Source organism: Acinonyx jubatus, chromosome A1 (assembly GCF_027475565.1).
Source record: "Acinonyx jubatus isolate Ajub_Pintada_27869175 chromosome A1, VMU_Ajub_asm_v1.0, whole genome shotgun sequence".
NCBI classification, from domain to species: Eukaryota; Metazoa; Chordata; class Mammalia; order Carnivora; family Felidae; genus Acinonyx; species Acinonyx jubatus.
Genome location: NC_069380.1, coordinates 213108364 through 213180452, shown reverse-complemented (window position 1 = coordinate 213180452; position 72089 = coordinate 213108364).

The window sequence follows — 72089 nt, the reverse complement described above, 5'->3', positions numbered from 1 at the left end:
TCCTCTATTACCTAGCATAGTACCATACTTACACTGCATTTTAATTTGTGACTTATATAGGTGAGCTCTTTCAGCTCCATATGATATATACAGACAAGTCAGGGACTATCTGTGGCTACCTATAGGAGCATTTCAGAATTTGCTTATATACGTCAAAACGTGTTTAAAATAACTAAGTAGAATTATTGAAGACAAATCAAAGTCTTTCTTTCATATAGCATTTTCTCCACATTGTTAAATGTTGCCCCTTTGTTAAAGTCATAGTTTTCCAACGTTACTAGATTTAAAATGTAGGAACATATTGGATAAACAATCATGATACAGGGGTGCCTCCGTCGTTCAGTTGGTTAAGCACCCACTTGGGCTCATGCCGGAAGCCAAGCTATGCAACCAGCCTGATGGCAGGGCCTGGGCGGTGGATAGATCGGGACTGCAGGGCGGCCCGCCGGCAGTGAAGCTTCTTGTACTTCCGTTTTCATGTAATTTGGCCTTAATAAAAGTACGTGGGGAATTGTCTGTTAGGGAATTGCCCTCGACAGGCCCCCTGGGAAAAGAACCATTGAGGAAGGAAATAAGGTTCTGCAAGGAAATTGTGTGGCCCTATATCTACCCCTTGCCATCCCCTAAAAAGACTCCTCTACCTAAAGGAAGGATAGCCTCATACGTTTGCCAGCCAAGGAAGGGACAAATGGATTTGAAAGCCCCACTCTGGCAACAAAGGAGTGTACCCATGGGCACAAGTGCCTCCAACCCCTAGGCTCACTTGGCCCCCAGAAGGCATTCCAGATGATGATTGAATGTAGTCCGTTAAGGTACAGAATGGTTCCTTAGTTCCCAGGTGCATTGTCTCTCTGAGAATGCATAAGGTGTGGATTCCTAAGGCCCTCTTGGCCCCCTTCTGAAACCTCAGACCAAGGTGAACACTTTTATTCCTCAAACCACAAATGGTTTGAGGAAACAACTAAGAGGTCATGTCCCTGTAACTGTTCCACTTGAGGTGTTGAGAGATAGATGACTTTTCATGAAAACAGCAAAGCAAATGCATTATAGATTATAGATAAACGTAGATACATAATGAAAATAATGTAAGAAATCAATCAATAAGCAAAGGGCAGGAGGGAACGTTACAAGAAAATAACCATGTTGTTCCTTAATGGGTGATTACACAAAGGAACATTTCTAGAATTAGGTAATGCCGGAAAATGTAGATGACGCACGCTATAAGGAAATTGCTAGCAAATATAATGCCATGTTTGCCACAATAAAGCGGCCAGTCCGACACACTACCGTTGTCTGTGTCCATTTTTATTTTTGTTTTATTTTATTTTCACTTTTTCGCCGACGCCGTTCATCCTTCAGGAATCCCTGGACCTGCTGGAGCTGGACTCCGTCAGGCTCAGGTCATGATCTCCCAGTTTTTGAGTTCAAGCCCCGTGTTGGGCTCTGTGCTGACAGCTGGGAGCCTGGAACCTGCTTCAGATCCTGTTTCTCCCCGCCCCCCCTCCCCTGCTTGAGCGCTCTCTCAAAAATAAAGTAAATATTAAAAAAAATTAAAATAAGAATCATGATATGAAATTAAAGTATTAGTACATTTATTCAAAATGTAAATTGCAGACTGTTTTTGTCACACATAATATCCAGCTGTTAAAAATTTAAGAATGCACTTTCATTTCATCTAAACCACTATGTATTAACTAAGTAAACAAAACCTGAAAACATTTTAGTTTTATTATCCCCTATTTGTGTATATGTGTGTGTGTGGCCACAGGCATCTCTATACTTTTACACGTTTTAATTTTCTTTCAGTATGAAGTGAAAATGTCCAAATGATGTAATTGTTATATGTGTGTGATTTTTGAGGTTTTTAAATAGGTATATTATTTTTTAAATTACCAGTAAAATTTCCTTAACAATTCGATAATCACCATTATTTTCTGTCTCCACATCTATCTGATCTGCAGAAGCTATTCTTTAAGTTACGGACAGTTTATAGATTTTATGTATCTCCATGGAAATAACGCTTCCATTTTGGTTCCATTATACAACTTTCACCTAATACAATAAGTAAAAGGCCTTGTGTATTTGAAAGTATTCAATTCTCACCTCTCTGTTAAAAAAAAAAAAAAAACTCTTTTTTTCCCACTCTCTCTATATATACAAATGATACATTAGTCAAGCTTCTCCAGAGAAACAGAAACAACAGGTTGTGTGTAATGGATTTAGAGAGAAAGTGAGATATTTCCTTTAAAGAGTTGGCTCTGCAATTATGGAAGTTGTGCCCAGAATTTGCAGGGTAGACCAGCAGACTGGAGACCCAGAGATGAGTTAATGGTGCAGCCTGTGTCTGAAGATAGCCTCAAGATAGAATTCTCTGCATCCATCTATGTCTAAATTTCCTTTTTAAAATCAAGACAACATTTATATTAATTACCTCATTTTCACTTATCTTTTTAACGACCCAGTCTCTAAGTACAATCAGTCTGAGCTATTAGAGGGCAAGGAGTCAACAGAGGAATTTTTGAGAGACCATGTACCCCATAACAGATAGACGGAGATAGATAGATACATACAGTTAGAGATGTAAGTATAGAAAGACAAATAGATGTAAACTGAAATTTAATTTTCTACTTTTATAGTACCAAATGTATACTGAAATATATTGAAAACTCAACAGAATGAGATAAAAATTGTTTGAAGTATAAATTTATATTTCTCTGAAGAAATGCGTATTTCTAGAATCTGACAGTACCACGCGTATCAATGCTTTCACATTTTGTATATAGACTTACAAACAGGGAAATCTTAATTTTTTTAATGTTTATTTATTTTTGAGACAGACAGAGACAGAATGCGAGTGGGTTAGGGACAGAGAGAGAGACACACACACACAGAATCTGAAGCAGGCTCCAGGCTCCAAGCTGTCAGCACTGAGCCCGATGCAGGGCTCAAACTCGTGAGCGGTGAGATCATGAGCCGAGCTGAAGTCGGACGCTAAACCGACTGAGCCAACCAGGCACCCCCAAAACAAGGAAATCTTAAACAAGTAGATGGCTAATTTTCTTGAGTTCTATTCTGAAAATACAGAATTTAACACATAATTAAATATTCTATTTAATAATACTTAACAGATTAAATTTTTAAATTCTATTCCAATTTGGGGGAGGGGTTAAAATTTTTGAAATCATTTAATTTTCAAAATGATTTCTATGTAGTCACTAGTATGATTCATCTTTCCTATACAAGTTGACATTTAGAATTGCATTTATTTGGTTATCTATACGATTGTACTTGACTTGCATCACAACTAAGATTCTGGATGGATGAGAGGCATACTTTCCATGCAGTGAAAAGTGGAGAAAAAAGAATTGTCATGCCACTGGTCATTTACCACACGTCAAATTGGGAAAATTGATGTGACATGATAGTTAAGAATTTGGCACTGCCTGTATTCTTAGAGTGTATTTGTATATAAACAATATGGAGAGTGCTGTTGGGAAGAATAAAATAATGATGTGCATGCATAAATGGATAATCTTCTACTAACATTAGCATCAGAGCAAAAGGACTTAGTTACCTCGTATCATATGTGTATAATACACCAGACCAATGTATCATTTACACGAGTCATCTTCCTTAACCCTCACAGTGATCCTAAAAATATTGAAAGTTAGCCAGTAGTTAAATAATTTGCTCAAGATTGCAAAATTAGTGAGTGACAAAATAGGAATCTGAAGAAGACATGCTTACTTTTGAAACCAAAGTTATTTCCACCAATCTTGCCTCTCTGGAAATATTTGGATTTGGGTTGAGTGGAAAATGGATTTTTTACTATGATAAAGTGTTTAACTCATGATTGATAGTTTTGAAATTTGAAATATACCATCATGACAGTTAGGATTCTTAGACAACATCGTGAGACTGGTTTGATTTCTCATTTATTTCAGCTACATGTCACAAGAGTGTCTATATCTACACAGTGGATGACAAACAGTGATTTTAGGCCATGCTAGAGAAATAATCTGTTGATCTAACCAAAAGAGATTTTGGCGGGTGATTTCTTGTATAACACAATATATTTATGACATTTTTTTGAGCAAATATAAACAACTCATGTATTTTCAACATGTTAGATCCCATGAAATAAGAACCTAATTCATAGAATAATAAAGAAGACATGAAAACTCAAAAGTAATTTATTAGTGAAAATGGTAAATGTAAAAACATAATAAGATGGGCACTATATCAATGATTCAATAGGATAAAAAAACAAAATATCCAAACATCTGATGAAAGTTCCATTCCAAAGCAGGGCATATCTGAAATTCCCACATAGAATCATTAACAATTTCCCAGATGGCAGATTTATTGATTAGACAATTCAGAATCTAATTCTTATACACAGAGAAGGACTGCTTAGGAAAAGTTGCAAGTGTTGGAAACATTTGAAAGAAATATTATTTGGATGTTGTTTAAGAAAGAGAATTCTAAAAGAGTCAGAAACACTTATTTTTTTAATAACGTCTTTCTATATGTTATGAATTTTAATAAGGTCAGATTTTAAGTCGAGATTATGAATAAAAAATAGCCCCAAATGTGAACTCTGGACTCAAACCAAGAAATTTAAATTGTTTGCAAGAGATAAAGTTTCTTGTATTTTTTGGGTTTAGAAAATCTTTATTATATCTTGCTGTTTAAAATAATGTCAAGGCATTTTCTTCCTGAATGGAGAGGTGCTATTGTAAACACCCAAAACTATTGTAAGCCAGTGATAGTTTCATTGTCACAATACAATTTAAATAACAGTTGTTTTTCCTGTCCCCTTGCCAGAAAGTCCAAGAAACTTTGCTCTGAAAATGACTATGTCAAACCACGGGAGTAAGAGAGAAAAGTAGACCATTTACTGGGGGAAAGCAAAAGCAATAGCAAATATATATAATTGGTATTGACAAGCTGTCAGTAAAACCATAAACTCTACGTGTAAAATAAGTTAAATACAACCTCAATAAGTATGTCATTTAGTAGTTATGATTAATTTCTTTTAATCATGATTTGGTTACAGATTTAGCACACATCTACAAAATAGATAATCTGTATGCAACACAATTGAAATAAGATAACAAAAATTAGGCCCCTCCCCAACTACTCTTCTCATTTGGGGCACTTTGAGAAATGTTATCATGTCTTTGATTTCTCCCTTTTAAATGTAACTATCCCGCTGTGATCTTAATTAAGTCTGCCATAGGCAAGGATCTGGTTTTCCACACCTGTGGAGAAAATTGTCCTGGCATCTTAATGACTTAATAGAGCTTCAGGAAATGGAGACCAGTGTGAATGTAATGATTAGTTCAATCTAATGCCAAAGCTGTCAATTTTCAATTAAGAGATGTGTTTGTTCCTCAACAATGTAGTACCACAAATTGGGTGTTTTAAAACTGTTAAGCCATCTTTTGCCAACTGTAGAAGAAACTCAAATGGCTCCCAGTGATCTCTTCCATAATACAGAATTGCTGAAGTTAGGCACAGACAGATATCAAGTGTAAAACCTAGGAAATTATTTTCAGTAATGGAAATATCTGACAAAAAACTCCCAAGAGTTATCTTTGCTAACGTGCCCAATTTATGGTTTAGTTGAATGTGAAGGATGTCAGAGTATGTATTTGTAAGCATTGAATGTTTTATTAGACAGAAATTATGGTATCGTTTATGTGAATAGATAAAAAAAGAAAAAAGAGAATTATAGTGCCCAGTGACAAGAAAAGTTTAGCAATAAAAGACAAAAGTAAATACAAAATTATTCTCCCAATAAAACATCAATCTATTGTTTTCTATGTAGACCTGGGATAGAAATTTGGAAGAAATATTAGAGAAAATCTGAAAAGAATGGATCAAAAACAAAAGGGGAAATTTTATATTTGTAACTAAAGAAGCAGGATATCTCTGCTTATTAGTAGTAATAAGTATTACTTGTGAATATTATGCAGTAATAAAGTTTTTTTAATATGAAATTTATTGTGAAATTGGTTTCCATACAACACCCAGTGCTCATCTCTCCTCAAGAAGTTTTAAGATAAGGAGCCAAGAAAATATATGAAGAAGAGTGGATGTATTTGCCGCACTAAAATGATATTTCTGAATGTAACAAAACAATAATAATAATAATAACAATAACAATAATAGCTCTTATTTATTAACTACCATCCATGTGTCAAAGATTTGGAGAGGTTAATTTTCACGTGTTATTTTATTGAATCCCCACAATTTCCATGCAATTTAATTTTATTATTATTTTTCCATTTTATGGATGATAGAAATGACATTAAGAAAAATTAAATGAATTGCCTAAGGTACTTAGGAAGGACTATGCTATCAAAAGAATGCTTGTTGTCAGTTACAAAAGTCCATGCTCATTTGTGTCAGGACTTTCCAATGTTCCTAAAGGTTTTGACACTTTTTGTTAATGCATAATGATTCATCTGTGAAATTCATATCCTATGTTTGCCAACAATGTAATCAGTGATCAGTCTCCAATAGAACAAACTCATCCAAGATCTTAAAGGCTTAGGGTTTTGCAAGTGGATTGTGCCTGGTGGGGATAGTCCATCCCTAATGTACTTATCTTCAGCTGGTGCAGTTGATCTGGGCTGAAGCAACCTCTTGCCACTTTGCTGGCAAGTTGGTGTTGAGTACAGCAGCTCAGCTGGGGGACTGGCCACACCTGCCTGTGATAGCTTGCTCTTCCTTATAACATCACAATTAAGTTCCAAGAAAGAACACTTCCAGGAGACAAGCCCTAATGTGAGAGCCCCAGTGACTTCTCCTTCCACCATACTTGTTCGTGCTCCATTGACCAAAAGAAGTCAAGTGATCAAGGCCATAGTGTGAGGTGATTTCCCAAAGAGCATGAAAACTGGGAGGTATCACTGACAGCACCAAAATAACAGTCTGAATATGATTCCTATGACTTTGGTGTGAAAGAGGGAGACAAATAACTGTATTTCCTTCATTTGCGAGGGCAATTAAAGAAGTACAGAGCAAATTCCTCCCTTTCATTATAATACAAAATAGGCATTTAATAATTACATTTAAAACATGATTAGGGCACCTGGGTGGCTCAGTCGGTTGAGTGTCTGATTTCGGCTGGGGTAATGATCTCACAGCTTGTGAGTTCAAGCTCCGGGTCGGGCTCTGTGTTGACAGCTCAGAGCCTGGAGCCCGCTTTGGATTCTGTGTCTCCCCCTCTCTCTGCCCCTAACCCACTCGAATTCTGTCTCTGTCTCTCTCAAAAATAAACATTTAAAATTTTTTTTTTAAACATCATTGATATGGGACACCTAGGTGGCCCAGTTGGTTAAGCATCTGACTTTGGCCCAGGTCATGATCTCACGGTTCGTGAGTTTGAGCCCTGCATAAGGCTCTGTGCTGATAGTTCAGAGCCTGGAGCCTGCTTCAGATTCTGTGTCTGCCCCTCTGCTCACACTCTGCCTCTCTCTCTGTCTCTCAAAAATAAACATTAAAAAAAAAAGACATCACTGATACGAAGGGAGTAATTTACTAGAGGCTGTGATGTTGAAAAGTAAAATTTTTAAAACTCTGTAATCATAATTTTTAAAAATTAAGGATTTCCATCTAATGAATAGATTTAGTACCTTTATTGATGTTCTTACTGGAAAACCAAGTGGGGAAAAAATGAAAAATAAAAATATGTCTTACATTCCTTTAAATGCAAACAATGAAATGGCAAAATATTTTTGTAAAATATTTACATATCAAAACAAATAAAATTAAAAATTCCAAATCTGACTTTTTTTAAAGGTATTTGCAAATGGAGTGAATTTGAGCTTCATTTTTCTTAGTCTTGAGGAACACAGGGGCAGTTGGTAAAACCCTGTATTTGCCAAGATGGAAAATTCAATTGGGCACAATCCACAAAAAGCTAGAAGCCAGAATTTGTAACAGTTCAGGTATGAAGTTATCACAACACCAGAGAATTGCATGAAAAACCCCTCGTCAACAATCCTGATACTTAAGTGATAATAAACTGTGGCAATTTATAACCAAGTATTTCAAATGTAATATTTATAAGACTAGTTTACATCTAAATCTGAATTCACTCTCTGTAAAATCAGAAAGACTATTAACACCTACAGAATGAGGTCATGATATGCACATCGCAACTCTGGACTCTTTGAATGAGGAAACTCCATGCCAATGGAATAACTAACATCACATTAGAGAAAATACATCAGAAATTTAAGAATAAGCAACAATGACTCTTCAATAATTTGTCTTTATTAAACAATACTTGAATGTTTTTGTAGTGATTGTTTTAGTACTTCCTAACAGTCCTATTAAACATATTAACCCATTTATTTTTTAAAAAATGAGTTTTTTACATGTAATCTTCAATCCACTTGAAGAAAAATATCTCAAGCAAAGATTTCTTTTATAACAAGAGAAATTCATATTAAGGACTCTAGGATACTGTCCTAATTCATAGCTCTTTACAATTATATTTGTGGGGTTTTTTTGGTGGGGGGTTAAACAGTGTCGTTTATGGGTTTACCTTACATTATTTTTTAAATGAAGTTTGGCTTTGCCTACCTGTCCTGCCAGAGTCTTCCCAATCTCCAGCTGTGGTAAAGAATATGGCATGCAGATAGCAATGCTTATAGTTATAAAAATTTAAATCAATAAATAAGTAATGGGAAATGCACAATAAATAACTAAAGGGAAATGCACTGTCACTGTTTCTGATTTCCTTCCAGAAAAAGAAACTTTTCCTGAGCCTAATATGAGCCCCCTGCACTGCCTTTGGGAATATATAGACAGAATTTATCAGTAAATCTGCAAATGTGGGGTTGGTTTATACGCAATTAGCATGTGTTCTTCACTCCTCCATTCTTCAACACTGTTTACACAAGGTGTTAGTCTAAGTACAGTACAGTCTAGGAATGAGGTATATCTGCCAATTCTGGAGCTCACTTAGTTGACCCATTTGGTTCCACACTAAGCCATGCTCTCTAAAACGAATGTCTGGACTTCCATCTGTTATTTAGTTGCCGTTTTTGGTTATTGAGAAACCAGGTGCAGAGGAGGAATTATATTAATTAAAGGACCCCTCAGAGACCACACACATTATTAGCACTGAAACAATATTAAAACATTGTTAAATTGAATTTATTATACTAAATTGAATTTGTTAGTATTTAGGTGTACATTTCGCTGTACTTAAGATAGATCACCTATCAAATTGTCAATATACATACTACAATGTTTTAATAAGTAGTTTTGAAATCTGTGTGATTCATTCTATAGGTGTATTGAGACTATTGATCACGTGTTTAAATAGAAAATATCAGTATTTTCTATTACCAGCTTAAGGAAAACTTCAGTTTAAATAAGTCATGTGATGGGGCGCCTGGGTGGCTCAGTCAGTTAGTCATCTGACTCTTGGTTTCAGTCATCTCATAGTTTATGAGTTCGAGCCCCGCATTAGGCTCTGCACTGACCACACAGAACTTGCTTGGGATTGTCTCCCTCTCTCTCTGCCTCTCCCCTGCTCGTGCACTCTCTCTCTCAAAATAAATAAATAAACATGTAAAAAATAATAATTCATATGATAACTTCAAATAATGAAAGAAAGCTAGCCCATTTATTTTGTAACTCAAATTTTCTAAAAACATTTATAGAACTATTTGTTGAGAATACGATTATTGAATATATTACTAGAATATAAACACTTAGAAATAAGGGATATTAGGTATAAAGTTTTCTACACTCTGTGAAGATTTTATTATTTTTTCACTGTTGGGTTTGATTGACTTGGTGGTTTATTTAGTCTTTCATAAAACATATGGATCTTCTAGGTCAGAAAGTATTAGTTAAAAATTAAAAGAAGACTAGACATGTTTTTGGTCAATTACATGTCACATTTAAGATCTGAATCAAGAGGTCCTTTGAAAATAAGTGTAGCCTGTTGGGAATAGGAACTTTATGTTAGAGATATTTGGAACACTTCCTTTACATTTGGTTTCTTCATGATTTGGGCCAAGCACTCTACCTTCATTATCCCATGTTTCCTCATCCGTGAAATGGGAATAACTCTTAACTAATAGTGATGCTAAGGATTACATACATGGAACTGAAATTATATAAGACATTTAATATTTAGCTATAACAATGGTTTATTTTTTTATATGTTCTTGTATGTGTCCCTTGTCCAAATGAGCATGATGCTTTCATTTTTTTCTGAGGGAAGATTAGGACTACAGAAATGCAAAAAGAAAAAAAAAGACATACCTTGATGAAACTATTCAGTCATCCTATTCTGAGAAAGAAGGCCTTCTTAGTCTGGAAAAGGTTTTTCTAGGTTTCTTAACTGCAGAGCGTAGATAGTTCAGAATACGGCATACAGGAAATGCACCCAGTCCAACATGGTGCGAAAGGGCTTTCTGATGGAAAGTAGAAATGCATGCAAAATGAAGAGGCAAATGGCTAAGCTCCCTCCTCTGTAATAGTAGAAATCCCATTCAATGATGGTAAAACAATTAATTAAAGGAATTCAATTTAAGGAGATCACATGTTACTTTTTATGTTTTTATCTGGTGAAGGTGCAAATTATTTATTTCTGGGAAAAGGATAACCCCAAGTTTATTGCCCTGTGAAATATTAGTCAGTTTTGCAACCAACAAAGCAATCTTAACATTCTCTTATTAAGTTGCTGATTAATATGTAGCTACCCAAATGCTTTGGCACACATTCTTTGATGTTAGAAACGGAGTGTCAAATGAAAATTTCCATCTAATATATTCCAAAGGACAGAGCAGGAGAAACACATATTCCAAAAACAAATCTTCACTCTATAAAAATACATTAAGCTTTATTTGAGACAAATTAACTTATTTTGTGAAAAGAACAAAGGAGAGAATCGACTAAATCAAAAAGATTAAATGTTAATTCACTTGATACTTAAAAGGAAATTCTCTGCACTGCATTTCTCTAGTGGTCTTATTAACACCACTTCAGGCCAAATACAATATACATGTATCATCAAAGAATTCACAAGAATATTCAGTTCTCTGATTTATCAACTGCATTTCTCACTGAATAATCATTTTTTCATTACACATACGAATTAGTTGCAAGATAAAGTTTATTTTATTCGCCTTTATTCCAATTAGTGTCCTGATAATTGTTACTTTGATTGACTGTGACACATCTGTTATGGAAAATGGCACATAGCTCACGGTTTTATAGGAGATGGTGATGTTATTTTCTGCACCTTTTGATTTCAATCATTATAATTATTGAATTTGTCAAAGTTGTGTACCAGTTGTATAAGGTTCGTTAAGAAAAAAAGCAGTCAATGGACTCCCTCCATTTCCCTTCCTCATTTTTTCTTCCCCAGGTAACTTTTTCCAAATCTGTTAGCTGAGTTTTTGTGATTTACTTCCATATCTCCAGAGACTGTGTTTGACTGATCCTTCAGGCATTTTCTATTGACTTCCCACCATGGAGGCTGAAGATTTAACTTTCTTTCTTTCCCTGAGCCCCAACACATAAACACACATTTCCCACCTACCATCCTCCAAAAATAAATAGGTCATTACATTGGTGAGGTCAATATTGAGTGTTTGCATTAACATAAAGCACATGAATTCTATTCACAAATGAGTCATACAATATACACGCTTGCTTACTTACTTGTATCTTACTATATACAGGCTTGCTTGCCTGAAATACTGTTATTCTGTGTATCTATGAGAGATATGGATGCCTGAGAAGGGCCAAATCTGACTGGGAAGACACACTGGGTTTTGGCGTAAGGATATAAAGCTTATCCAATAAGATTGGATGATTACAAGAATGGAGAAAATTGGGTTTTAAATGTGCCCAAGTAAGGGATAATGGTTTCTCTGACTAGTGTAATAGTAGAGGAATAGTAGAGTAATAGTAGAGAAAAGTACAAGCATCCTATATAATTTTGGAATTAGAACTGGCAATTGGGTAATTGAATGATGGAAGGTGAAGAGGAATTACAAGAATAATTACTATTTTTGTGGCATGAAAGACTGAGACAAAGGAACACAGTATAATAAAATTCATAAGACTAGGAAAGAAAAAATATTTGCTGCAGATCATAAGTACATTGATAAAAGGATCTCACATATAAATGAAACCATTAAACGGGGAAATATTTGCTGTGAAAATACAAATAATTAATTTTAATGAGTGCAATAAAGTATTTTGAACATATGTATACATTTTAATAAAGCATGACACAGAGAAACCACTCACAATTTTGTTAATATAATTATTGAGCAATACTATTTGAACACTTAGTATATTAGTTTAGTATAATAATGAAGCATTTTGCAAGATATCTGGGTGGCTCAGTTGGTTGAGTGTCCGACTTTGGCTCAGGTCATGATCTCACGGTTCATGACTATTCATGAGGCTTACGTTCATGAGGCTCTGAGTTCGAGCTCTGTGTCAGGCTCTGTGCTGATAGCTAGGAGCCTGGAGCCTGCCTCAGATTCTATGTCTCCCTCTCTCTCTCTGCCCCTCCCCCACTTACACTCCCTCTCTCTCTCTCTCTCTCAAAAATAAAATTAAACATTAAAAAATAATTATTTTGCTCTTGTGAAAAGGGTGAATTGTGAATGAGTGCTGTATAAATATTTGTTTCCAAGAAAAAGCAGATTGAGAGAATAAGTTCTTTGCTACACTGTGTTTCTTCTAACAACTAGGAAAGTAAAATAATAAATTAGCATGTATAATTCATTGCAGTATTAAGTATAATACTTATAATACCTGGTCATTGTTGCATGTATTAATTATGGTATTGAATAATAAACGATTTTCTAAATACTAATTCATTTGGAATTTGGAACCTATACCTCCTCACTGAAGAAATTAAAATGTTCAAACTACTTTCAAAATAACAGAAAAGAAGCTTGTAACTTGTATTTTTTGTTATATTGAATTCTCTACCGACTTCACAGAAGAGGTCAGGTAGTTTATGAGTACTTAAATAAATAAACAGATTTGAATAAGTTTGATTGAGTGTGAAAATAATTTTGAAGGCCAGTTTCTAGGTAGAAGTATATGTGTGTGTGTGGGTGTGTGCACGTTTTGTTTAATGTGACAGGCTTCATTTATTTTCACTACAATATAGAGGAGAAGAAGTTATTGAAACAATCTGTGTTAGAACATCTCTTATTCTCCACTCTTCTTTATACAATAACCCTACTTTTGTCATTACTTGGTTAGAGAATTCCATAAATTTTTCTACCTCATTATTCAGACAACAACTCGAGTCTTTTGAAAGGAATGATTAGAAATTATTATCATTCACAATGGTAGATATTGGTAACTTTTCATTCTGGAGACCATATATTTATCTCTAGGGAATTAGGTATTTTCAAATTAATATCAAATATTACAACATGAACCACACAGACACATAAGTCAGTGGAGAAAATTAGGTTATTTATGTTTACTATCCATTTCTCTGTCTTATATATATCATACTGAATCAAAATACAAAACAAAATTTAAAATGACACAACAGGTTATAATAATTTGTATGATTATACATTTATATTATATAAGATTATTTGTCATTATATTCTATTCCCATTTATACATTGGCATTTCAGTTTTTCAGATAATTGTGCAATGTAGAGTAAATTCTCAAAATAAGATAGGTTTATTATTCTTCCATGATGTAAAAGTTTAATTATTTTCCCAAGCAATATTTTCTCTCTGTAATTATATATCCTCTTTATAATCACATGATGAGCTCACATCAATTAAGAATTTCAATGAAAATCACTTGAGGGGCTCCTGGATGGCTCAGTCAGTTGAATGTCTGACTCTTGATTTTGGCTCAGGTCATGATCCCAAGGTCATAGGATTGAGCCCCATATTGGTATCCATGCTCAGTGTGGAGCCTACTTAAGATTCTCTCTCTCTCTCTCTCTCTCTCTCTCTCTCCCTCCCTTTTTCTCTATCCCCCACTCATGTGCACGCTCTCTCTCTCTCTCCAAAATTAAAAAAATGCTAAATTAAAATCTTTTTTTAATATATAGGTATCCTGCACCACGCTATCTCTCAGATGGACTATGCTGTTTAAATGTTTGTTATGCCAAATCCAAATTAAGGTATGACTTCAGAAAAAAGGTAGTAAGATTGTGTTTTTTATAATATCTTGGTTACATATACATTATAATCAAAATTACATTGAATCTATTTTTAGTATATGATTATACCAGACACATACCACATATATACAAATATTTTATTATTTGAAAACCCACAGGACAAAAATGGTTATAGTCCAATCTTTAAATTCCCAAAAAAGGCCACAGTGTATTTTAAAGAAGTTAGACCTTTATTTATAACAAGACATATTTGTAGGAAAAATAGGACAATAAATGAAAATTTGTTAAATATCCATTTCTGAAACACATCCCTAAAACAAAAATAAACTGTTTCCACCTGGGAACAGTACACAAGAGAGGGAATGGCAGCGCCCTCATATGTAAATGAACACTATAATTTAGACAGAATCATTCAAACAAAATTTAAAGATGACATGGAAATTTAACTATTGTATCACTTGCAATGTTTAACATGATGTAGGAATCAAAGGAGAAGGTTTTGAAAAGCTATATTATCTGCAGCCATGTTGGAAGTTTTTGGAGATATGGACTGGTCTTACCACATGTCATAGTAAATGAGAAGAGCCTAGAAAAAAAAATTATTCATGTTACTGTTTCATGATTGCAAACCTGGAAAGAGCTGTCTGTGCTTAAGGATGAATAAACCAAGCACATGAATCAACCTACAAAAAGGAAGCATGTTAACTATAGTTGGTCAGGAAAGCAGTATACTACACATAGCATAAGTGTATACTTTGAAAGAAGATATTCTGGGGAAAAGTACGTTTAGGTTTCAAGGAAAATGAAGTAAATCCTGGAAGTATTGTGAAAGAAAGAAGGTTTTATGTTATGTTCCAGAAGTAGAAACTGGCAAGAAGCACTTTTAATTTGACTCAGTTCTGTTGTAAAATGCTACAGTAAAACAAAAACAAAAACAAAAACAAAAAAACTGAATTGTCTCAAATACCAAAATATTTTACTGAGTTTTTAATAATAATAATTATTATTATTTATTAAATTTAGTTAATATGTATTTAATTAATTAAATTATTATTATTATTGTTTGTTTCAGGAGTAGAATTTAGTGATTCATCACTTACATCTAACACCCAGTGTTCATTACAACAAGTGCCCTCCTTAATACCCATCACCCATTTAGCCCATTCCCTGCCCACGTCCCCTCCAGGAATTCCAGTATTTTCTCTATAGTTAGGAGTCTCATGGTTTTCCTCCTTCTTTTCTCCCTTTCCCCTATGTTCATCTGTTTTGTTCCCTAAATTCCATATATGAGTGAAATCATGTGACATTTGTCTTTCTCTAACTGACTGATTTCACTTAGAATAATACACTGTGGCTCCATTCACATCATTCCAAATGGCAAGATTGCGTTCTTTTTGATGGCTGAGTAATATTCCACGTGTGTGTGTGTGTGTGTGTGTGTGTGTGTGTGTGTGTGTGTGTGGACATCAGGGCTCTTTCCATAATTTGGCTATTCTTTGTATGCTGGTATAAACATCGGGGTGCACATGGCCCTTCAAATCAGTATTTTTGTATCCTTTGGGTAACTCCCTTGTAAGGCAATTGGTGGGTCGTAAGGTAGTTCTAGATTTAACTTTTTGAGAAACCTCCACAGTTTTCCAGAGTGGCTGCACCAGTTTTCATTCCCATCAACAGTGCAAAAAGGTTCCCCTTTCTCTGCATCATCACAACATCCTCTGTTGTTTACTGTGTTGTTAATTTTAGCCATTCTGACGCGTGTGAGGTGGTATCTTAGAGTGGCTTTGATTTGTATTTCTCTGATGATGAGTGATGTTGAGCATCTTTTCATGTGTCGGTTAGCCATCTGGCTGTCTTCTTTGGAAAAATGTCTATTCATATCTTCTGTCCATTTCTTCACTGGGTTATTTGGTTTTTGGGATGCTGAGTTTGAGAAGTTCTTTATAGATGTTGGATACTAACCCTTTATCGCATATGTCATTTGCAAATATCTTTTCCCATTCTCTAGGTTATCTTTCGGTTTTGTTGATTGTTTCCTCTGCTGTCCAGAAGCTTTCAATCTGAAGTCCCAATAGTTCATTTTTTATTTTTTTTCCTTGCCTCCAGAAACATGCAAAGTAAGAAGTTGCTGTGGCCGAGGTCAAAGAGGTTGCTGTCTGTGCTCTCCTCTAGAATTTTAAAGGTTTCCTTTTTCATATTGGGGTCTTTTATCCATTTTGCATTTATTTTTATATATAGTGTAAGACAGTGGACCAGTTTAATTCTTCCGCATGGTGCTCTCCAGTTTTCTCAATGCCGTTTGTTAAAAAGACTCTCTTTTTACCATTGCATATTCTTTCCTGCTTTGTCAAAGATTAGTTGACCATATATTGTGGGTCCATTTCTGGGTTTTCTATTCTGTTCCACTGATCTATGTGTTTGATTTTGTGCCAGTTCCATCTGTCTTGATGATTACAGCTTAATAATATAGCTGGAAGTCCAGAATCGTGATGCCTCCAGCTTTGCTTTTCTTTTCCAAGATTGCTTTGATTGTTTGGGGTCTTTTGTGGTCCCATATAAATTTAGGATTGTTTGTTCTAGTTCTGTGAAAAATGCTGGTGGTATTTTGATAGGAATTGCGTTACATGTGTAGATGGGTTTGGGTAGTATAAACATTTTAACAATGCAGTAAAACCTTGGATTGTGAATAACTTGTTCCGCGAGTGTTCCACAAGACAAGCAAACATTTCTAATAAGTTTTAACTTGATAAACGAGCGACGTTCTGCAATATGAGTAGTATGTGACGCTGAATGTCACATGATCATGACTGAGCCAATGTTTCTTCTCTCTCTCTCTCACTGTGAGATTGTGGGTGACCATCTCCCATGCTCAGATGCTCAGTCTCAGGCTGTGGTGTTTGGCAGAAATCTGATTTTTCAGAATGTTGGAAGGTGCCCACAACTGGCACAAGTGTATTTTTGTCATTCAAAGCTCCCATGGACAGTCCTTTGCTTTTTCATACAAGAATAAGCTCACATCCTTGTCTTATATGCGTGTCTGATCAGGCAAACTGTGACATCATTTTCTATAAAACAGAGTTAGCTGTACCCACTTCATAACTGTACTTCCTTTCTATGGCATCATAATTTTTAAATAAGGAAGATTTATCATCAGTTTTGCCCCGTTAGTCTCCATTGGTATATTTCTGAAAGCAAAGTTCTGAAGAATCCAGCCATCAAATCCCAGAAAGCTCCATGGAATTTGGTATTTTGCACATTGACACAAAATTACTACCCTTTCTCCTTACCTGATTCCTCTGAGGTTGTTGGCAAATGTCCTGAAAGATCCTCTGTTCTAGATCACAAGCATAATGACAGCTTGGAGATGAGTTAGAATATCCAGATTTGGACGTCTCTGGAGTATGTGTTACTTACGATACTTTTGGTCAATTAACAGGAAAATAAAAATATCTAGAAATATATTCAAATAAGGAAAATGTATTATTTTAATTAAAAATATTGAAACAGAAGGTAATTTAGAGTTAAATTAACTAAGGAGCTCAAAAATATCATCAAGGAACAGATTATACTAACTTTTCCAACCTTGGCGTGCTTTTGTTCTCAGGTTTGGTTCATAAAATGGACAAGCCATTTTAAACATTCGGTCTCACACAAGAAAATCTGAATCCGTAGAAGAGAATGCATTCTTTCCACATGTCCCTCTTTCAGGGAAAAGTTTTTTGGAAGTTCCTCACACCTCAGCAGATAATTTTCAGCTATTCACAATGCCTGTCAAAATCTACAGAGATATGCAAAATGCCTGTGGGTTACCCATGATATGAAAAGTATAAAAGGTATATGTGTAATATGCTTTTAAATTAGAATAATAGTAATTTTTCACCATTGAGATATTTTTAAATATGAAAAGATTGAATGTACTCAAAACAATATTTTAGGCCTTTTGTTACATTGACAAGAGCACAGAAATCCCTTCTTTGCAGATGACATTTCTAACTCTTGTTGTGAATTCTTGTTTCTAATGGTATTTTAAAAGGATGTCAGTTTTAAGTTATCTTTTATTGATTTAATTCAAACCTTCAAGCGCTTATTCTTTACATTTGTTTTTCTCTCTCTCTTTTTTTTGTGACACTTTTTTTCTGCTATAGATAACATGTTTTGCACATCCAGAACAAAACAAAACCGAAAGTTGGCGAGTCATTTATTATTATAAATACCAAATCCAATTAGACTCTTGTCTATTTCTTTTCCAAGTGAACTTCTACAACGGTAAATTTCTCAGTCAATTATGTTACTCAGTTTTACCACTCACAGATATCTGGCTACCATTTATGTAACGGTTTCAGTTTAGCAGCCCCTAGTGTGAAATCTGAATGGTCAGTTCCATCTACTACTAGTGAACTTGTGAACAAGCTTGTGAACAAGCTCCTTCTGTCAGTATCTAAATAGTTCTTAAACTGGAGATTTTTGACAATATTAATATACATGATTTAAGAAGAATAGAAGACCACCACGAAATGATGATACATAGTAATAGCAAACGCATCACACGCTTAAATGCAAAACACATTTTAAATGCCTTATATGTGTCATTTCAAATAATTTTCCAAAACTGTTCATGCAGTGAATATTGTTTTTATTCTCCTCATAGGTGAGGAAACTTGCATGAGGCGTTATGGATTTCTTCAGTTAGGCAGGGGGTTCTGCCCACAGTGAGGCTTTCCCTTCCCCCTGGGTCTTCCGGGGACATTGAATAAATAGGCTGTAGCATTGTAGCCGCCCACTTCCGGGGAGTGCCCACTTATCACTCAGAACTACCTGTAAACCAGACTCCAGGTTTCTGCCACAGGGAATCCCTAATGAAGCCACAGGTACAGTCTGAGAGAGATGAGTTAATATAGCAGAAGTAGGAGGCCCCGATATGTTTTCCACTTTCTATAGCAAGTTATTTGTGCCTCAAGGCCAGCTGGAACCTTATCTCTTATCTAGCACTTCTATTTCGTAATGAAGTATTGCTGTGCACACTCGTATTTACGACTTGTTTCATCCGACAACACGCTGTTCGTAATAAGCGACTTAACTTTCAGTCCCTGTTAAGGCCCAGATGAAGCTAAGACCTGTTTCTCAGCTGTGATGCAGCCACCAGGGCCGCCATGGGCTCCCCACAGCAGATCTATCTACCACTGACACTTCAAACATCATTAGATCTGCCGTATCCTAGGGCCAACTAGGAAAGTATGTTACAGGCCAGCCCGTCTAAGCCTGTTGCAGATCCTCATCCCTTTCTGGGCCCCACTCAAAGCAAACAGCTTTCCAGGTCACTCAGTAAATGGAGCAGAATAAACATCCAAATGAGAAATATGTTGCCTCCAAAACCCAAAGATTTTGCACTAGGAGTACAACAATTTCTCCTTTGCTTTAAAAGAGGTTATGTGTCTCAACACCGTCCACACCACTGGATCCCAACAAATTTTATGGAGGTGAAAAGACCTTGAATTTTAATACGATCTGTTTTTCATCTTTTGCACACAAACATCTTATGAATATGTCTGGAGGTGATTACTACTTTCTGCTCACTAAACCAAATCAACATAATACCATCGATGAATTGGACAGGTGTGGTGTCTCCTGGGTGGGAAAGGTAATCAAGATCCCTGTGGACGAAATTGTTAGATAAGGCTGGAGAGGTGATGTAACTCCAAGGGAGGACAGTCAGCACGTACCCTTAGCTTTGCCACTTGAAGAGAAACAGCACTGCATCTGTGGAAATTACATATATATATATATATATATATATATATATATATATATATAGGAGAGACAGAGACAGAGAGAAACAGAGACAGAGAGACAGAGAATAACACTGAATGAAATGCTACCTGTCAGTAGCTGGGGATGTGTTAATTTCCTCAAGCAACAACATCAAACCTGGACAACCAGCTGCATCTGAGAGTCTGGATAAGCAGACCACTGTAAATTTCGAGATCCATTTTTTTCTGCACAGACTAAAAAGGTAAGTTAAGTGGGGACATTGTGGGAATCATCACCACTGCATTGTTAAAGTCTTTAATGCACTACAATCCACCCAGGAAAGCAGTGTTGCTTTGTATATAGAGACAGTCGTGAGGGATTCTACTTCTGTTTCATACCATCACAGCCCTTCTTACCATCTGGAAACCAATGTGAAGATCTGGCCAGTTGCTGAGCATATGTATTCCAGTTATGCATTCTGGAATTGGGGAAATAATCATGTGATGGTCTTGGGGATGTGAGGTAAAACTTCACGAATCCTCTGACTTCTATAAACCTTTACTCTGTTTCGTGGATCACAGTAATGTATTGACTCTTCTGAATTAGAGCCAGTTCAGAACTGTCATCCAGTAATCACTGAAAAATCTATTTCACTTTCCCCCAATGCATAGTCATCCCCAAAATGGCTGTGATTCCCTTTGGAGAGACTGGGAAAGATTAACACTATAAATTTGTTTGGAATATTTAAGTTAGTCTTCTGTTCATGAGAGCTAGAAGTTTTGTGGTTCCAGAACTTAGTATAGTGTCCATTTTTTATTTCCCTGGATATAACATCACCACTAGCCATTGGCATAGGTTTCTGCAACATCATCCCCAGCTTTATCAGGATCTGCCTGCCCATTTGTCCCGATTGCAGTCTTTAAGATCTCATGCTTTCTCAGTCAATGTCCTTGCTTTCACAGAAGACACCCACCAAAGCAAAAATACAATTTGTATTGTAATTCAGCCACTCCTAAGATTATATTCTTAGTTTCAGAAATCTCAGCCCTGTGGCTATAGGATAAAAGGATTTCTTTCAAGTAAGATAGGGAATTTTTTATGCAAGGTAGTAGAAGTTGAGCAAGAGATTTGGATCTCTGCTCTCATTTTCTTTCTCCACCTTGTCTGGTCAAGTAGTAGCAACAAGCCAACCTCATCATATTCATTAGTTTGACAAAAATGTTCTAAGGTGTCAAATACATGGTCACCCAGAATTTTGCACCATGCAAGTTTTAGTTAAGAATATCCAATGGTGATGTTTTGTGTATATCTATTTCCACATTATGCCATGGGCTACCAGTACTCTCTTTCCCACTAAAGTTATAGTAATCAGCACCTCTAAATCTAATGAAATTAGAGACACAGGCTCAAAGTGCTGCCTGTAGGCAGATTTTCTTCTTCCTCAAGGAAGCCTCAACTCCACTTGTAAGGCCTTTCAACCAATTGAATGAAGTTCATTTATTATCTAGGATAACATTCCTTAAACTGATTATGATGAATGGATTGTAGAGTTTAATCCCATCTACAAGACACCAGCACAAAAACATTAAGTTTGTGTCTGAACACCTAGGAAATTATGGCCTAGGCAAGCTGATGCTTAAAAGTGCCCATCACAATAATAAAGAAAAATTACATATAGCTTATAGGCATAGGTCAGAAAGTGAAAATATTTGCATTCCCTGCTAAGGAGTGAAAAGTTTTATCCCATAAAAAAAGGAGATGAAGAATTTTATTTCTTTAAAGTTTATTTATTTTGAGAGAGAGAGAGAGAGAGCGAGCACAGGGGAGAGGGAGAGAAGGAAAGAGAGCTTCTAAAGCAGGCTGTGCACTGTCAGCACAGAGCCCCACAGTGGGGCTGAACTCACAAACCATGAGCTCATGACCTGAGCTGAAATTAAGTTAGGAGCTTAACCAACTGAGCCATCCAGGCACCCCGAGAAGATGAAAAATTTTTAGCAAAACAACAACAACAACAACAAAAAACAGTTGTCGAGATTTGGCAATGATAACTCTGGGCTGGGCCCGAGACTACCTTAGGAAAGAGTCTTATGGTACACAGGTAAAGGAGTCACCAGAAGTAGTAGGAGGTATATGCAGCGAGGAGTAAGTAACAGCACTCAATAAAGTATATGCCATGGGAGCGAGTAAAATCACCCATTCATAAATTCATTGAATTAAGATTATACATAAAATCACATTTCTGGAGTGCCTAGAATATATTCAAAACTAGGAAGTTAATAATACTAACTATGAAAATTCTGCTCTTGCTTAACAGTGCAGAGGTCTTTATAAACATATAAAGAGAAAAACGTCATACACTGGATGTGAAGCGATGGAGATACCCTGGAGTGGTATGGGTGTGATGGAGAGATACCTGTGTGCAGGGACCAAAAAGATTTCCAGAAGCAAGAGTAGTCCACTGAAGAAAAAAAAAAAATCACAGGGCCTGGGGCAGAAACACGCTTTTAAGCAAAACAGAAAAAGTCCAAGAAATCGAAATCCAATATTTAATTTGAATGTCCAAAGGAACTGAGAAAAAAAAAAAAAAAACTAGTAGAGAATAGTGTCACAGAAACTAAGGATGCCATTTTTTAAAGAATAAATTAATGGACTGCAAATTAAATAGTGCAGTGAGGTCAAGTGAGACAAGAACTGAAAAGGATTCATTATGTTTTGAAACTAAGTGGTAATTTGTAAACTGGGGAAAACACAGTTTTATTAGAAATGTTAAGGGTAGAAGCTCTATTATAGTAGGTAGAGGGTTAATGGAGGTCAGAAAAATTACTAATATTTGCAGACAGTAGAAGCTTGTCTTAAAATAAAATACGTTAGATTGTTAGAGAACAGAGACATGGGATATTTTTGTTTTATTTATAGGTGGCTATTTAGCACATTTTATGATAGGGAAAAATAATCCTGTCGTTTGGAAAAGATTAAAGGAGCAGAAAAGGATCCATCTTCTGGAACACCAGCTCCAAAACGAAAAGGACTTTCCATTTATTTAGCTTACTGCCATATCAGATGTGCAGTAGTCAATCAAAAATAGCTGAAGAATTAATGATTTAATTAAACAAATCCATAAAAAGTAAGAGGGAATAAGGTCTTCAGCCCAAAAATGGCTAATAGGAGATAATTCTCATGGTTATCATATAAGAAGACAACTAATATCCAGATAAGAAATTGGAGAGAAAATGGAGTTTGTACTATTTACCCATTTACTATATTTTGACATATCTTCTGACTTAATTTGGCCCTTGCAAAGTTAGTTTGTCTAAGTATTATTTTTTCATAATCACAAAACCTAAAACTGAGGTTTGGAGAATTTAACAAAGTAAAGAATCCAGAAATTTGAATCCAAGTCATTCTGATTTTATGATCTGGGTAATAGATGGTTCATATATGCTGTATAATATTTTCTCTATTATTTTCTTTCACTCTTTTAGGTGGGAAAATACAAAACGTACTGCTGTTGTTAATGGGGTAAAATCAAATTGTAACCGCATCTACGTTTGTCTGGTTTTAAGGATATCATACATTATTACATAGGCATATATGTCAAATACTACCGAGTAAGCTGCTCTACATAGTGACCTATCTGTCACTTCCTCTGAGCTTTCTCTGACCATCACAGTAAGGTAGGTAACTCTTTGACATATGCCATGGCACAATTTTATGAAAGGATTATCTCAAATGCAAGAAAAAAAAGATTCCTTGGATTGTTTTCTTAAAGACTGAGCAGCCAAGGCAAGGCTTAATTACAAATGTTTTCTTGGGTGAAGCATTTGTAGAGAAGTTAGAGTGAGGAAAACAGAGACGGAGGTAGAGAAAGATAAGAAGCAAATGCCGGGACTTCATAACAACCTGTGGAGAATTTTAGTGAGTTGCTGCACAACTGTATCTTTCCACTCTACAATGCCTCCAAGAGGCCATACCCAAAACTACCTCCCAACTGGCCATTATAGGAAATAGATAAGAAAAGACTTTCCTGTTTCCTTTATCTCTCCTGGAGAAACTCTTCATGTTTTTCCATGAGGAGTTAATCACTACCACCTTGACCACACACTAGAGCACATTGTTACCTGGTCACTTTTGCAGCTTCTGGGGAAGGCAGATCCCACGGACTGAGGAATGTTTTAATGAAATTCCAGCCCAGACCTTTATCGTTTTGGCCTCAGATGGTGGGATAATGTGGATGTGCACAGATATCTGCACTACTCACCCAGTGGACACTGGGAAAGCAACAAGGACGAGGAGATACAGGAGGCAAGGGAAGCCAAGGAAAAAGATAGAACACATAAAATATATAATTTGTCTCATGTGTTTTATCAATAGTTGTACTATGCTTTTCTTTGGTCAGAAGAAACATGAGGGACACGGGTAGATAAATAGACTTCTAGTGTTCCTGCGAAAAAGTATGCTATCAATTTTGGGAAAAAAGAAACAAAAGGAAAACACAATTAGTATACAAGGTATTATTTCATTCTTGCACACTAAAAAAGAAGAAGCAGATCTGTAGGGAACATAAAGACTACATAAGAACGTTGTTCTGAAACAATTTTCCTTTGCAAAAGCAAAATATGTTTAAATAATTTGAGTACTATAAAGAGAGAGAAGGCTAAGCAAAAGTTTCTGTTTTAATGATGATCTAAGATCAACTTTTCTTTTGCAATGTTCTCTGGACAAAATGGGCCTCAAACGGAATTCAGTGCAACCCAGTCACAATTTATGAGTATACATTAAATATATATTCACCCTCACCCATATTTATCCTGGAGGTGAGAATCTGAGATGAGGAGAATATTTTGCCCTTGTAATATGGTAAAAGAATAGGGATAAAAAGAAAAGAACATCATTATTCATCTCTTTTTTTTAAATTCTTTTTAAGTTTATTTATTTATTTTGAGAGAATCCCAAGTAGGCTCTGCTCTGTCATTACAGAGCCAGATGGGAGGCTTGAATTCACAAACTGTGAAATCAGACACATTAAGTGTCAAAGTCAGACACTTAATTGACTGATCCACCCAGATGCCCCTATGTCCTTTTTTTTTTTTTTTTTTTTACTGTTTTTATCTATTTTGAGAGAGAGTGTGAACGCATGCAAGCAGGGGAGAGGCAGGCAGAGAGAGAGGGAGAGAGAGAACCCTAAGCAGGCTCTGCACTGTCAGTGCAGAGTCCCATGCGGGGCTCGAACCCAAGAAGTGTGAGGTTATGACCTAAGGTGAAACCAAGTGACGGAAGCTTAACCTACCTAGGCACCCAGGCGCCTCTATATCCTTACTTTTAATTGCATACAGTAAATTAGACTTGTTAAAATGTCCTGTTCTCATTCAATGCAAAAGGACTTTATGTGAGTAAGAGGTGATTAAAATAATACATTTCATCACACCTTTTGCTAACTTTGAAGTGAGCTGAGCAGGATGGGTCTCCACACTTTCCTCATGTGGTCGGCTGGTGCTTTCCTATTTGAGGAAAGAGTTATGGAAACAGAGACATGACAGCTGTCAGGTTCTTTGTTCAAATTTAATCAGGAATCAGCCAGGAAGAAATGTCCTAATCCATCAACACCTGCTTGGGATAAGCAGTAAACCCACCGGAGACAGAGCCAAATCTAGTGACTTAATTAATTGAAAGACGTTGGCAACACATCAACATGCGGTGCTTCAGAGAAAGCGCCGGTACTCAGCTAATTTAGAACAGAATCTGTGAGTTAAGTATCTCTAAATTTTGTAACGAATATATTAGAAGTTGTTTTTGTTTTTAAATACCAGTTAATTTGAGAAGATTTCAAAGTACCAGGAGAAGATAGAAAAGAAAGTCTTCCTGATCTTAAGTTGGTATTCATGTTTCTTACCACGTTTAGAGCGCAAAATACTAAAATATTTGTAATTTGGTACAGCGTTATCCTTCTGAATGAGTGGCATTTTTATACAGCTAATAGGGTGCTGATTAAATTGACGAGGGGGTGTTCTTGGATAAAGCTATGTTAGTAGCTCTTGTCCTGAAATGCACATATAAGAGCATAAAGAAAATTATTTCACAGTTAGTTAAGTCATATAAATGGAAATGTGCCAACGTGGTTGTTTGGGGCTGACTTTTTTCATTTAACATTGTTTTCAAGGCTCATCCATCTTGAAGCATATATCAGTGCTTCAATCATTTTTATGGCTAAAAATAAATAAGCCTATCTATAACATTTTTTTAAAATTTCCAAATGTATTTAGTCATATATCACTGTAATCATTCCAGCTTCCTGATTTTGCTTTGCCTGATGAAGATTTTTCCATCCTTTTACTTTTAACTTATTTGCATCATTGACTTGTGTCTCCAGTAGAAAAATATACAGTTCAAGCCTGTTTTTATTAAGCAAGATGTTCATCTCTGTATTTTGACTGAGTTGTTTAATCTATTCATATGTAATGTTATTATTGACATATTTTTTTAATAGGCCCTGTAACCATCCATATGACTAGAAAAAAACTTAGTTAAGAAAGGGACATGGAATTAAACACCAATACGAGAGTTATCCAGTACTGTATCCTTTTTAAAATTAGCAGGCTCTGGAAATTAGTTGAAATAACATGTAAACAAATATTTTAACCCCCTGAAATGTACTTATTTACATTACAAAACATTTTATTCTCATAATGTGGAATTAAAGGTTTTCTAAACTAAATTATACTTCTATGTCTTTTCAATCATATTGAACAAATTTGCGTCAGTAACTTGGTGCTACAGTATGAACTGCTATATAGAACCATACTAATAATTGGTAGGATCTCTTAGGGGGCTCTAGCCTTCTTCCTTGATAAAGTCCTAAAACTTGAGTAAGAAAGCAGAGGCATGGAAGAGGAGCTGAAATATGACTAATCACTGCAAATGATCTGATGTCAATTTGTATGAGAGCCAGCTGGACCTGCTTCCAGAACCCCAGAATCAGGCATGCTTCTTGACTCTTTCAACTAAGGTTTTCTGTAGAGTTTCAATGCTCCCAGTAGAAAAGATACCAGGGAAAAGGACAGAGCTGAACTCAACATGGTAAGATATCCTTCCGCAATTTGCCAATAGGTAATGGCTAGGAAATAATTCTCCATGGGTTTTTCATGTACATGCATGGTTCGGGCCTTGTCAGTAAAGGCATGTTTGAATAACCAACAGCTTTGGAAGTCAAAGGTTCATCCAGAGGACTCTGAAGACATACTTCCCTAGAAACATCCCAAGGTAATAATTATAAAGCCCCCTCTTTCCCTTTCCCAGAGACATTTGCTTTCATTCCAGGGTGATGAGTATTCTCTCTCAAGACCTGAGAAGGGTAGATGGGCTGGCAGTCCCACATAAGCTCAGCCGCCTAATGTCAGGGCTTCTCTCCTGGGATGTAACCACTGCATGCACAAGTAACACTCAGCCTTCATCACACTGCCCGTAGGGTCCCCCAGCCTCCAAGATACTGCTTGGGTATCTTGCAAGATACTACTCTGGATGTTCTCTCTGTAATAAATGGCCTGTCTCTCTGAGCCAGGGATTTTGTATCCTTTTGTCAGTTTCTTTGTTTCTTTTCTTTTCTTTTTTTAAATGTTTTAAGTTCAAATAACTGAAGTGTACTCTTCAATCGCCATCCTCTATTTCTCACATTCCCCCACCCACCTCCCTCTGGTAACCATTAGTTTTTTCTCTATAGTTAAGAGTCTGTTTCTTAGATTCTCTCTCTCTCTCTCTCTCTTTTCTTCCTTTGCTCATTTGTTTTCTTTCTTAAATTCTACCTATGAGTGAGATCATATGGTATTTTTCTTTCTCTGACGGACTTTTTTTTTCTTAACGTTATACTCTCTAGCTCCATACATATTGTTGCAAATGGCAAGATTTTTTTTTATGACTTAATAATATTCCATTGTATATATACACCATATCTTCTTTATTCATTTATCACTGGACACTTGGGCTGCTTTCAAAGTTTGGATACTGTAAATAATGCTGTAACAAACAGGGGTGGATACATCCCTTTGAGTTAGTGTTTTTGTATTTTTTGGGTAGATACCCAGTGATATGATTACTGGACCATAAGGTAGGTTTATTTTCAACTTTAAACATCCCATCCTAAAATAGAAGAATACACATTATTTTCAAGTACACATAAATAATAGATCATATATTAGGCCACAAAACAAGTCTCATCAAATTAAAAAAAAAAATGAAGCCATACCATACATCTTTTCTGACTGCAACATTATGAAACTAGAAATCAACCACAAGAAAAATTTGGGAAGAGCACAAACACATAGAGGGTAAAAAACATGCTACTAAACAGTGAATGGGTCAACGGAGAAATCAAAAAGATAAATTAAAAATTACATGGAAACAAATGCCACATAGACGCATAGATCAATGGAATAGAGCAGAAAACCCAGAAATAAACCCACAATTATATGGTCAATTAATCTTCAACTAAGGAGAAAAGAATATCCCCTGGGGGGTAAAAAAATACAGGCTCTTTGACAAATGGTGTTGGAAAAACTGGACAGCCACATTCAAAAGAATAAAACTGGGCTACTGTTTTCACCATTCACAAAAATAAACTCAAAGTAGATTAAAGACTTAAATGTGAGACCTGAAACGATAAGAATCCTTGAAGTGAACGTAGGCAGCAATCTCTTGGACATGGACCATAGTAACATTTCTAGATATGTCACCAGAGGCAAGGTGACAAAAAAAAATGACAAAAATAAACTGTTGGGACTTCATCAAAATAAAAAGAAAGGCAACCTACAGAATATGAGATGATATTTACAAATGACATATCCTGTAAAGAGTTAATATCCAAAATACATAAAGAACTGCTACAACTCAAAACCAAAACCACAAAATAAATAAGTAAGTAAGTAAGTAAGTAAATAAATAAATAAATAAATAAATAAATAAATAAATAAAAATAAAAAAAGAGAAAGAAATGGGCAGAAGACATGAACAGACAATTTTCTAAAGAAGACATTCAGATTGCCAACAGACACATGCAAAGATGCTCAACAGCACTCAGCATCAGGGAAACGCAAATTAAATCTACAATGAGATGTATCACCTCACACCTGTCAGAAAAACACGCAAAAACACACAAAAAAAGTGTTGGTGAGGATGTAGAGAAAAAGGAATCTTCATGCACTGTTGGTGAGAATGCAAACTGATGCAGCCACTTTGGAAAACAGTACGGAGTTTCCTCAAAAATATTATTGACATGTTTTAATTATGTATGCCATTCTATTTCATTTTGAAAATTTTCATGTTTAATTTGTTCCTTTGTTCTTCCATTAATATTTCTTTTCCATGAAACAAATATTTTAGAGTGAAATATTTTAACTCCTTTAATCACTATTTTTACTCTGTTTTTCTGAGTTATTTTCTGAGTAGTTTATCTAGGGCTTACCATAAACATCTTAACTGACCAAGATCATCTTCAAATTTATACTAACTTGGAGCACGTGGGTGGTTCAGTTGGTTGAGACTACGACTTGGGCTCAGGTCATGATCTCATGACTCCTGGGTTTGAATCCCACGTCGGGCTCTGTGCTGATAGCTCAGAGCTTGGAACCTGCTTTAGAGTCTATGTTACCATCTCTCTCTGACTCTCTCCTTGCATTCTCTCCCTCTCCCTCTCTCTCTCTCTCTGTCTCTCTCTCTCAAGAATAAATAAATGCCATAGGCTCTGGGTCTGGAGTTCTCTCTTGTCCAGCATGAGAGCAGAAGCAGGATTGAAATGAAAGAGAGGCTAATGTCCAGGGGGTAGACAAGATCCCCGGAGCAAGGGTCCTTGCTCCGTTTTTTATTAGGGTCAGAAGGCTTACAAGCGGGATGGATGTGCACAAAGAGACAATGAAATTCTGAACTTTCACTTATGGGTGTGAGGGAAAGGGGGTTTTGAAGATATGCAGTGTTAGGGGTTTGGGTTAATACAAAACAAAATCCTGGTGCTGGGCAGATGGTTCTTTACAGCAGACAGGAGGCTCCACCTCTGTTTACCTAAACTGGCTTAGGGGACAAGAAACACAAAGCATGCTACCTCAGGGTCAAAAAGGCACCTTTCTTTTGCTAATTAACTCTCCTCTGGGCAACTTTGCCCTGCAGGGTCTATAGCCTTGTTTACCTATTTTGGTCCTTCCTTCCTGTGAAGCAGCTTTCTGTTATTGTACTAAATTGGAAGACGTTTCTGCCCTGAATACCTAATCTTGTTTACCTAATTTTGGATGCTTTCATCCTGAGGTTTCCTATTCCTATACACCTTGTTAACCCATGTCTGCAAGCTCAGGGAATTCCTAAGCTTATTCCCCACAAATGAACATTAAAAAAGTTAAAACAAAACAAAAAAGAAATATTTATACTAACTTAATTCCTGTAAGATAGAAATGTTCCTCTTTATAGCTCAATTCCTTCTTTCCCTTTCATGCTATTATTGGTGTACGTGTTACCACTATTTATGTTACGAACCCTCAAATACATTGTTTTAAATATACATTCTTACATCTTTTAAGGAAGTTAAGAAAGGAAAGGAAAGCAATTACATAATTACAGAGTTGTTTTATTACTTTATTAACCATTTATTGTTCTCTTCATTGTTTCCTATGTATCTCAGTGACCATCTCATGTCATTTCCTTTCTCAATACAGTTTTGTGCCCAAGCCCCTGCATTATCTTTTTATATCAAATATATTGTATTTCTACATGTGACAGGGTAAACAATACCATGATTACGTATTGTTTTATGGCATTAATTTTTGTAACAGTGAAAGCAAGGAAGAATGCATATGCTATTATATTATCTTTTATAATCAGTAATTACCTCTAACATGTTCTGTGACTTGTGTTTAAAATATTTTTTTGAGTCAGTTGATTTCTGGTGGAATATATATATATATATATACATATATATATATATATATATATATTTTTTTTTTTTTTTACTATTTCTTAGAAGGCCGTTTGATGGCAATAAATCTGTTTTCCTTTCTGGGGAAGTATCTTTTTAACCTTTATTCTTGAAAGAGAATTTTACTGAAGATAACATTCTTGACTGGATATATATATGCATTTTTTTTCTTTCTTTCAGCACTATGTATATGTAATCCCACTGACTTCTGTACTTCATTATTTTTCTGATGAGAAGTAGGCTTTAAATATTATTGGAGTTTTCAAATATGTGAACAGTTATTTTTCTCTTGCTATTTCACAATGTTCTCTGTCTTTTGCTTTCAATAGTGCATTTACCATGATGTGACTAGATGAGAATACCCTTAAATTAATCCTAAGTACCATTTATTGAGTTTCTTGAGTGCAAAATTAAATTTTTTATCACAATTTGGAACATTTTTACCTATAATTTCTTCATATGATTTTTTAACTTTATTTTTTATTTTTTTAAATTTACATCCAAATTAGTTATATAGTGAAGCAATGATTTCAGTAGATTCCTTAATGACCCTCATCCATTTAGCCCACCCCCCCCACAACCCCTGCAGTAAACCTCTGTTTGTTCTCCATATTTATGAGTCTCTTCTGTTTTGTCCCCCTCCCATGTTTTTATATTATTTTTGTTTCCCTTCCCTTATGTTCATCTGTTTTATCTTTTAAAGTCCTCATATGAGTGAAGTCATATGATTTTTGTCTTTCTCTGACTAATTTCACTTAGCATAATACTATCCAGTTCCATCTACATAGTTGCAAATGGCAAGATTTCATTCTTTTTGGTTGCCGAGTAATATTCCATTGTATGTGTGTATATATATATATATATATATATATATATATATATATATATATATAACGCATTTTCTTTATCCATTCATCCCTCGATGGACATTTGGGCTCTTTCCATACTTTGGCTATTGTTGAGAGTGCTGCTATAAACATTGGGGTGCATGTGTCCCTTCGAAACAGCACACATGTATCCCATGGATAAATGCCTAGTAGTGCAATTTCTGGGTCATAGGGTATTTCTATTTTTAGTTTTTTGAGAAACCTCCATACTGTTTTCCAGAGTGGCTGCACCAGCTTGCATTCCCACCAACAGTGCAAAAGAGATCCTCTTTCTCTGCATCCTCACCAACATCTGTTGTTGCCTGAGTTGTTAATGTTAGCCATTCCGACAGGTGTAAAGTGGTATCTCATTGTGGTTTTGATTTGTATTTCTCTGATGCTGAGTGATGTGGAGCATTTTTTCATGTGTCTGTTGGCCATCTGGATGTCTTCTTCAGAGAAGTGTCTAATCATGTCTTTTGCCCATTTCTTCACTGGATTATTTGTTTTTTTGGGTGTTGAGTTTGATAAGTTCTTTGTAGATTTTGGATACTAACCCTTTATCTGATATGTCATTTGCAAATATCTTATCCCATTCTGTCAGCTGCGTTTTAGTTTTGCTGATTGTTTCCTTTGCTGTGCAGAAGCTTTTTATTTTGATGAGGTCCCAGTAGTTCATGCTTGCTTTTGTTTCCCTTGCCTCCGGAGATGTGTTGAGTAAGAAATTGCTGCGGGCAAGATCAAAGAGGTTTTTGCCTGCTTTCTCCTTGAGGATTTTGATGGCTTCCCGTCTTACATTGAGGTCTTTCATCCACTTTGATTTTATTTTTGTGTATGGTATAAGAAAGTGGTTCAGGTTCATTCTTCTGCATGTTGCTGTCCAGTTTTCCCAGCACCACGTGCTGAAGAGACTGTCTTAATTCCATTGGATATTCTTTCCTGCTTTGTCAAAGATTAGTTGCCCATACGTTTGTGAGTCCATTTCTGGGTTCTCTATTCTATCCCATTGATCTGAGTGTGTGTTCTTGCGACAGTACCATACTGTCTTGATGATTACAGCTTTGTAGTATAGCTTGAAGTCTTGGATTGTGATGCCTTCTGCTTTGGTTTTCTTTTTCAAGATGGCTTTGGCTATTCAGGGTCTTTTCTGGTTCCACACAAATTTTAGGATTATTTGTTCTAGCTCTGTGAAGAATGCTGGTGTTACTTTGATAGGGATTGCGTTGAATATGTAGATTGCTTTGGGTAGTAGTGACATTTTAACAATATTTGTTCTTCCTATACAGGAGCATGGAATCTTTTTCCATTTCTTTGTGTCTTCTTCAATTTGTTTCATAAGCTTTCTATAGTTTTCAGTGCATAGATTTTTCACCTCTTTGGTTAGACTTATTCCTAGGTATTTTATGGGTTTTGGTGCAACTGTAAATGGGATCGATTGCTTTCTTGATTTCTCTTTCTATCACTTCATTGTTGGTGTATAGGAATGCAACTGACTTCTGTGCATTGATTTTATATCCTGCAACTTTGCTGAATTCATGAATCTGTTCTAGCAGTTTTTTGGTGGAATATTTTGGGTTTTCCATATAGAGTATCATATCATCTGGAAAGAGTGAAAGTCTGACCTCCTCCTGGCCAATTTGGATGCCTTTTATTTCTTTGTGTTTTCTGATTGCAGAGGCTAAGACTTCCAATACTATGTTGAATAACAGTGGCAAGTGGACATCCCTGTCTTGTTTCTAACCTTAGGGGGAAAGCTCTCAGTTTTTCTGCCTTGGGTCGCTTGTATATGGCTTTTATCATCTTGAGGTATGATCCTTCTATCCCTACTTTCTTGAGGGTTTTTATGAAGAAAGGATGTTGTATTTTGTCAAATGCTTTCTCTGCATCTATTGAGAGGATCATATGGTTTTTGTCCTTTCTTTTATTGATGTGATGAATCACGGTGTTTTACGGATATTGAACCAGCCCTGCATCCCAGGTATAAATCCCACTTGGTCGTGGTGAATAATTTTTTTAATGTATTGTCGGATCCGGTTGGCTAATATCTTGTTGAGGATTTTTGCATCCATGTTCATCAGGGAAATTGGTCTATAGTTCTCCTTTTTAGTGGGGTCTCTGTCTGGTTTTGGAATCTGGGTAATGCTGGCCTCATAGAAAGAGTTTGGAAGTTTTCCTTCCATTTCTATTTTTTTGGAACAGCTTCAAGAGAACAGGTGTTAATTCTTCCTTAAATGTTTGGTAGAATTCCCCTGGAAAGCCAATTGGCCCTGGACTTTTGTTTTTTGGCAGATTGTTTATTACTAATTCGATTTCCTTACTGGTTATGGGTCTGTTCAAATTTTCTATTTTTTTCCTGTTTCAGTTTTAGTAGTGTATATGTTTCTAGGAATCTGTTCATTTCTTCCAGATTGCCGATTTTATTGGAATATAATTGCTCATAATATTCTCTTATTATTTTTTTTATTTCTGTTGTGTTTGTTGTGATCTCTCCTCTTTCATTCTTGATTTTACTTATTTGGGTCTATCCTTTTTCTTCTTGATCAAACTGGCTAGTGGTTTATCAATTTTGTTAATTCTTTCAAAGAACCAGCTTCTGGTTTCATTGGTCTGTTCTACTGTTTTTTGTTGGTTTCAATAGCATTAATTTCTGCTCTAATCTTTATTATTTCCTGTCTTCTGCTGGTTTTGGGTTTTATTTGCTGTTCTTTTTCCAGCTCCTTAAGGCGTAAGGTTAGGTTGTGTATCTGAGATCTTTCTTCCTTCTTTAGGAAGACCTGGATTGCTATATACTTTCCTCTTATGACCACCTTTGCTGCATCCCAGAGGTTTTGGGTTGTGGTGCTATCATTTTCATTGACTTCCATATACTTTTTAATTTCTTCTTTAACTGCTTGGTTATCCCATTCATTCTTTAGTAAGATGTTCTTCAGTCTCCAAATATTTGTTACCTTTCCAATTTTTTTCTTGTGGTTGATTTCGAGTTTCATAGCATTGTGGTCTGAAAATATGCAAGGTATGATCTCGATCTTTCTGTACTTACTTAGGGATGATTTATGTCCCAGTATATGGTCTATTCTGGAGAACCTTCCATGTGCACTGGAGAAGAATGTATATTCTGCTGCTTCAGGATGAAATGTTCTGAATATATCTGTTAAGTCCATCTGGTCCAATGTGTCATTCAAAGCCATTATTTCCTTGCTGATTTTTTTATTAGATGGTCTGTCCATTGTTGTGAGTGGGGTGTTGAAGTCTCCTACTATTGTGGTATTACTATCAATGAGTTTCTTTATGTTTGTGGTTAATTGATTTATATATTTGGGTGCGCCCATATTTGGCACATAAATGTTTATAATTGTTAGGTCTTCTTGGTCTATAGACCCCTTGATTATGATATAATGCCCTTCTGCATCTCTTGATACAGTCTTTATTTTAAAGTCTAGATTGTCTGATGTAATATGGCTACTCCGGCTTTCTTTTGTTGACCATTAGCATGATAGATGGTTCTCCATCCCCTTATTTTCAATCTGTAGGTGTCCTTATAAAGTGTGTATCTTGTAAACAGCATATAGATGGGTCTTGTTTTCTTATTCATTCTGTTACCCTATGTCTTTTGATTGGAGCATTGAGTCCATTGACATTTAGAGTGAGTACTGAAAGTTATGAATTTATTATTGCCATTATGATGCTTGTAGAGTTGGAGTTTCCTGTGGTGTTCTCTGGTCCTTTCTAATCTTTTGTTGCTTTTGGTATATATATATATATATATATATATATATATATATATATATATATTTTATTTTTTCATCTTTTCTCCCCTCAGAGAGAGCCCCCCTTAACATTTCTTGCAGGGCGGGTTTATTGTCACAAACTCCTTTAATTTTTGTCTGTGAAACTTTTTATCTCTGCTATTTTGAACGAAAGCCTTACTGGATAAAGAATTCTTGGCTGCATATTTTTGTGATTCAGCACACTGAATATATCCTGCCACCCCTTTGTGGCCTGCAAAGTTTCTGTGGAAAGGTCTACTGCAAACCTGATCTGTCTTTCCTTGTAGGTTAGGAACTTTTTTTCCCTTGCTGCTTTCATGATTCTGTCCTTGCCTGAGTATTTTGTGAATTTGACTATGATATGCCTTGTTGATGGTCGGTTTTTGTTGAATTTACTGGGAGTCTTCTGAGCTTCCTGGATTTTGATGTCTGTGTCTTTCCCCAGGTTAGGAAAGTTTCCAATATGGTTTGCTCATATAACCCTTCTGCCCCTATTTCTCTCTCTTCCTCCTCTGGGACCCCTATGATTCTGATGTTGTTCCTTTTTAATGAGTCACTGATTTCTCTAGTTCTTAAATCGTGGTCTTTTGCTTAATCTCCCTCTTTTTTCCTGCTTCGTTATTCTCTACAAGTTTGTCCTGTGTATTGCTGATTCTCTCTTCTGCCTTGTCCGTCCTTGCCACTGCTTCATCCATCCGTGATTGCAGCTCAGTTATAGCATTTTTAATTTCATTCTGGCTATTTTTTTCTTCTTTTATCTCTGTTGAAAGGGATTCTAATCTATTTTCGACTCCAGCTAGTATTTATTATCGTGATTCTAAATTCTGGTTCAGACATCTTGCTTGTGTCTGTGTTGGTAAATCTCTGACTGTCGTTTCTTCGTGCTCTTTCTTTTGGGGTGAATTCCTTCATTTTGTCATTTTGAAGGCATAATAGGAATTAATGAGGTAGAAAAATTGAAATTAAACAATTAAAATTTAAAAAATATTAAAATTAAAAATTAAAAACACACACACACACACAAATCGAATAGATGATGCTAGATTCTACATGTGTTTTGGCCTGGGTGTAGAAAATGGTTTGACAGATTATAGAAACAAACAAACAAAAAAAAAACAAACAAGCAAAAAGGGGGGAGAGAAAAAAAAGGAAATCGTTTGAGAATTTGAAAAAATGAATACACTAAAGTAGACTAAAATACACAAAGTAGAGAAATTAGTAGAAAGCAATTATAGAAAAATATTTTTAATAAAGATTAAAAACAAATATGATTTTTTTCATTTTCTGTATTTAAGAAAAAAGAAAAGAAATGAAAATAAGAAAAAAGATTTAAAAAAAGAAAAAAAAAGACAAAGAAATCGTTTGAAAATTTGAAAAAGTGAATACACTGTAGTAGACTGAAATAAAATAATGGGAGTAAGATAGAATTTGAAAACATTTACATAAAAGCAAAAAATATAGTAATAAAAATTAAATAAAAATATTTTTAAAAGAAATTGAAAGTAAAAATGAAGTTTTTCTCTTTCTGCATTCAAGAAAAAGAATAGAAGTGAAAAAGAAAAAGAAAAAAAGCAAATTGTTTAAAACTTTGAAAAGGTGAGTACACTGAAATAGACTAAAATAAAACGATGGAAGTAAAGTAGAATTTGACAAAATTTACACAAAAGTAAAAAATATAGTCATAAAAATTAAAGACAGATATTTTTAATAAGAATTGAAAATAAAAATGAGTTTTTTCTCTTTCTGTATTCAAGAAAAAGAAATGAATTGTAAAAGAGAAAAAGGAAGCAGAAGGAGAAAAAAAATGAATAGATGAACCTGCTAACAGATTGAAGCAGGACCTAAATTGCTTCGCTCTCCCCCAGAGGTCAGTCCACGTAGCTCTCCATAGTCCACAAACTAAGGCAGCGGTGAGGTTCGTGCTCTTGAAGAGCGAAGCTAGCCCAGTGGGCAGAGCTCGGTGCAACAGCTCCGCTCTCCACTAGATGGCGCTGCTAGCCTACTGGGGTGGATTGCTGCGGTGCGCCATGCGCATGCGCATGCGCGGGAGCGGTGAAAAATGGCTCCACCCAGTCTGTTCTCCCGGATTAGCAATCGCGCACCGGTCCTCCTTCTTCAGCTCTCATCCACTCCCCGCCTTTCCACTCTCCACGACCAGGTCCCAGGCGTGCCTCTCCCCCGAGTTTTGTCTCAGATGCAGCTGCTCTCCGCGACCCCTTACTTCGGAAGGACTGCGTCTTTGACCTGCTCCGCGCCTCCGCGGGAGGGTCTCACTGAGCAATGGCTGAATGAGCAATGGCCGAATATCAGCTACACCCAGGAACGCCTGCTGGACCCTTCTGTGGCCGGTGCCCTGAGACTGCGGCCAGGTGCCAGCCCGCCCCCCCAAAAAATCGCGAGACAGTGTAGTCTCAGCGTTTCAGGGACCATGGAAAATCACAACACACATCTGGCACCAGCCTTCAACCTTAAGGACCTTGTTGCAGCTCCAGTGAATGTGGCCGTTTTCTGGGGTCTGCTGGGACCAGGTGGCTTCAACAGTCTCTACCACATGTCCTTCCAGCAGTGGAACTGCTTTTCCCCCTGTGGCCTAAGAACCTCCCGGACCCCACTCTGTTCCTGGGGATTCGCCCTTCCCACCAGAGCACTGCCAGGTATGGAGCTGTGGAGATGCAGCCTTTGCGCTCCCCTTGTTTACAGTCTTAATGGAATTTAAACCCTCTCCTTTCTCCTTTCTCCCTTTTTAGTTTAGTCCCTGTTTCCAATTTTCCACTCTCTCCAGCTGCTTTTGGGAAGGGGTGCTTTTCCCGTATGCTCCCCCCCCCACCCAGTTTCTGTCCTCTCTCCACCCACCAAAGGGGTTCCCTACCTTTAGGGGCTTCTTGCTCCCCATGTTCAGCTCTTCGTGTCGAGTACCTGCTGAATTCTGTGGTTCAGCTTGTGCAGATTGTTGTGTTAATCTTCCAATCGGTTTTCTAGGTGTGTAGGATGGTTCCATGTCGGTCTGGCTCCATTTCATGGATGCGAGATACACAAAAAGCTTCCATGCTGTTCCACCATCTTGACTCCTCCCCCCCTCATGTGATTTTTTTTACTCTCTTATCTCTCTCCTCTATTTTGTGCTTCCATTATCAGTTAAGTTGGTGCAAATAATTGTCCCACATTTTTCTGGGGATGTTTATTTATCTTCATTTTTCTCTCTTTTCTTCAGACTGCATAATCTCTATTGATCTATCTACAAATGTTCTTATTTCTTTACAAGGTTTTATTTTTAAGTAATCTCTACACCCATCTGTAGGGCTCATATTTATAACTCCAAGATCAAGAATCACATTGCTCTACTGATTGAGCCAACCAGGCACCCCAGATTTTCTTATTCTTTTGCTTATTATGTCTATGTCAGGATACATCGGTCAGTTGAACGCCTCTAATTAATTTTTCATATCAATTATTATGATTTTCAACGGCAGAATTTCCATCTGTTTTATTATTTCTATATATTTTATTGATATGCTCTATGCAAGGACACACTGTCATCAGACCTTCCTTAACATTTTTAACCCTTTTTTTTGTTGTTGTTGTTCTTTGAAATTTGAAATAGCTATTTTGCAGTCTTTGTTAAGTCCAGTTTCTTTGGAAATCTTTGCCAGGTCCCCTCATTGGCCATTCTTGCTTTTGTTTGTTTGTTGTTTGCTTATTTATTCTCTCAAAACCTTTTATTAGAGATTTAATATCTTAGATAATATATTGTAATAATTCTGGTTTCTGCTACTACCACTACCATTAACCCCATTCTTCCACCCTTTCCACCAAGAGTTTGCCGATGTCTGTTTATTGGTTTATGGCATGGATGTACTTTTGTATGTGCTTGTATTTTCCTAACAGGATGCATACTCTAATTTCTTTCTTCAAAGGTCGCAACCTTGGGCTTGCACACAGTCAGCCTGGGATGGTACTGACTTTCACAATGGTGCCTTTGAATATATCTGTGTCTGAAATATCTGTTACTGGGCCCACTCCTGTTGAAATCACATGCAGCTATTAGCCTCCACTAATTGCCAGCCGGTTTCTCTATTGTTTTTGACAATGCCCTCTGGTATAAATTGTTGCACAGTCTGATCAAATTAAATTAGGCTAGTTTTTCAAGGGTATTCCCAAGGAGGGCTGTCATTAGCAATCTCTTTCCCTAGTTCTCTCTGTACATTTATAGTTTATGTAGAGTTGAGCTTGTAGCCTCATGGAATAACCAGGCTACTTATAATTTCTTACACCCAAATCTCCATTGTCTCATAAGGTACTCTTAAGTTTGATCTTTCCCAAACTCTGTTCCAAGTACAGTCAGTTCTTTTGAGACTGCTTCAGAGGATCGTCCAGGCAAAACCCCTACACCAGTACCCCAGATCTAGACACAGATACAGTGGCCTACTTTTCTTGGAATGATGCCAATACCGTAAAAGTGGGAGTACTCGCAAGAGCAGTAGCCCATGGTCTTCTGGGCTTGCCCTCTCCATGCGTGAAAATCAAACCTTCCTACAGACTTGCAGTGAATGAAGTTGGGGCCCCCATACACTCAGCCCGACATAGCTGAGGAGTTGCTGTGTGACTTTACAGCTGGGGCTGTATAGAAGAAGAAAATCCCAGCTTTCTCCACTGTTCTTGCTTGGCACAGAGCTTCTGCCATGTAAATCAGAGGGGAAAGAAAAATGCTGGTGGGATGTCCCACTGGGGAGTTACTGTAGTTATTGACCAGTTCCTTGGGGAGTAGGAAGCCCTGTGATCTAGACTGCACATGCAAGAGCAGAAATTTGTGTCATTCTGAGTTTGTGGGTCATTGTGGGTCATTCTGAGTCATGGCTCAGATGCCATAGATTTTCACTGTTCTTACCAAAATTTGGTAGATTTACTTGATAAATGCTCTTTCATTTACTACAGTAAATTATCCCTGAGGATAATTTCCAGAGACTTGAAAATTGTAGTAATTTATAATTTTCACTGATTATAGGGACTTAACTAGGGAGTGCCTCTACAGAAATTTTTATGCCATCATTCCAGAAAGAGTGGTGAAGTTATCATAAGATTTGAAGGTGTGTTAAAACATTTTACTTGAGTTAAGGGCATGTATTGATTTTCAAACATCATATAAAACTATGCAGTTTTTCCCTTTTTTAATTGTTGCATCCAAGTTGTTGATATTCTGCCAATTGTGTGCCACTTGGAGTGAGGGGCAGAAGGTGACTCACCTAGAATATGTACCTATGTTCTTTCGTTGGGTCTCATCTTTCCTCTTAAGTACATTGTGAAAATATAAGTGTATTCTACAGACTATTCTATACTCCTAGGATAAAGAATATGAATGGTCCCCAATGAATATATAAAACATTTATAGGAAGATATCTTTGTTTTTGAGAAGTGAAAACAATATTGTTACTGAGTTATTTTATCAAAATACTTAAGAATTGATCTTATACTATTATATCCAATCTTTCCAGTATTGTCAAAGTAAATCTCTATAAAATCATGTCTATTTAGTTTATTGAAATCCTATTTATAAAAGGTAATGACTAATTCTATATCACCAGCAGGGTATAGTGATGATGTATAATTTTGTACTATCTACAAACTTAGAGGACATAAATCTAACCACATTATTGCACGGATTGGTAAACTGAGGTTCACAAAAATGAATTTTTTTCCCTAAAGTGGCATAAATAGTTAGTAACTGAAAATATGAGCTCATTAATCTGGGTTATGTTCTTTTTCTACTTCATCACTCTGCTTTACCAAAATATAAAACCACTTCTCTTTCCAAAGAACAAAAAAATAATTCTGTCATTGTTGCCTTTTAGAAAATATATAGATGGCACTTGGTCTAATTTGTGGGCTACAGACAGTCATCCATCATTAAAAGAAAAGGATCATATAGCTCCATGCGATTACACATATAGTGATCCACAGCTACGAGCTACTTTCTTTCTTTCACTTTTATTGCCCTGAGAATTACTAGAGAAGTCAAAAGATTGTAATTTATTGGAAGCAGAGAAGGGACACACCATTCTACATCTCTTGGTAGTTTATGATGGTATACTATATAACTGTGATTGGTGAGTTTGAGGGGAATTTTAGGAGTAATTAGGTGTCCATGTGGCACTACTTTTTAAGGGAATCCAGAGGTAAGCATTTGGCTATAGCTATATTTTCTCCATAGATTTATCCACAGAGACAGAACAGAGACTGTCCTATAATAGTTTAATAATATAATTTGCTAAATTATGTAATGTTTGGAAATGTTTATATAATTTAATAAATCTGTACCCCTGTTTCTTTCTTCATTTTATGAGGGGGAATCCTAATTTCTTATCCAAATTGAATTTCTAAAAATCTAATAGTACTAATTCAGTTCCATTTTCCTCTTGCATACTATGTCACGTTAGCCTTTCTCAAACACATTTGGGATTTTATCCTTCCAATAGAACAACATTAAACATTTCCTCTACCTTGTTTTCCAAGTCAATTCAGTATCTCTTCCTACCACACCCCGTGTTTAGAATAAATGCCAAAGTAACAAATGATTTTCATTATTCTACAATGTATTTGTTCAGTAAAATCACTTTTGCAACAAGATACCCATAGTGGGTAGAAATATTTCTGGAAGCCAGAAATGAATGTGAACTACATAAATATGTAACATTAAAGTCAAAGTCAGTGTGTTCTTTAGCCATCTGCTGTTCATATAGATACCAAAAATGCTTGTGACCATTGCAATACCATCTGACACAGGCAAATTGTGACTGTGGGGAAAACACTGACAGAAAAATAAGCCATGTTAGCTAATTGCAGATTGAAATAAGTCATTTAAAACATTTACCAAAAACACAGGCCCATGTGAAAACATTATTGCACCAGTCATGGATTGAGACAAGAGACTGGTCTTAATGTTAATTCGCATCAGCTTCCTGGTAAAGCTTTTTTTTTTTTTTTTTTTCCCCCTGCATCTATGTCTTCCTGACATATTGGAAGAAACATCTCTGCTCTCATCTAAACTCATCCTATGGAGGATGGAGTCTATCCTCTTTTATCTACTCTTCGATTCTGGCTTCTTTAATCTTTTCCAATCTTACCATATAACCATTCATTCTATTGTTTACCTTAAAAATATATATACTATGTCATATATTGTATCATTTTCTTGAATATACTTTCCAATGTCTTCCACTGTTAGCCAAAAAAAAAAAAAAAAAAAAAGTCCAAAGTCTTTATCAGGATTTACAATGTATGGGCATCATGATTGGTCTATCCTGTCCATGAGACCAAATCTAATTTTCATATTCCTTATTAACTATTCCTGTCTCATTAGTCTTATTATAGACTTTGAAACCCCTACACATGTTCTAATTTCCTGGGTTCCTTTTTTTTTTTTTTTTCCTTCTATATCCCATGGAAGTTTTCCCCAGTTATTTACAAAGCATGTTTCCACTTGCAGTTTATATATATATTATATATATATAATATATATATTATATACATAATATATATTATAATGTATATATTATATATATAATGTATATAATATATAATATATATTATATATATTATGTATATAATATATAATATATATGTATATATTATATATATATATATTATGTATATATATTTGTCCAACTAGGCAAAGCTTTCTCTGAGCTCTCCACCTTCATTATCTTCTTTCCGTCTATTTTAAATAGTGTTTATCACAATTTAAAATTGTCTAACATAATTAGATAATTTCAAATATACATAAATATATATATATTTATGTATAAATATTTACTTCTAATTTACAGGGGAAATATAGACAAGTGTTGACACCTAATAGCTGTAACTTAAATGAATAAATGAATAAATTGCTATGGATATTTAGAGGGCGGATAGTTAGAAAGAAGGTGTACTACCTGGAGAAAATGAGTAGGAAAAAGCATAATTGAGAAGACACTGGACTTTTGTGGGAAATCAAATAGCTATGTCCTGGGTTAGGAGATTATAGAGAACTCATTGCAAAGCAGAACACTGCTTTCTGGCCTTGCTGAAAACAGCAGCCCTTCTTTGCTTATCTAGTTACTGTGTATCTAGGGGTTGGGTCCTGCCTATGCTTATGAATTCCTCAGATCATGGTTATCTGTGGAATATTTCATCTTGTTTTCCACCCTGCTTTCTGCATCTGCTCTTTTGTAGTCTTAGCAATGCTTAACTTATTTTTCTGCAAGCTTTCAATATGTTCTTACTGGCATGTAACCCACTGATATATTGTGCGATGTTTCCCTAAATGTATGCTTACTAAATCCGGAAGCTTGAGAGCAGCTCCTGGAAACTTCCCTGAGTCTCCCCCTCACCTCTCTTGACTTGCAGAGTCTTGAGTAATCCTTTCTGCTGTCCGTGGCTTTGCTGGACATAGCCAAAAGCCAAACCCGCAGACTTTATAAGGCAAAGAGAAGGAAAAAAGGACACTAAAAAGGGTATGTAAAAATACACTTGATTTTTTAAATTGTGGTTAAACAAACAGCAAAATTTACTATCTTAACCATTTTTAAGTTCAGCAGTGTGAAGTATTTCATATTGTTGTTGAAATCAATCTCCAGAACTCTTTTCATCTTGCAAAACAAAACCTGGATGCCCATTGAACATCAATTTTCCACCACTCCACCCCATCAATCCGGTGTCTGGAAACCACTATTGTTCTGTCTATAAATTTGGCATGTAAATAGAATCACAGAGTATTTGTCTTTCTGTGACTGTCTCTTTCCACTTAGCATAATGTCAGCAAGGTTTATCAGTATTATAAACGTGTCAGAATGTCCTTTTTTTTTTTAAAGACTGAATAATATTCCACTGGGTTTTGTGAAGAATGCTGCTATGAACATGGGTATGCAAATATATTTCTGAGATCCTGCTTTCAATACTTTTGAGCATACATTCAGTAGTGGAGTTGCTGGATCATATGGCAGTTTGCACTCTATTTTTAAAACTGAACTTGTATCTAGCAATGTGAACTCATCAATCATAATAATTTATGTAGAAAGTTACTTTGGACTTTGTTACACAATCATATCATCTGAGAGTAAAGTAACCTTTTTTTCCCCCTTATTTTCCAATTGACATACCTTTTTTTCCCCACATATTAATTTGCTGACTCAGACAATCCAGTCAGTCCAGTGTTGAACAAAATTGGTGAAATAGAATATCCTTACTTTTCTCCATATCTAGGAAAATGCTTTCAATGTGTTGACAGTTTTATTGTACATATCTTTGTTAGTTTACATAAGTTAACTTCTATTCCAAATTTTGTTACTTTTTTCTTTCCTATGAAGGATGCTGGGCTTTATAAAAAGTCTTTTTTTCTGCGTCTATTATAATAATTATATGATATGTCTCTTTAATTCAATAATATGATAAATTTTAGTAATTCACCTTTGAATTCCAAGTCAAACTTTCATTCTAATAAAAAATTGGAGATATATATATATATATATATATATATATATAAATGTTTATTTAAAAAATATATTTTTTAAATGTTTACTTATTTGTTCTCGGGAGAAAGAGAGCAAATGCAGGGGATGGGCAAAGAGAGAGAGGGAGACACAGAATCTGAGGCAGGCTCCAGGCTCTGAGCTGTCAGCACACAGCCCAGTGTGGGACCCAAATCCACAAACTGTGAGATCATGACCTGAGCTTAATTTGGATGCTTAACCAACTGAACCACCCAGGTGCCCCTGGATTGATATTTAAAAAGACATTATTTCTAGCTGGCTTAATTCAAAATTTTTTATTACATACATTTTCCTTCCTTCCTTCTTCCCTTCCTTCTTTCCATTACAACATTGAATAGGAGTAGCCACCCTTGCCTTTTTTTTATTTTCTTTTCCTTTTTAATATTATAGTGAAAACCTTCAGTCATTCATCATTAGGCATGATGTCAGAAGTAGGCTTTTTTTTTTTAATTTTTTTTTCAACGTTTTTTTTATTTATTTTTGGGACAGAGAGAGAGCATGAACGGGGGAGGGGCAGAGAGAGAGAGAGGGAGACACAGAATCGGAACAGGCTCCAGGCTCCGAGCCATCAGCCCAGAGCCCGACGCGGGGCTCGAACTCACGGACCGCGAGATAATGACCTGGCTGAAGTCGGACGCTACACCGACTGCGCCACCCAGGCGCCCCAGAAGTAGGCTTTTATAGATCTCTTTTATGGTCAAGTGGATCCCCTTCTAATCCTTGGTTAATGAGTATTTCCATTGTGAATGGATGTTGCGTTTTTGCAAAATGCTTTTCTGTGTTAATTGATATAAATTTCTTGAGTAAACCACCTAGGTTGTGGTGTATTCATTTTATATATTTTAGGCTAAATTTGCTAATATGTTTTGAGGAATTTGAATGCATGTTATGAGAGACATTAATATACTATTTTCCTTTTTGTACTGTCTTTCTCTGATTTCAAAATTAGGGTAATGCCAGCTTCATTAAATGAGCTCTAAAATGTTCTGATCTTCTATTTTCTTAAAGAGTTTTGTAAAATTAGTGTTATTTTTTATTTGAATGTTTGGTAGAATTTGCCAGTAAGACCATCTGGGCCTGAACTTATCTTCTACAAAATGTTTTTAATAATAATTTCGATTTCTTAATAGCTGTGAGACTATAGAAATGAACTATTTTATCTTGACTCAGTTTTAGTATTTTTTAGATTTCAAGATACTCGGCTATTTCATCAATGATAACAAAATTATGTGTGTAAGTTTCTTTTTAATATTGCCTTATTCTCTTAAGCTTATGGTGACTTTAGCAATATCTCATCTTTGATTCCTGATACTGGTCAGATGTGTTTTCTCTTTTTTTGTTGTCAGTCTTCAGCACTTATCAATTGTATTAACCTCTTCCAATAGAAAAATATTGGGTATTTTGTTTTTCTTCATTGCAATTATGTTTTCTAATTTTACTGAATTAGCATTTGCTGATTGCATCATTTATTTTGCCTTCTTTGGTTTATTTTGTGTATATTTTTATGGTTTCTTAGAGAAGATTTTGTTCTTGATTCTTTTTCAAACCAGTGGTGAACTGAGGAGTTCATAAAAAATCTTCATGAGGTCGGTTTTCCTGAGACCATCCCTTCTTTTCATCTCTGTAGTTATTTTTGGTTCTCTAATGTTCCATATTTTACTCTTCCAACAACAAAAGTAGAGCTTTAGTTTATTCGCTCTGCTAGTTCACATCAGCAACTAAGACTATATCCAGGGTTAAGTGATGGAAGTTCAGTGAGGAAAAAAAATAAAAAATTCAGCAGAGGCTGGCCCCATCCTCCTGGAACTATCATCCCAAATATTTAAGATGTTTCCAGTCCCTTCACATTTTGGCTTCTGCGGGATCCCACTGCAGCCACTGACATAGCTCCAAGTCTATTAGGAGGCTGGAGTCCCAGACCATGGAAAAAATGAAATACCAACCAACCAACTGACCAACCAACAAAATGAATGATTTCTTTACACTTTCTGATGTTAGGAGTTCTTTTTCCCATTCTACAAGGAAGAACTTGGAGAAATCTGGGACAATCATTTCTGGAAACTAGAAAGCAGATACATTCACAGTTTGAATTATATTCTGTAGATGTCTCTAACACAAATATGGTAAATGTAAGAAAGACATTTTGCAACTTCAAAGAAAGAAATAAAGAAAAGACAAAATAAATACATGCATAATAAAGTAGTCTAAATATAAATACAAATTTCAAAAATGGGCATGTCTTTAAATAGTTAATAGTATGTGACTTCAATGTCTACAAATGATATTCAACTTCTAGTCAACCAGGGGTCAACTCCAGTTCCACACAAGAGGAAATACAATCCTACCATATTATAATTTTCAGTATAGGAAAATGTGTATCAAGTCAAGGCACTGTATTGTTTATGGGTTTAAAATTTTAGATATCATTGGTTAATAAAAAAAAGGAAGACTTAGTTGTAAGGCAAAACTGGACAACTTTCAAATCATAAAAGTAAAAATTCATAGAAGTTAGAACCCAATGTGTTAAGGTATTATGGGATCAGGAAAGGTATAAAATGGATGGAGATAGGTACATGAATTTTGGTATAAAAGTATCAGATTTGTAAAACAATGGAATGATGCAAATATGAGAAATAAATGTAAACTATCATCAGCACAGAATAGTGCAAACTCAATCAAGAAAATTGTTAATATGGAGAAAGAGCCCTTTGAAACCTATGACAATCTCCTTAAGTTAATAGATAATTATAATGATAAAAGTTGCAATTTTCTAATTAGCAACTGAACGTGCCAAAAATGGATAGCACCTCAACACACAAATAATTCACTCCTAGAAACAAAACAAAACAACACACCTTAGCCACTAACAGGACATGATTAGCTAAGGGAAACAAATATTCTGACGTGAGGTAGACATGGATATGCAAAAGAAAATAGCTCATGTGTTATAATAAAAATTAAAGGAAAGAGATAAAATCTAACTACATCACTAAAAATGTTGAATTTAAAAAATCAATATAAGCTCTTATAATTATCTTTAGAAAAAAATAAGATCAGATATTTATAAGGGGAAGTATAAATGAAGCTGTGCCCTTAGAGGTCTCAAGTCAACAATAACCACAGTCATAGGAGCAACAAAAGTAGCAATACCACCACCACCAACAAAAACTTGTTCAAAGCTCAGGACTTTGAGGAAAAATTAAAATTTCTGAAATGCTCAACAAGTAGAAAATTCACTATTCATAGTGATTCCCTGGAAAATATTATCAAGCCATATGTGGATAAATTAAAGATGAATAAAAATAATCATACATGGGAAAATTTAGATTTAACATGACCAAGCAATGATAGGAGGCTTCTTAGCCTACATGAGAAATTTGCATAGGATTTAGTAGAGGGAGCAAAGCACAGAAATATCATGGAAGTTCAAGTGCTCATAAGGTTCAAGCACATTGTCGTACCTCAGCTGGGTCACTCTGCTGGTGACTGGGATCTCAGCTCCTCCAAATTCTGCATCTCCTCAGTGCAGCAGCTGGACTTTAGTTCCCCTAGATCCCCTTGTTTAGCTTTCTTAACTCCTAGGTGAAGTTCATGTGCACTACTGTGGTAGAGTGTACCAGCTCTTCTGTAAGTCAGAGGCATCACTGTGGACAGATTGAAGTGCTCAAAGGAAAACATGGGTTTCAATTAATTTGGTGGATTCCAGCTCACCCTTGAGGGGTCCAGTTTGTCTGGCTACCCAAGTTTTCATGTTCGTCTTTCCTCCCTGACAGCCAGATCTGCTCACTTCAGAACCTGTAGCAGATGCCAAGGTAACAGACTTACATAGTGGACGTAACTCAGTCTCCCAAGTTTATAAGATCATATCAGCATAGCACATCCCTCTTGTCATTCATAGTGGTTTTGCCTCTTTGATGAAACCCTGAAATACCTATTTCCCTAAAGCAGAATAACAATATCATTGTTCTTGAATACAAGAAATATAATAATTTCTTATTTAATAATAATAAACTATCATAATTCCCAGAATAAGGTAATAGGAAGCATACAGTGGGAGAGAGTATAGTGTAAGATCTAAGGTAAATTGATTTCCTCAATTGAAACGAGGGAAAAGATAATATATAAATAAGAATATTAAAAATAATTACCTAAACCATCAATCATGTAAAGTTTCTGAGGGAGTGCAATCTACTGTCTGCAAAGAGATCTTGGAGAAGCTCTTTCTGGTGTTTGGACTGAAACTTAAGAGAACATGGAGAACATTTCAGTAAGGTGATTTGCACAAGGAAAGAAGATCATTTGGGTTGGTTTAGAATGTTATCTGTTAAAAAATGTTTTTTTAAGTTTATTTATTTTTCAGAGAGAGACAGAGAGAGTGCACGGGGGAGGGGCAGAGACAGAGAGAGAGGGAGAGAGAGAGGGAGAAAATCCCAAGCAGGCTCCACACTGTCAGCATGGAGCACAACGTGGGGCTCAAATTCACAAGCTGTCAGATCATGACTTGAGCCAAAACCAAGAGTCGGACGCTCAACCAATTAAGCCATCCAGGCACCCTAAGAACGCTATCTTTTTTAATAGTAGGAAAAAAGATCTCCTGATTTACAGTGATGGTGCTTCAGCAAGACAGATTTGTGTTATGGCAATGTTTTCACTAGTAATAATACATTCTAGTTGATAAAAAAACTTCAGAACTGCCAGTATATTATGAAGAAACATATCAACACATAAAGTAGGGTACTTTGAAAATTTTACATTTTTTTTTAATTTACTAACTTTCCCCCAGCAGAAATGCAATATGCTTAATAGAGTAAGAAGGAGGAAGTTTGATATTTTGTCAGCTTTGACTGTAAAAGTTGTGAAGACTCCATGCAAATGACATTATTTCCTGACACTAATTCCTCAATCTAAATTAAAAAAAATGTATATCTATTCCCTGATACTGTTACTCATTTTTCAATAGAGGAGGCTTTAAGAAATATATTCTGCTTACTGTACTTTGTAAATGAGATGAAATATTTAAATTTTAAATTTTCATTTGTTGTTGCCTTTGAGTTAAACATGTGTGCATAGTTTCAATAAAGAATGTGATGAGAAATATTTTGGTTCCTGGCAGATAAAAGCCCATACCAATACAAATCAAAACCACAGTGAGGTACCACCTCATGCCAGTCAGAGCAGCTAAAATGAACAAATCAGGACACTATAGATGCTGGAGAGGATGTGGAGAAATGGGGACCCCCTTGCACTGTTGGTGGGGATGCAAACTGGTGCAGCCGCTCCGGAAAACAGTGTGGAGGTTCCTCAAAAAATTAAAAACAGATCTACCCTATGACCCAGCAATAGCACTGCTAGCAATTTACTCAAGGGATACAGGAGTGCTGAGGCATAGGGGCACTTGTACCCCAATGTTTATAGCAGCACTTTCAACAATAGCCAAACTATGGAAGGAACCTAAATGTCCATCAACTGATGAATGGATAAAGAAATTGTGGTTTATATACACAATGGAGTACTATTTGGCAATGAGAAAGAATGAAACATGACCTTTTGTAGCAACGTGGATGGAACTGGAGAGTGTTATGCTAAGTGAAATAAGCCATACAGAGAAAGACAGATACCATATGTTTTCACTCTTATGTGGATCCCGAGAAACTTAACAGAAGACCATGGGGGAGGGGAAGGAAAAAAAAAAGAGGGAGGGAGGCAAACCATAAGAGACTCTTAAAAACTGACAGTAAACTGAGGGTTGCTGGGGAGTGGGAGGGAGGGGAAGGTGGGTGATGGGCATTGAGGAAGGCACCTGTTGGGAGGAGCACTGGGTGTTGTATGGAAACCAATTTGACAACAAATTTCATATTAAAAAATAAATAAATAAAGGAAGCCCATACCTAAATCTTTCTTATAAACTAAATTGAATTGTAAAAATAGTAGGAAAATACATTTGACTGTAAAATTCTGTGGCAAACTAGCGGATGGAGGAGAGTAGAAGCAATAAATTCCAATTCATATAAAGAGCCAACCACAGGGATGGGATAAAATGAGTTCAGGGTTTATACACTTAGAAAAAGAAGTAATGACACATGAATGAGTGAACAAATCTGTCTCTTAAAATGATTATTGAGCTGTGGTGAGTCTAGAGCTAAATTGTATTGAGATCAAAGTGAAGAGTTTCAGGAACTTCAGCATTAATTTGCACCATTTTTGTCAGCTGTAAAATCATATGGCAATCAAGGCTTATCTAAAAAATGTCCTTTTTAATTTTTTTGCACAATCACAGAAAATTAAGCTCTCAATGGGCTTTTTGATTTAACAACTTCAATGATCATGACTGAATATATAAAATTTAACTCAATAATGAAACATAGAAAACATATAGGGGAGTGCACTATTTTTATATTTTCAAAATGTAATTTTTAAAAACTTAAAAGCATTATTCTTACATAAGTATGATATGAACATGTGTCAAATATTTATTAACTCATCAATGAAGGAATCAATAAAATGATAAAGCTGATTCAAAGAGCATTTTGAAAACCTGTGCATTGAGAGTCATTTTGAAAAAAAATATTAAAATATATTAAATTAATATGGCTAAGATAGATATAAAACTAGCCAATGTCCTCTGGGGCAATAAAACAATAAATTGTGGGGTTGTCTTCCATATTGGACAGAAATCTGCTTGGTAATATTCACTCTTCATTGTCCAGGCTTTAATCGAGTAACAAATAGCAGTCACCACAAGTGCTTTGTCCTAGATAATGAAATAATCCTAAGATGGTCTTGCTAAACAATACCTGGTATGACTTTGAAATAATAACTGCCCACTATTCTGCCTTATTTTCAAATTTTGAAGACTTTTTCTATACAGTTCATTAGCAACAGAAGGCACTAGGTGGGCCATTTTAATTATTATAGTAAATATAATGAAACTAAGTTTATAGTTAAAGTTATTTAAAGCTAATGATAATATATACCCAAAAATAAATTATATCTTATTAAATAACTTAAATTTCTGTCTTTGCATAATAGAAAAGGTAATGCACTATCTGATCTTGTTTTGTAATGATGACCATTCTATCCCTGTAACACATTCTTTGCTTACAGAAACATAACTGGTGGTTTTAAAAAGTAAGTGCATATAGATTTTGAAAATGGTCACAAATTTAATCATTGCTTTTTATCGTTATTTTCCAGTTGCACATTCATTTGTAACCCAGTTGTGTGTGGGTTCTTTTTTTTTTTTTTCAGTTTGGTTCTTTTTTAATTAACCCAACATTCGTATCTTAAAGAAAAAAAAATAGTGATGACTAGAAATAAGTTAAAAAGTGATAGAGACAGAGGCTAAGGAATGTTCCTATAGAAGATAAACTTTTAAGTCAGAAATAACTGGTATGGAAAGATCCCAAAAGAATATTAATTGAGGTTTGAACTTGTGGATACTGGGCAATAATTTACCACCCAGTTGTAGACATTTAGCATAGCTTCAGAGCCAGCCTTGTATGATATTTGACACTAAATATAAAGTTGATTTTTTAAAGGATTGATTTGGGAAGCTAAGCAGTTTCAGCTACAGCATTTGACATCTGCTGCTTAGCAAGTAATAACATTAATAAAGCAATGCAATTTTCTACAATGAATGGAGTGGATGGTCCAGTAAATCACTGGATAACTTTAGCCATCAATCTTTTCTTGCTCAAGGCTGGGGCATGACTGAAAACAAGGAAGAAAAAGAAAATAAGCAGAAGGCTTTTCAGAAGAGTGAAACATACAAGTGAAGTAAATTTCCCTCTTTGGATAGAAGACAAATGTTTACAAGTCAGGGAAAACTACTCATTCTTAAACAATAGACTTCAGTCTCTTTTCTATTCGTCTTCATAGTGGAACACGTTAGATGGCTCTGCAAATTGATACCCAAGGCTAAGAGCAAGTGGAAACATTTGCTCTGAAATTTCTTTCTTTCTCTTAAATTTTAGCTGCCAGATTATCGCGGTTGTATGTCATCACCACGCCCATGTCAGGGCAAGGAAGATGTGATAATGTCTCTAAGTAACATTAGTTTACAGGCTGGAGACAGAACAGTTCAGGGACTAGCTCAGGAAACACACCAAAGGCAACAGGAGAACCAGCATGTGTGAGAAACATCTCCCTGCACACACACTTCCTATGTAGAGAATCTTAAGAATTTAAATGGGGGTGGGGGGGCCTGGGTAGCTCAGTAGGTTAAGCGTCTGACTTCGGCTCAGGTCATGATCTCGGTTTGTGAGTTCGAGCCCTGCGTCGGGCTCTGTGCTGACAGCTCAGAGCCTGGAGCCTGCTTTGGATTCTGTGTCTGCCCCTTCTCTCTCTCTCTCCCTCTCTCAAAAATAAACATTAAAAGTAAAACAATTAAAAAAAAAAGAATTTAAATTGGGAACCATAGTATTGAGAAATTTAGCAACTTCTATATACACAGCTCCTGTGCTATGAAAGATTGATCTAAGGGACTACATTATTTTTTTTTTAAATTTTTTAATGTTTATTTATTTTTGAAGGAGAGAGAGACAGAGAGTGAGCAGGGGAGGAGCAGAGGGAGAGAGAGAGAGACAGACTCTGAAGCAGGCTTCAGGCTCTGAGCTGTCAGCACAGAGCCCAACACGGGCTTAAACCCAGGAACTGTGAGATCATGACCTGAGCAGAAGTCGGAGGCTTAACCCTCTGAGCCACCCAGGTGCCCCAGGGGCTACATTATTGCTGTGAATTCTAGGTAATTCTTTAGCAGTGCATGTTATATTCATATTAAATGGTTTGAAGACAAGATAGATTAACAAGCATTAAATATACATAATAATATTAAAATTGTCAAAGAGATATTAAGAGATAATGATGACATATGCAAAAAGTTCAGAAAGTTTCCCTGGTGTCAGTAAATAAATCTCAGCTTTTAAGGTTTATGGGCGTCAATTAAAATGTTATTCATGGGAACCAGAGTGTCAAGTTCAATAGAAATAAGGAAAAGCGGTTAATCACGGCAAAAAACAAAAAAACGAAAAAACGAAAAAAAAACACATTTTCTTACATTTGAATAAATATTTCTACAGAATCTTAAAAATATGTTACTCTATATGAATAGATTATTTCACTATAGAATAAGTTAACTGATTTGTTCTTGAACCATATAGAGAATAACACTTCGTTGTCTACGTATATTTCATGATTCTTCTTTCTTTATCAGTAACATTTCAAAATGCATTATAAAAAACAATAAAGTAATCATCTCAAATCAAAATATGATGTCTACATTAAGAATGCAAACTGTTTGTGGTAGGGAGAAATGATCTTGAAATGGGTGTGTTTGCCATTGTAATTATTTTCTCCCATTTCTGTATAAAGTGTCCTGCTATGATCAAATGAAATCATAATTTTCTTTCAAAAAAATCCATGGGTATTCATTTAATATATTTTCTAAGTAATAAACTTAATATATGTTGGTCTTACTTCCATCTTTCTTATTTATAACCACAGAAAAGTTAAGCAGTTTCTGGGTGGTCCCAGAGAAGTCACTTAAGGATTGAACTAGAAATGGATTCCTCTAAGAATTCACATTGTTTTTTCTTTCTAACTCACCACTGCTCCTTCAGCCCTCTGTGTCAGCCTCTTCACTGGTCCTTGGGCCTACTGAAGAGTTTATTTATAGTTGGGTATATGGACAGTGATTAAGTAGAAAGGCAGAACATTGCGATATTCTGTCTAGTGATATACCATCATCTTAATGTGAAACCTTCCAAAGTCCATGAGACTACAAAGAATCTTAAGAAAATTAACTTTCAGATTCTCATACTCAACTATCTTCCTTAAAACTGCCCTTTATAGGAATTCATCTGCTGATCTTTCTCACCTACACTTTTACAATTGTCCCTTCTCAATAAACACATCTCTTGTATATTTGGAACCTTACCATGGAACAATAGCCTGAGGGTAAACAAATCCAGAATAACAAAGAGACATTTCAAAATACAGTATGTAACTGATGAAGTTAATGGAAACTTGGGAAATGCCAAGCCCTGAGTAACAGATCCTTTTAAAACCAGTCCATTTTTGTTGTTCTAAACATACTGGATGGAAAACAAAATTCTGCTTTCACCTAGTAGCTTATTAAGAATACATTTTTTAAATATTTATTTTATTTGAGGGGAGAGCATAAGCTGGGGAGGGGCAGAGAGAAGGGGACAGAGGATCTGAAGCAGGTTCTGTGCTGACAGGCTGACAGCAGTGAGCCCGATGCGGGGCTTGAACTCATGAACCACGAGATCAGGACCTGAGCCAAGGTCGGAGGCTCAACCGACAGAGCCACCCAGGTGCCCCTAAGAATAATTTTTTATTATGAGTCACTTTTGTCATGTAAGTCAAGAGGTGTACAAGGAGTTGAGTATACATCATTATAATGACTTATTTGCCACTTCTATTTACTCTTTTGTGGCCACAAATTTTCTGACTCCAGACTTACAAAAATTCAGACTATTAGATAATGTTTCAGTCCAGCAAATGAGTATCTCTGTGTGTATATGATAATTTAAATAAGTATCTTCTATCAAATTAAGTGATGTATAAACCCCAAGATTTTATTCGAATAAATATTTATCAAAATTTCAATATATATGTATACACATTGTTTTGAAATTCATGTACTGATCATTTCATAAAACCAATTGAAAAGAAATAATTTAAAACTTAGAGACGGGAAAACAGGATGTTTTATGAATAGACTTCAAACTATGTATATATTTTGCTGTATGAAACTCTGATTAAGAAGGTAAATATAAAATATTTTCAAGAATAAAACATATTAAAGATGTATTTTATTTTAAAAATGGAGTAAAATAGAGTGCAAAGAAAAATATTTAAACTCTTCGTTGAATAGGGGCACCTAGGTGGCTCAGTCAGATGAGTATTTGACTCTTGATTTCAGCTCAGGTCATGATCTCATGATTCGTGAGTTTGAGCCCTGCATTGAGCTCTATACTGACAGCACAGAGCCTGTTTGGGATTCTTTATCTCTCCCTCTCTCTGCCCCTTCCTTGCTCTCTCTCTCTCTCTCTCTCTCTCAACAGATAAATAAATAAACTAAAAAAAGTCTATTACACTCTTCACTGAATATTTTAGAAAAAGAAAAAAATACACAAATCACTCAGGAATCAGAAAAGCATCAGCATTACTGAAGCCCTCTTTGTGCTTCTTTCCCATCACTAACCCACTTATCCCAAAATCAGCCCTATCTTGATTCCCAACACAGAGAAAGGGTTTTTCCTGTCTTAAATTTGATTTATACAGAAAATACTTTTGAATCTGGTTCTTTTATTATCATGTACAGTGATACTCTTTCATATTTTTTACAGAGTTAAATTTTGTTCATTCTAATTAGTAGATAATATTCTATTATGTAACAAGACTCCATTCTAGTATTGATGGGCATTTGAACAGTTTCTATTCTGCATTGTAACAAATCCTGCCCTCCAGAACATTCTTGTGTGTGTATTCCTATAACAGTATTAACTCATTGCTGTTAGGTTATTTACCTGAGAGTGAAATTGCTTAGTTGCAGGGCATGTATGTGCTCACTCTTCCACTTTTTCTATCCACTTTCACTTCGAATAGTATATTATGATATTTCAAGCAGTTCAAGACCTCCCTAACATTTTATTTTGTCTTTCTTTGGTATGTTAGCCATTTCGGTGGGTACATAGTATCACCTGCAAATAATAGCAATTATCTCATCCTTTCCAAACCACATGCCCTTTATTTATTTATTTATTTATTTATTTATTTATTTATTTATTTTAAATGTGCTTATGGTGTTATTGGCATATTATTGGCATTCCATTGTATTGCTTTGTTTTGTTTTTGGCCATATTGTTCTGGTATGTCCCATTCCTATAAAATGTTTTATAGTACTAGTAATCTGGGTATCCTTGCTTTACCCGGAAGTCAGTATTACAATTTTCACATTTTCTGAAGAACCTCCATACTGTTCTCCAGAGTGGCTGCACCAGTTTGCATTCTCACCAGCAGTGCAAGGGGGTTCCCTTTCTTCACATCCTCACCAACATCTGTGGTTTCTTGCATTGATTTTAGCCATTCTGACAGGTATGAGGTGGTATTTTGTCAAACAGAACTACCCGACAATGCAGCAATTGCACTTGTAGGTATTTGCCCAAAGGATACAAAAATACAGATTTGAAGGGGTACGTGCACCCCAATGTTTATAGCAGCATTATCAATGATAGCCAAACTATGAAGTGAGCCCCAAATGTCTGTTGACTGATTAATGGATGAAAAATATATAGATACTAATACAATGGAATATACTCAGCCATCAAAAAGAATGAAATCCTGCCATTTGCAATGACGTGGATGGAGCTAGAATACATTATGCTAAGCAAAATAAGTCAATCAGAGAAAGTCAAATACCATATGATTTCACTTATATGTGAAATTTATGAAACAAAGCAGATGAACATATGGGAAGGGAGAAAAAAATGAGAGAGACCACAAGAGACCCAATGAGAGAGAACAAACAGGGTTGACGGAGAGAGGTGGGTGGGAGAGGGACTAGATAGATGACGGGCATTAAGGAGGGCACTTGTGGGGCACCTGGGTTGCTCAGAAGGTTAAGTGTCCGACTTCAGCTCAGGTCATGCTCTCATGGTTCATGGATTTGAGGCCTGCATCGGGCTCATGCTGCTAGGTCAGAGCCTGAACCTGCTTTGGATTCTGTGTCTTCCTCTCTTCTCTGTCCCTCCCCCACTCATGCTCTGTCTGTCTGTCTGTCTGTCTCTCTCTCTCAAAAATAAACAGTAAAAAAACTAAAAAAAAAAAAAAAAAAAAGGAGGCCACATGTGATTAACACTGGGTATTGTATGTAACTGATGAATCACTGAATTTTACTGAGACCAATATTGCACTGTAAGTTAACTAACTAAAATTTAAAGTAAAAAAAAAATTTTCACATCCTCCAATTATTTATCATAGTTGTAGATCACTCTATTTCTAGTTGACTGACATTTATATCATGAATAAATTAATTATTTTATCAGTTGAGTTTTTCTATCTATAGAAATAGTATAATAATTTATTGCTGTTAATATTGTAAATTATATTAAAGGTTTTGTGGATGCTAATATCACTTATACTCTAGGAATTAACCTACTTTGTTCAATGTATTTATCCACTTGTTTACTACCTGAGTCCTATTGCTAATATTTTGTTAATAATTATCAAATTTGTGTTCATGAAGATGATGTTCCTGTATTTTTTTCTTGAAATAATATTTTTCATGGTGTTGATATCAGAGTTACTGAGGCCGTATAAAAATAATGCTACATTTTCCTTTTTTTCCCCAATAGCTAGTGAGTTTTGTGTAAGATGGCTGTAATTCCCTTTTTTTTTTTAAATATTTGCAACAGCTCGGAGGAAACCATATGGGCATAAGTTTGTGGATTATATTTTGTAGTTTTTCTTTAATAATAACTTTATTCCTTTAGTAGACATCAGACTTTCAGATCATCTACCACTTCCTTTATTTGTCTTGGTACATTGTATTTTTTCTAATTTCTACTTTCACACAAATTGTCAAATTTAATTGGCATAAAGTTGTTTTTAATACATTCTATTTATCTTTTGAATATCTGTGCAGACTTCTTCCAGGCTAAGAAGAAATAGTAATAGTAAAACTATGATGTGAGATCATAAAAATCATGTTTTGGAAGCGAAAACAAACAAAACAATAAAATTCTTAGAACATATTTTTAAGTGAAAAAACTGTTAAAGTGTTTTAAAATCTTTACTAATTAGATAATTTGTATATAAAAAGAAGAGTAAAATAGATTGAGGCATATACATGCAAAGTATATACACTTAAATCATGACAAAGTTATCACAAGAAAATGAGATACAAATGCCTATCATTTTGTCCTTAAAGACTTTTCCCTGTTTACATGGTTATATGAACAAAATTGTTTTCCTGGTGAGAACAGCGTTTCAAATGTGAAACAGAAGTTTATAATTTTGTTAGGATCTCAATCTCAAAACTAATTTAATTTTCTAAACCATGTTTATAATTGCTCAATTGCAATTATTTTTTATATATTCCAAAGTCCCATTTAATATACCTAGATGCTTTTACTCAAACATTTGTTTTTGGAAGGTAGTGTTTCTCCAAATCTGTATTTACTTTTTCTTTACTATTTAGTCTTGTTAGAAAATATTTTTTAAAAGAAAATATAGTAAATACTATTTTTAATGATATGAGAAATGCATGCTGTCATTTCTTGTGATGATAATTTATTAACATAAATCAATTGGTGAGAGTTGGAAAAGACCATAGACAAAACATTGTTTGTTCCTGTATACATCGCTGAAATGACTGTGAATGAACAGACATGGCATCAGGATCAGTTACATAAGAGGAGACTCGTGTGCACTTCTCAACCTAATTCAATCCACTGAAGTCATATGACTGTGTTATGTCCAGATTCCCTAGGACCACATTAGGTTCAGTGATTCTGCAGAAGGACTCACAGTTCTAAAACATTGTTATATGTATGGTTATAGTTTATGATAGCGTAATTATACAAATTAAAATCAGCAGCAGGAAAACACATAGAGCAAAGTCTGGAGGAAAATAGGTACAAGATTTCAAGAGTTCTCTCCCAGTAGAGTCACACAGGACACACTAACTCCTCCAGCAAAAGATGGTAACGTGTGGTGCGCCCGGGTGGCTCAGTCAGTTGAGCGACTGACTTCAGCTCAGGTCATGATTTCGCAGTTTGTGAGTTCAAGCCCCACATGGGGCTCTGTGCTGACAGCTCAGAGCCTGGAGCCTGCTTCGGATTCTGTCTCCCTCTCTCACTATCCCTCCCCCACTCATGCTCTGTCTCACTCTGTCAAAAATAAAATGAACATTAAAAAAAAAGATGGTAACGTGTATAAAATATCTGCAGGGAGCTCATCACTACTCAAGGTTTTTACAAGGGCTGGTGGTGTAGTCACTCTCTGGTTTGATGTGAACCTACAGAGCAGGACGAACCCCTGCACAAAATTTGTTTTTTATGTTGAGACTGATGGCACCACGCATGCACAGTGCTCTCTCTCTCTCTCTCTCTCTCTCTCTCTCTCACACACACACACACACACACACACACACACACACACACACCAAGAGAATTAGAAGAGTTCTAGACACACATTGAGAGAGTTTCTGGAGTAAGAAGAGAGGGTGGCACTCAAGCAGTCCCTGTAAAGGAGACTGGCTTGGAGTTTTTATAGTATTTAGAGGATGACCTGGGATGAAGCCTGCATAGTTTAAATCTCCTGCCAGAGCCAATAAAGGGAGCACCAGAACCATGAGATAGCATGGGTAGAGTGAGGGACAAAGCTTAAAAGCTATCTGAAAATATCAAAATATCGAGTTAGATCCTTTATTGCATCTTGAACACATACCAAAATGCCAGAGTCCTAGAATGAAAGAAGATGTTCACGACAAACCACAGTTCTAGCACAACATGTCAGCCTTATCACGGAGGAATGTTTCATACTAGTGTAAGGAGCTGTTTACCCACAAAGCTCCTAAGCACCAGTGGAGGACCAACTTGACAATTAGACCTTCCTTAGGGTGCACATCTCAGGCCTGCAATGTTAACTCTTTTCTGCATGAATGTGCACTGAAGTTCATGTAGACTACCTGACCACTCCGAAGTCACGTGATTTCATGGTAGGCTTTAGCAGGATTTGTTTCTCAGCTTTGTTCTTGGGTAATATACAGCTAATAGAACATACTCTAGTGGAAATGTTGCAGCACAGAAAAAACAGAAAATCATCCTCAAGCAGTGTGTGATACACAATATTTTGTCTCCCTAAGTTCTGAGCTTTTTAGCTGTGGTATTGACTTGTTGAACATTTTCTGCTAACCTTCTTACTTGTAGAATGTGAATGCTATATCAAGTGACAAGGGTCTGCTTTAGGCAACAGACCTCCTCTATTGCCAAGGCATTGTGTCTTTAATAACAGCCAAACAGTGAATGTGTAAAGTAGATTCTCACCTTGTTTCCCTCTCTAACCTAAGTGGTTGGCGTCTGTAGTCATCTTCGGGAATAATCTAATTCCTTTTCATGTTCTCTTCCCCAAGAGCTACTATATATATTTATAAAATAAAGTATCAAATGATAGTTACTATATATATTTACATAACTAAAGAATTATTCCCCATATTCTTTAGTTTATACCCCTGATGAGGAATTAATTGATGAAATTTTAAGGTAAACCACATAAAACATGAAGATAAAGTTTAGTTAACTTACATCTACACAGATGTATATCAACAGGCTTTCAAAGCTGTTAACACGCTTCCATTCAAATGCTATAGTTTTAAAATTCAATAATCTTCTGATATGAAAGAATCAAGTTATTTTATTCTTATTTGTTGTAGGATAGTTGCAATTCTTGTAATGAATAAGAGATTGAAGTATACGTGAAGTATGGCACATTTATTAAAGTAATTATACTTTGAATACTTAGCTACAAATTTCATACCTCCTGGCTGAGGAGTAAAATTGAAATAGCAAACATGCCATAATGCAATTTACAATATAATTAGCTGTTGGTAGCATTATGTATTTTAAGTAATTCCATTATTAAAACATTTACAATTTACATAATCAGACAAATAATTTAATGAGGTTGATATAGGAGAGTTTTTCCTACATTCAATGAAAGACTACTCACAAGGAGAAGTAATGACCAATTTTAAATACTGAAATAGTTTAGGCACCATAAACCAGGTTGAGATATTTAACCAAAATAAAGTAGAAAGGCACATTTTAAGCATTTAAGTATGCTTCATTTTTTTTAACCATTATAAAATGTTATCAATAAAATGGTAAAATGAATGAAATGTTTCTATGGTTTTACCATTTGAACTGTAATATATTTGATATTTATCATAAAATAATACAGTATTCAACATACCAGTTGAAAATATCTTATAAAAGTTATTTTGCTTTTACCTTTGTGTAGAATTCAGAATTTTAAAAAAAGTATTTCTTTTATTACTTAAATGTACTTATTTAAATTCAAGTTAGTTAACATACAGTGTAATATTGGTTTCAGAAGTAGAACCCAGTGATTCATCACTTTCATGTAACACCCAGTGCTCATCCCAAGTGCCCTCCTTTAATGCCCATCATCCATTTAGCCCATCCCCCCCACCCACTTCTCCTCCAGCAACCCACATTTGGTTCTCTATAGTTAAGAGTCTTATGGTTTGTCTCCCTCTTTGTTTTTTATCTTAGTTTTCCTTCCCTTCTCCTATGTTCATCTATTTTGTTTCTTAAATTCCACATAGGAGTGATACCATATAATATTTGTCTTTCTCTGACTTACTCTGCTTAGTATAATACACTCTAGTTCCATCCACGGTGTTGCAAATGGCAAGATTTCATTTTTTAAATATATATATATATATATATATATATATATATAAAACATCTATATATATATACCACATCTATCTATATATCTCTCTATATGTACCACATTTCAGTTTATTTTATATATATATCATATCTATAATATATATATTACATCTATGATATATATATCATAGATATGATATCATATATCAATGGACATTTGGGCTCCTTCCATAATTTTACTATTGTTGATAGTGCTGATATAAACATTGGAGTGCATGCATTTTCATTCCTTCTTACTATGTATGTTGCTGGTATATCACTGAATCTTGGCTATTATTCATACGAAAGTCCAGACTTCTCTGGGAACATTATAAAATAGAATACATAGGTTGAACAGAGTCTCTTTATAGAGAAAGAGAAGCCCCTTCCCAAAAGAAACTCATACAGAGAAATTAGCCTAGTCCCTAACAGGTCGATTCAGTGAGGAGACTTCTATTTTAGAAATAGAATTCAAATTGCAGTTGGGTGTCTGCCACTGGCTTTTTCTTTTCTTTAATTTTATGATACAATTTGAGGTCAGATTGGGGCTGAAATTACTGTATGATGTAAACTGTAAGCAAAACACAAAGTATGTTAAGAATCCTATGAGATTGATTGGGAAACCTTATAATTTAGTGAATATACTTTAATTTAATGGAACTTCAAGAAGGGTTCACTTGTGCAGTGGCTTCAGGGCCACCACTAGAGGGAAACAGAATTTCCATGCACACAGGCAGGTGGTAAATAAGGGATATGGATTGGTGTGCTTTTTGTTCAAGGAGCAACTGAAATATTCCAAGATTCCCACAGAAACAATTGTTCAGTGCTTTTTATAGAAGACTGAGCTAAAAAGGAGGGGCCACAAATCAAGCGGATTATTGTTTCAGTTAGTTTGATGTCAGCAGTATTGTTGTCTGGAATTGTTATACCATACCTTCAGTTACAGGTCACGTGTTTTTGTTCGTTTAGACTGCTGATCTTTTACTCTCTTCCCGGTATACCTCTGATTGTTAGGTCTCTTTAAATTAATTCACAGAACTTTGCACATCTCTTATAAGCTTATCCAAGCATTTGTTTTGTCTACTAAGTTATCACCTAGAGTTCAGATCTGCAATCTAGGGCCTGTGAGCCAAGGCCAGCCCGCTGCCTGTTTTCATACTACCCCCATGCTAAGAATTGCTTTACTTTCTGAAAAAGGTTATTTAAAAGAAGAACATGCAACTGAATCTGTACATACACTGCAAAGCCTAAAATACTTATTTCTTGGGCATTAACAGGGAAATATGTCCACTGTGATCCTCAACAGTGCCTTCAATAGAACTTTCTGTGGTGATGGAAACATTGGTGCCTTCCAATATAGTATTACCCAAAATCTTAATCTTTCTAATGAAAAAAAAATCTTAATCTTTCTAATGAAAAAAAAATACTTATTTTCAGTGACTTCAAAATTAAGGATAAACTCATTTGTGTAAAAATTTTCACAAGAAAACTTCCGGCTTAGTATAAAAGAACACTTTCTGAAGTTAGGTATGAATAAAAGTTGAATGAGCCTCATTGAGAAGTAGCTACTGCCCTGGTAAGATGCTTTGAAACAGAGACCAGTTGGCAACTCCTTAGTCGTGAAGTTGAGAGTCTCCTGGATTACATGTGAAAGTCTCTTCCAAGAGTGCAATTCAGTGGGTTAGTGTGGAATTGACTGGCTCTATCTTACCATTCTAAATGGATCCACGAAAATAAACGTTTACTAAAAGCAAAGCTAGTTAGCCTCTTAAAAGGCATTTGGTAAGTTTCCAGGAAAAAAAAAAAAAAGAAAGAAAAGACTGCAAAATGTCATAAATTGCGAGAAAGGTCTGTGCATGAGAGCTTGCCTAGATAAGCTGAATGTATTGTTTGTCAAATAATGGCAGAGATCGTCTCACTAACCCTTATGGTATCATGCAAATAAAAGAAAGCTTTCTCCCCAGAGAAAGAGACAGACAGAGATAGAGAGAGGAGCAGAAGACACATTCTCAGTTACAAAGTGGTGATAGGTGATTATTTGTTTTCAGAATCTTGTATAATTAAATATGCTCAGGAACCTCAGTGATCAGTTGAAAATTAATTTTAAAAAGAAGCTCTTCTAGGGGTGCCTGGGTGGCTCAGTTGGTTAAGCATCTGATTTTGGGTCAGGTCATGATCCTGCGGTTCATGGGGTTGAACCCTGCATCTGGCTCTGTACTGACAGCTCGGAGCCTGAAGCCTGCTTCAGATTCTGTGTCTCCCTCTCTCTCTCTCTCTGCCCCTCCCCTCCTTGTGTTCTGTCTCTCTCTGTCTCTCAAAAATAAGTAAACATTTAAAAAGTTTTAAAAAAATAAAAAGATGCTCTTCTGGAGTGTTCAGTTTGAAAGACAAAAGTCTTTTAAATACATTAGAAGTGTAGAAAATCAAATAATATACAATAATAACAATACAAAAACGAAGGTAGAGGTGTTATTTTTTAAAAAGTAATGACTCCTAATGAAAACACTCTAGAGTACCAAGGACCATGAGCCATAGCCTGTTTCACACACAATAGCACAATTATATTACTCAATTGATTCTTTCTCTTTCAATTTTTATTTTATAATTATGTGGGGACAATAGAAAGAAAAAAAACACCCTTTTCAATAACTCTAAATCTAGAAATCTTTGTATGGTGCTAAGTGAATGAAAATATGGGGAGAAGAAACTTTCTTTAGTTCTCCGGGCTTTTGAAAGACAATGCACAGTAAAATGGGGAGATTGAACTTTAACTTAACACAGCCAGCTCCCATAACAAACAATAAATACTTACTAAATACCTTTCTGTACAAGATACTGTGAATGGTGCTCAGTGGGATATACACAAAATAGCACAATATTTTCTGCTGATATGTTTACAATAAAGTTGAAAATATAAAGTAATCAAACCTGCTATGATAGGCATAGTGTTTATGTTAAAGTTAATGCCAATTAAATCTCATAAGACAGATATTATTATTTCTCTTTTACAAATGAGGAAACTGAGTTGCAGAGAGGTTGTTATTTATCCAGATCCTCGATTTATAACTGCTAGAATTTGTTCTCAAATTTAGATATGTCTTACCCTAGGCTTAGAATTTTTATCCATTGAACAGATTAAAAATGCTCTCAGAAGAAAGTGATGAGTGGTAAATGAATGTTGTGAACAGTGTTGGAATATAGAAATGACATAACTCTGAATGTGAATGAACCAGAAAGTTTTCATGCAGAATGGAAAGCAGTATTTTCTCTTTGAAAGATGAGAGTGATTTAGATGGGTTGAAAAGAGGGAGTTAGGTGGCATTTTAACAATTTGTAAAATTTCCTGAAACACAAATAGACAAAAAACAACTATCTCCCAGTTCAGTCACAACACTGTTGTAAACATGAAACCTGATTGAACAATATTAAGTCTTTTGTCAATGCTCAGACAGCACAATATAAAACAGCTTGCATCTCTGTATCCAACAAAACCAGCTACTTCCCTCAAACATAGAAATAAAATATCTTTTGTCATAGACTCTAAGTCTAAAGTTCTCTTTTGGCCAGCAAAAGAGCGTATGCAGGATTAAAGCAAGAGATGACTAATGTCTGGGAAAAGACAAGAGCCCTAGTAAGGGTCCTTGCCCCATTTTTATTAGGATCAGAAGGCTTACAAACATGGTGATGAACGTGCACAGAAGGACAATGAATCTGTGAACATTAACTTGTGGACGTGAGGGAAAGGGGGTCTTAAGGATATTTGTGGTTAGGGGTTTGGGTTAATACAAAAAAAAATCTGGCACGGGGCAGTCAGGAGGAGGGTTGTTTACAGTGGACATGAGGCAGTACCTCTGTTCATCTTTGTCAGCCTAGGGGATGAGGCAGGTAAGGGGAGGAACCTCAGGGTTGACAAGGCACCTTTTCTTTGTTTAACAGTCTCTGTTTGGGCTGCTTTGCCTGCAACACAGTGGGCCATAGTCCAATTCACCAATTTACCTAACCTGGTCTATCCTCCTGTGAAAGCAGCTTTCTGCTATAGTACTAAACTGGGGGTGCTTCCACCCTGAATATCTAATCTTGTTTATTTCATATACCTGTGTATTAGGCACCTTTGTGCCATTTCTATTTTAGGCCTTTGCCTCTCCCTCTCTATATTGGGGGTTCTGCACCCCCTCTCTATTTTGGGGTGCCATTGCACCTCCCAAATCCTGGCACCTTTGCACCTCCCTATTCTCAGGGTATCTTTGCACCCCTCCTATTCTTGGGGTGCTAATCTGATTTACCCAAACTCGGGTGTGAGCATTTTATGATTTTGTGTTTCTTTATGCCTTGTCAACCCATTGGTGTAAGCCTGGGGGATTCCTAAGCTTATTTCCCGACAATTTTTAAAGTTTTGCCTTTCTCATTCCACTCTTCATTCTACCTGGAAATAATTTTGTGTATGTTATAAGGAAGGATTACATTTTTTTTAAATTGTTTTTAATGTTTATTTTTTGAGAGAGAGAGAGAGGGTGAGTGGGGGAGGGACAGAGAGAAAGACACAGAATCTGAAGCAGGCTACAGGCTCTGAGCTGTCAGCACAGAGACCAACTCGGGGTTCTAACTCTTGAACTGTGAGATCATGACCTGAGCCAATGTCTGATGCTCAACCAACTGAGCCACCCTGGTGTCCCATAAAATTTGTTTGTTTTCTTTTTTGTTCCCATGTAAATATAGCATTTTAATGTTTTTGGTGTTAGGTCATGGGTCCAAGAACCATTATAAGAATAACAATGAACACCCTGGAATATAGTAGGCCTTATTCTTTTAAAATAGATCTTTGGCTATTACAAATGATACATTATAGTTTCCAAAGACATGCCGTGCTAAGTCTGTATTTCCAAAAACTTTAATTAATTCCTACAGCTTTGAAACAATAATGATCATAGATTTGCTCAATCAGTATTAAAATATCTATAATTTGATGACAGGATGCTAGTATTGAAATTGCCCATTGATTTTCTTTATTAAAAACTGGTAATTACAAATTTCATTCTTTTTTTTTTTTTTGCTTTACCTATTTTGTTAAATCCAGTTTTTTTTAAGTTTATTTAAATTCCAGTTTGCATACAGTGTAATATTAGTTTCAGATACACAATAAAGTGATTCAACACTTCCATACATCACTCAGCACTCATCTCAGCAAGTACACCCCGTAATCCCCATCACCTAATTTCCCAGCCCCTGTTTGTCTTCCCATATCATAATGATGATTATATTTGTAATGATGAAGGTAATTAATAATTATGGATAATGATACATGTTATGTTTAGTAGTTGTCAGTTATCCATCTTAATAATTGCACATATTAGTTCACTTAATCTCCACAAGAACTTTATGAACAAAGCATGTCCCTATTATCCCTATTATCAGGTGAGCAAACTGAGACACATAGATATTAATTGTCTGCTCAAGAATACAAAACCAGTAAGCGCACATTAAATTTTGGATGTAGGCATCTGGCTCCAGATTTGTATCTTTTCTACTATAATCCAGCCTCTTTGAGTTTAATCACCAATTACCTAGCCCTAGGTATCTTAAATGTCTATCCTTTGTTCAGTGATCTGTAATACAACCTCAGTTAAATACCAAGTCCATATAGTATGGTCTATTTTTGAGTAGCTGGAGGACCTTATGCTTGCCTCATCCCTTGAACACAGCTAGATGAATATCAAATCATTCTGAACACCAGGAAATTGACCTGAGGACTGAGAGAACGTACTGCACAACTAGAGGGAGAGAAGAGGCCACATCATGGAAGGTAAGAGGTGTGAAGACATGATGTGGGGGAGGTAAGAATCACTGGTGTTGTGGTGGGGAGGGATGTGGTGGGGAGGGATCACTGATCAGGGATCAAGGAAAGGGAGAACGGGGTACATAGCATTGCACAAGAAAAACACTTCCCCAAAACCATTGATGGGGAGAACAAGAGGGGCAGATAATTGCAAGTTCTTACAAGCAACCCAGATCAAAGTCTGGTTCTCTGAAAAAAACAATAAAATCGGTAAACCCTTCACCAGACTTATCAAAAAAAAAAAAAAAAAGAAAGAAAAAAGAAAGAAAGAAAGAACCAAGTAAATAAAATCACAAATGAAGGAGGAGAGATTACAATCAACACCACAGAAATACAAATAATTATAACAGAACATTATGAAAAATTCTATGCCAGCAAATTAGGCAATCTGGAAGAAATGGATAAATTCCTAGAAACATATAAACTACCAAAATTGAAACAGGAAGAAATAAAAAAAAATTGGAAAATAACCATAACCAGCAAAGAAATTGAATCAGTAATCAAAAATCTCACAACAAACAGAAGTGCAGGGCCAGATAGCTTCCCAGGGAAGTTCTACCCAACATTTAATAAGGAGTTAATGCCTACTCTTCTCAAACCTTTCTAAAAATTAAATGGAAGTAAAACTTCCAAAGCCATTCCTAGAGATCTGTATTACCTTGATTCCAAAATCAGACAATTATCCCACTAAGAAGAAAATATAGGCCAATATTCCTGATGAACACGATGCAAAAATTCTCAACAGTATACAGGCAAATTGAATCCGAAAGAAAATTAAAAGAATTATTCAGCAAGATCAAGTGGAATTTACTCCTGGCATGCAAGGGTGGTTCAATATTCCCAAATCAAACAACATGATACACTACAGTGATAAAGGAAAGGATAAGAACCATATGTTCTTAAAAGATGAAGAAAAAGTAATTGACAAAATACAGTATCTATTCTTGATAAAAACCCTTAACAAAGTATGGATAGAGGGAACATACCTCAACATCATAAAAGGCATATACAAAAACCCATGGCTAATAATATCCTCAACAGAGAAAAGCTGAGAGCATTTTTCTCTATGGTCAGGACCAAGACAGTGATGTCCACTCTCACCATTGTTATTAACATAGTACTGGAAGTTTTAGCATTTGCTGATGCTAAATAAATGGCATACAAATTGGCAAGGAAAAAAAGAAGTCAAGCTTTCACTATTCATAGGCGACAGGCTACTCTATGTAGAAAACCCTAAAGACTCCACCCAAAAATTGCTTGAGCTGATACACAAATTCGGAAAAGTCGCAGATACAAAATCAATGTACACAAATGTGTTGCATTTCTGTACACCAATAATGAAGCAGCACAAAGGGATATCAAGGAATCAATACCATTTACAATTGCAACAAAAACCACAAGATACCTAGGAATAAACCTAACCAAAGAGGTAAAATATCTGTGCTATGAAAACTATAGGGCACTTATGAAAGAAATTGAAGGTTACACAAAGGAATGGAAACAAATTTTATGCTCATGGATTGAAAGAACAAATATTGTCAAAATGTCTATACTACCCAAAGCAATCTACACATTTAATGCAATCCCTACTAAGATACCACAAGCATTTTTCACAGAGCTAGAAAACAATCCTAAAATCTCTATGGAACCACAAAAGACACTGAATAATCAAAACAATGTTGAAAAAAAGAAAGCAAAACTGGTGGCATCGCAATTCCAGACTTCAAGTATATTACAAAGCTGTAGTCATCAAGACAGTGTGGTACTGACACAAAAACAGACACATAGATCAGTGGAACAGAATAGAAAATTCAGAAAGGGACCCACAACTATATGGTAAACTAATCTTAGACAAAGCAAGAAAGAACATCCAATGGAAAAAAGACAATGTCTTCAACAAATGGTGTTGGAAAAACTGGAAAGCAACATGCATAAGAGTGGAACTGGACCACTTTCTTACAGAAAACACAAAAATAATTTCAAAATGGATTAAAGACATAAATATGAATAGGAAGCCATCAAAACCCCGAGTAGAACAGAGGCAGCAATCTCTTTGAATTTGGCCATAGCAATTTCTTACTAGACATGAGTCTGGAAGCAAGTGAAACAAAAGCAAAAATGAATTATTGGGACTTCACCAAGATAAAAAAAGGCTTCTACACAGCAAAGAAAACAATCAACAAACTAAAAGGCAACCTACAGAATGGGAGAAGATATTTACAAATTACATATGTGATAAAGGGTTAGTATCCAAAATCTATAAGGAACTTCTCAAACTCAACACCTCTAAAAACAAATTATCCAGTTTAGAAATAGGTAGAAGACATGAATAGACATTTTCCCAAAGAAGACATACAGATGCTAACAGACACATGAAAAAATGCTCAACATCACTTATCAGAGAAATACAAATCAAAACCATAATAAGATACCATCTCACATGTCAGAATGACTACAATTAAAAACACAGGAAACAACAGATGTTAGTGAGGATGCAGATAAAGGGGAACCCTTTTGTACTTTTGGTGGGAATGCAAACTGTTGCCACTCTGGAAAACAGTGTGGAGGTTCCTAAAAAATTTAAAACTAGAACTATTCTATAACCCAGCAGTTGTCCTACTAGGTATTTACCCGAAGAATACAAAAATAAGGATTCAAAGAAGAAGCACATGCACCCCAATGTTTATACAAGCATTATCAATAAACCAAATTATGGAAATATCCCAAATGTCTATCAACTGATGAATGGAGATATATAATGGAATATTACTCAGCGATGAAAAAGAATAAAATCTTGTCATTTGCAACAGTGCAGATTGCACTAGAATGTATTAGGCTAAGCAAAATAAGTCAGTCAGAGAAAGACAACTATCCTATGATTTCACTCATATACAGAATTTAAGAAACAAAACAGATGAACATAGAGGAAGAGAAAAAAAGGAGAGGGAGGCAAACCATAAAAGACTCTTAAAAATAAAGAACAAACTGAGGGCTGCTGGAGAGGGGATGAGAAGGAGATGGGCTATAAGGATGATGGGTATTGAGGAGGGCACTTTTGATGAGCACTGGGTATTATACTTAAGTGATGGATCACGAATTTCTACTCTTAAAACCAATATTACACTATATGTCAACTAACTAGAATTTAAATATAAAATACAAATAAATAACAAAAGATCTGTTAATCCTCTTTAATAGTACCTTGAATATTTTCTACTGTTTTTCTAAAAAAGTTCTAGATTTTGTCAAGTGACATCAACTAAAGACATTTTTAAAATATTTTGGTTTATAAATTTTTGAATCTATAACCCAATTTGGAGATAATTAACATCTTGACAGTTTTAGTTCTTTTAATCTATGAATATAGGACATTTGTTAATGCATTTGAATTTTTTGACCATGATTTGCTCATTTCCCTTGAAATTTTTTGTGAAATTATTGAGAAAACTACTCCAAAGATTATATGTGTAGTTGCCATTGAGATGAATTGCCTTTTGAACTGAGAATGTGATGTGATCTTGGCTTTCAGAACCATGTTAGAATTTGGTTCTGATTACAACTTTTTAGAGAATTTCTCACTCATCAGACCTACTGCTCTACAATGAGCAACTTTTATTTTAATGTTGTTTAGATGAGAAAGTGGAAGAGATTTAGATTCGGTTCTCACTTTCACAGAGATTAGAGCCCTGTGGGATACTAGTTTTCTAGAAAAATGGACTTGAATTCAATTTGGGCAGGTGTTGAAACTGTGACCTCAT